Source organism: Musa acuminata, chromosome BXJ3-4 (assembly GCF_036884655.1).
Source record: "Musa acuminata AAA Group cultivar baxijiao chromosome BXJ3-4, Cavendish_Baxijiao_AAA, whole genome shotgun sequence".
Lineage (NCBI taxonomy): Eukaryota > Viridiplantae > Streptophyta > Magnoliopsida > Zingiberales > Musaceae > Musa > Musa acuminata.
The window spans coordinates 9,557,689-9,611,075 of record NC_088352.1 but is presented as its reverse complement, the minus strand read 5'-3'; the positions used below and the strand labels follow the sequence as shown (position 1 = coordinate 9,611,075).

At 38.8% G+C, this 53,387-nt stretch overlaps 6 protein-coding genes across 18 annotated transcripts; 2 read left to right on the top strand and 4 right to left on the bottom strand.

Annotated features, from left to right (window-relative positions):
* Nucleotides 1–1,571: 1,571 nt before the first annotated feature.
* Nucleotides 1,572–2,193, top strand: LOC135635026 (uncharacterized). The gene has a single exon (XM_065145824.1). It carries the CDS (start codon nt 1,784–1,786, stop codon nt 1,985–1,987), a length of 204 nt encoding a protein of 67 aa, XP_065001896.1. The 5' UTR covers nt 1,572–1,783; the 3' UTR covers nt 1,988–2,193.
* Nucleotides 2,194–5,241: 3,048 nt separating this feature from the next.
* Nucleotides 5,242–6,846, bottom strand: LOC103981286 (large ribosomal subunit protein uL30y). Its single transcript, XM_009397961.3, has 7 exons — nt 6,738–6,846; nt 6,446–6,635; nt 6,250–6,347; nt 6,081–6,138; nt 5,929–6,008; nt 5,733–5,835; nt 5,242–5,638 (listed from the first exon to the last, which is right to left on the bottom strand). Exons 2-7 carry the CDS (start codon nt 6,623–6,625, stop codon nt 5,423–5,425), a joined length of 735 nt encoding a protein of 244 aa, XP_009396236.2. The 5' UTR covers nt 6,626–6,635; nt 6,738–6,846; the 3' UTR covers nt 5,242–5,422.
* Nucleotides 6,847–7,640: 794 nt separating this feature from the next.
* On the bottom strand, nt 7,641–13,846 carry LOC135636664 (plasma membrane ATPase). Its single transcript, XM_065148545.1, has 16 exons — nt 13,574–13,846; nt 12,593–12,712; nt 12,234–12,470; nt 11,383–12,144; nt 11,169–11,291; nt 10,960–11,064; nt 10,721–10,865; nt 10,476–10,640; nt 10,148–10,386; nt 10,026–10,058; nt 9,836–9,917; nt 9,565–9,725; nt 9,113–9,286; nt 8,424–8,606; nt 8,136–8,317; nt 7,641–7,990 (listed from the first exon to the last, which is right to left on the bottom strand). The coding sequence occupies exons 1-16, from the start codon at nt 13,628–13,630 to the stop codon at nt 7,894–7,896; spliced, it is 2,865 nt and encodes a 954-aa protein (XP_065004617.1). The 5' UTR covers nt 13,631–13,846; the 3' UTR covers nt 7,641–7,893.
* Nucleotides 13,847–19,034: 5,188 nt separating this feature from the next.
* Nucleotides 19,035–32,796, bottom strand: LOC135583398 (probable homogentisate phytyltransferase 1, chloroplastic). 3 transcript variants are annotated; one of them, XM_065145006.1, is made up of 13 exons: nt 32,628–32,796; nt 25,817–26,097; nt 25,587–25,670; nt 25,417–25,491; nt 25,194–25,289; nt 24,536–24,625; nt 21,812–21,913; nt 21,540–21,635; nt 20,450–20,521; nt 20,273–20,368; nt 19,652–19,756; nt 19,396–19,476; nt 19,035–19,257 (listed from the first exon to the last, which is right to left on the bottom strand). In XM_065145006.1, exons 1-12 carry the CDS (start codon nt 32,692–32,694, stop codon nt 19,435–19,437), a joined length of 1,206 nt encoding a protein of 401 aa, XP_065001078.1. In that variant the 5' UTR covers nt 32,695–32,796; the 3' UTR covers nt 19,035–19,257; nt 19,396–19,434. The 3 variants fall into 3 exon arrangements, with proteins under 3 accessions (XP_065001078.1, XP_065001077.1, XP_065001080.1); XM_065145005.1 differs by having other exon boundaries at nt 19,035–19,239; XM_065145008.1 differs by having other exon boundaries at nt 19,035–19,239; nt 25,206–25,289.
* Nucleotides 32,797–34,614: 1,818 nt separating this feature from the next.
* Nucleotides 34,615–38,688, bottom strand: LOC135583394 (ACT domain-containing protein DS12, chloroplastic-like). 5 transcript variants are annotated; one of them, XM_065145016.1, is made up of 10 exons: nt 38,244–38,686; nt 37,800–37,905; nt 37,607–37,732; nt 37,385–37,479; nt 37,086–37,170; nt 36,913–36,972; nt 36,341–36,396; nt 35,292–35,397; nt 35,132–35,215; nt 34,615–34,995 (listed from the first exon to the last, which is right to left on the bottom strand). In XM_065145016.1, exons 1-10 carry the CDS (start codon nt 38,375–38,377, stop codon nt 34,933–34,935), a joined length of 915 nt encoding a protein of 304 aa, XP_065001088.1. In that variant the 5' UTR covers nt 38,378–38,686; the 3' UTR covers nt 34,615–34,932. The 5 variants fall into 5 exon arrangements, with proteins under 5 accessions (XP_065001088.1, XP_065001089.1, XP_065001090.1 ...); XM_065145017.1 differs by having other exon boundaries at nt 35,147–35,215; nt 38,244–38,684; XM_065145018.1 differs by having other exon boundaries at nt 37,800–37,857; nt 38,244–38,679.
* Nucleotides 38,689–39,831: 1,143 nt separating this feature from the next.
* On the top strand, nt 39,832–46,268 carry LOC135583391 (uncharacterized). Of its 7 annotated transcripts, none has more exons than XM_065145010.1 (9): nt 39,832–40,208; nt 40,963–41,138; nt 42,372–42,436; nt 42,562–42,651; nt 42,778–42,933; nt 44,678–44,791; nt 45,324–45,453; nt 45,528–45,691; nt 45,942–46,268. In XM_065145010.1, exons 1-8 carry the CDS (start codon nt 40,096–40,098, stop codon nt 45,635–45,637), a joined length of 954 nt encoding a protein of 317 aa, XP_065001082.1. In that variant the 5' UTR covers nt 39,832–40,095; the 3' UTR covers nt 45,638–45,691; nt 45,942–46,268. The 7 variants fall into 7 exon arrangements, with proteins under 7 accessions (XP_065001082.1, XP_065001081.1, XP_065001084.1 ...); XM_065145009.1 differs by having other exon boundaries at nt 42,562–42,663; XM_065145012.1 differs by lacking the exon at nt 45,942–46,268 and adding an exon at nt 45,010–45,112 and having other exon boundaries at nt 42,562–42,663; nt 45,528–45,664.
* Nucleotides 46,269–53,387: the final 7,119 nt, after the last annotated feature.

Genomic DNA, 53,387 nt, shown 5'->3' with positions numbered 1-53,387 from the left:
TTCCTACAGGTGAGAGAGTGAGATGTATAGAAACCACGTGCATAATAAGAACAATTATCTTGTCATCAAATCCAAAGATGAATATTTTAAGAAGATACGGAGGAAATTATATATATATATATATATATCTTTTATTTTCATTTTTTTTCGGATTAGTGTATTTTTTTATTTATTCCTGCATAATATTCTTTATTTTTAAAAAAATAAAATTATCCCTAATCTTCTGCTTACCTCACTTACGTACCCTTACCGCCATGCTCATCTATGGACTCAGGCTCTTATCGTCATCCTTTTTTATTCAACACAAAGTTTTTATGACTATTGTCATCGATGTTCCGACAAATACTATGTGAATATATTTGTTACGAAGGAGTTAACTTTGGCCTTGGACTCAGCCTTGCTCCTAGCTACACCTCTATCGTATCGTTACGCGACGCCCAATAGATCCATGCGTTGTAGGAGTAAATTTGGTTTGATAAAGGAAAGTGAGTAGCATGGGAAGGACACATGGACGAGTAACAAGGCGAAGGGTAGTAAGATCACATAACAATACCTTGTTGAGGTGGGTGATAATCGATGGAGTGGAGGACAAGGATAATTTTTTCTCTTAGAAAATAAATAATGCTATGCAAGAATAAATGAAAAGGATATGCCAACCAAGAAAAAAAATAAAAATAAGGGACTTATATATTTTATAGTGCACGTGATTTATATATATCTCACTCTCTCATGGGTTAATTACAGATTATCCTATGTAGTTAGTTAGTTACCTTTAGCATCATCTCGATCCCTACACTTTAAAAAGTTATATTGATATCTCTATAGTTTCGAAAGTGAAACATTTAGGTCCATTTATTCTAACAACAACATTGTTGGGTCGTAGATGATTGTTGTGGACGAGGAGAGCGATAACGAGAAGTGAAAGTCATTCTGTATCTGCGTCGGCATCGACGCAATTGCTGAGTGGTGTTACTCTGCATCTACGTCAGCATCAATGTAGTTGTTGAGCGACGCCGCTCTACACCTGCATTGGAGTCAACGTAGTTGCTAAGTGATGCTGCTCGGCATTTGCATCGATGGTCTTTTCATTGTTTGATAACTGCGTCAATGTCGATGCATATACAAAGTGGTCCTCATCTCTCGTCTTTATTCTCTTCATCCATAATAACCACTTACGACCCCCAATAGCATTATCGTTTTTCACCATTGATTAGAATATTAAAATTACTTTTGTACCTTTTATTTTCTTATTTTCGTTGGTAAAACCGATTGTGTTAGGATAAATAGATCTAGATGTTTCATTTTCGTAACTATAGATACATCAATATAATTTATTAAAATATAAAGATCGAGATGATAAAAATAACTAACTAGGGGTTAATATATAATTAGCCCCTCTCTCACATGTAGCAATTGAATCTAAGTAGTTGTTGATTTATTTTGATAATTTTAAATTAAAACATGATAAAAATATGTAATCTAAAATATTGTTTCAATAAAAATTCTCCAAGCAAATAAAACCAGTGCATAGAACAACAACCAACATTGCGTAGGTATGCATGTGCAAGACGTCTCCTTCTCACCTCCTTCCTTCCCTTGGTGTGCGGGTTAAATCGCAACCTCCACACAACCACCACCATGCCGTCAAATCTCTCTTTCGTTTCTCCTCGCCTTCCTTCCTTCGTTCTCTTTCTGTCTCTATATATGTATATATATAGAGAAAGAGCCACCACGGGCGGAGACGGATGTGATTGCAGGGAGGGGGAGGAGGTCGGGGGCGGAGATGTGCGTGGTGTTCCTGTGCAGGGAGGAGGAGGAGGTGTTGGGCACGCACAAGGCGCCGGGGAGCTGCCCCTACTGCGGCGGTGCGGTGATGGCCACCTACGTTGAGAGCGCGTGGAGGCTCTGCTTCCTCCCCCTCTGCCACAAGATCAAGCGCAAGTTCTCCTGCACCCGCTGCTCCCGCCGCCTCGTCGCCTACCCGTAGCTGCCACCCTCCAATCCTCTCAAGATCCGACGACCTTTCCTCTCAAAATCGTGGCTTTGGCACCGTTCTCTGTGAAAGATCACATCTTTTTGCTTCGTTAGTCGGCAGTTTTCTGTTCTCATTGTCATCGTTTTAGCTCTGCTTTTTGTTTTCAGGGTTTTTGTTACAGAAGCGTTTTAGATGAACTTGTTTTATCTCTCTCTCTCTCTCTCTCTCTCTCTCTCTCTCTCTCTCTCTCTGCACCAATCTCTCAGTTTGGATGGACTGAGAAATTAGACTGAGGAAATATCTTTATGATCTGCCAACACTTTGTAAATCTTAAAGATACAACTATTTGGCAGAGGCAGGACAACTTTGTTTTGTAGGGGATAAGCTCAAAGTGGCACGTCCTCGTTTCAGGAGCTAATTATATATTATCGTCTTTGCACATGCAAATGCATCGACATATATACTCAGTAATTATATTGATATCATCATTTATTATCATCGACAGTATCCATTATCACTAACTAAAATATTATTTTTTTTATTTTCATATTTTTATTGATAAAATCGATAACGTTAAGATAAATAAATCTAAATGTTTTATTTTCATAATTATAAAAATATCGATATAATTTTTTAAAATATAAAAATCGAGATACTAAACATAACTAATTACAAAGTGTGTAATTAGTACATATGCTGCAATCTTGTATTGTTCCAATACTTTTCAGATTCAAATGAACCAAGTTGTGCAAGAAGAGAGGATACTTGGAAGAGGCTGATGATTAAGAGGGACTTCATTTTACTTTCAGCATCCAACAGCCATCCAGCTAAAATGGAAAAGGGTTCTCTTTTGACTGGCCCAGTGAGCCTATAATTGCTTTCAGCATCCAACCATCCATTCACATTCATGAAATAATCTGCTGACAAGTACCATCCAGAGTTCTCATGAACCTATTCTGAAGCATAGATGTAATACCCAAAAAAAAAAAAAAAAAAGGGAGAAACCAATGCAGAGGGATAAACAAAATGAAACAAATTGCTTATACAACTGAAATCTATGCAAAGGCAACTGTTTGAAGTTTCTACAACTCAAGCAAAAACTGAGGCAGCCCCTTCATTAGAAGGATCCCAAGGTGTGATTAGTATCTACACTCATGCATAACAAAGCTCAACTTGAAAAGACATCATTTTTGTATCTTTTGATCCAAGACACAAAATTAGTTATACCTTTTTAGTATCTTGATCCCTAGATTTAAAAAAATGATATTAGATCACTATAGTTATGAAAGTAAAATATTTATCTCTGTTCATCCTAACACTGTTGATTTTATCGACGAAAACATAAAAATAACAAGATAAAAATTTTTAATATTTCAATTAATGGTAACAGACGATGTCGGTGGTAGCAAATGATGATGTCGTTGAGGGTTGGAGTGACTGTTGTGGATAAGAAGAACGACGACGAGAGGTGAGTGCCACTTTACATTTACGTCGATGCCGACATAATTATCGAGCGATGTCGCTATGCATCTACGTCGATGGCTCGTTCGTCGCTCGTAAATTGCGTCGACGTTAACGCAGATGCAGAGCGACAAAAAGGCTACTCAGGTGATTGTTGTGAATGTGTAAGGACAAGAGATGAGGACTGCTCAACATCTATGTTGACGCCGATGCAATTGTCGAACGACCCTTCATCAATGGCCCTTTTGTAGCTCGACAACTGCATCGTCGTTGATACAAATGTCAACGGCCCTTTCGTCGCTCTGTATCTGCATCGACATCGACGCAATTGTCGAGCAACGAAAGAATCATCGATGTAGATGTCGAGCGACCCTTTCGCTACTCGACAACTGCATTGATGCTAACGCAGATGCAAAATGGCTCTCACCTCTCATCGTCGCTCCCCTCATCCACAACAACCACCCGAGCAACCCTTTCAACGCTCTCTATCTACATCAACGTCGACATAATTGTCAAACGACAAAGGATTGTCGATGCAGATGTCGAGCAATCCTTTAGCTACTTGGCAATTATGTCGACGCTGACGCAGATACAAAACAACCCTGGTCTCTCCCCATTGTTATCCTCATCCACAACAACCATCGATGACCCCCAACGTTGTTGTCATCCACCGCCACCGACGTCGTCCGCTATCACCAACTGAAACATAAAATTATATTTTTATCCTTTATCTTTGTGTTTTCATTGATAAAACCGACGATATTATGATAAATAGAGCTAGATGTTTCACTTTCATAACTATAAAAACTTTAATATAAATTTTTTAAATCTAAAAATCAGGATGCTAAGAAAATCTAACGACAAAAAATAAGTCAACAGGAAACATAGACAGACACCTTTTGAGGCTGGAAAGAAAGACACCTTTTGAGGCTATTGTTCATGAACATCTACTATGAACATCTACATTGATTCTGAGTCCAAAAAAAAGTCAACAGGAAACAAAGAAAGACACAAAATATAAGAGAATACACCTGCTAGAAAGAAGTTTGTTATTTTATTGTCATCTTGTACATGAAACATGTTTAGAACAATCTGGTCAAGGAAACCCTAAAAAAAGATGGCTCCTGCTTGCAGGCCATCCCTCAGCTATTTAACTCAGGACTCGAAGCATATCACAGGTGTGATTCCTTGATTACATGTGTTTACAAAAATGATCATGCCATTTATTTCACTATCCTCTAGCTCTAAAACCTAAAGCATCAGCAAACAAACATGCAAGGAAGCAGAATGCATAAACTAATGTCATCTCAGAAGGCACAATCTTACTGACATAGTTTTTTAAAAGCCTGATTCTAATCCTACACTCGATTGAACCTCTCATGAACTAAACCCATCACCCTTTGGGGAACAGGTATGTCTGCCCAAATCTTGTCTACATCATGTCAGCACCAACAAAACCTACTTGGGACTCTGTTCCAACTGCATTCATAGCACAAATTTAACTCAGTCCCCACTAACCATCTTCTTCCATGTAAAATGTATGTGAACATCAAATAACATCGAGTGGAGTCCCAAGTATTTTTGTGCAACATTGACATACCTTCTTGTATCTCGTTGTGGCACCATGCATTTGCTTTAGTAGCTATCACCAGGGCGCAGAAGTGCACACACGACTACCAGAATAATTCACTTACAATTTGTAGCACTCAGACAAGAGGGATAAAAAATGCTATTTACGTTGGTAAACAAAACAACACCATTTAATTTCCCACAAATGAAAATCATATAAAAGGCTACCACAGAGATGATTGCAAATGCACTATAAAGAAGCACAACAAAAGCATCAGAATATGGAACATATCCAGTAATTGATTCAAAGCATCAAAACTGCAAAATTAGATACTATTCCAATCCTAACTAAAAACTGAATTCAAATTATTTTCCTTCTACAGAAAAATTAAGACACTGAAGAAGCAAACTCAGTCATTAGTTCATCCTTCTGATGAGCTCATTGATGTAATCCTCACGGTTTCCAGCATCTCCTCCCTCAACATAGTGCCTTCTTTTCTTTTTCAGGCCACCAAGTGGTGCCTTCAACTTGAAAGGCCAGAGGAAATTGTTTGCCTCCTTAAAGTGTGTACCAACAGTCATGATTTCATGCACAAGATCTTCCATGCAGATAATACCATGTTTCCCCAAACCCTACAACCCACCAGAATCATCATGTAAACTACAGAAAGGAAAGGATAACTAGAAGCATAATGAACGAGCACAAGAATTGCCTCTTGTAACAAACCTGCTCGATGATTGCATTGTCTGTCAAGGGAATTCTCTGTTTGTTCAACTTTCCATATCCCCTCTTATAAATCAACTCCCTAACGCTCTTGAGATTGGGATACCTGATGCATACATCCACAGTCAGAATAGCATGATACATGATTCCTCAACAACATAGACAATAATAGATTTACAGAAAAACAACAATTCAGTACCCATATGTGACATAAGGCTCCACCCTCTGCAACATGTTCATGGTGGCCTTGTTCACTTTCAGAAATACACCATTGAATATCTACAGCATAATGCACATTAGTAAAGGCACTACAAGTGAAGCAAACTGCAACACGACATTGACAGTGTATACCTGTCTGAGTCGAAGGAGCTGCAAGATTTTTCGTGTTTTAGGGTGCATCGCATTGATACTGCATAAAATGTTAGTCAATGGTGACAAAGATAGCACGGGAAATCGAATCAGCAACTGAAGACGAAAGGATTTTTTTTTAACACTATAAGAGGATGAGAAGATGCTCTACCCTCGTATGCGGATGATGAAGAGCAGCTTGGCCTCGGGGCTAACGTAAAATCCTCCCTTCATCCTCGCCTCCCTCTTCAATCGTATCAGCTCCTTCTCCTACCAATTTAAACCCCAGCTCAAGTTAAAAATGGAATCTTTAGGAGGTAAGACGTAGCAAAACGATCAAACCAAGACTAATTGTCCCAAATTACCACCTGCGACTCGTACTCCTTGGCATATTGTTGCGCCCTGGTGAAGATTAGCTTCCGGTTCTCGCGGTCCTTCTTCTTCTTCGCATCGACCGCCTGCTTCTTCGCCACCGCCCACTGTTCCTCCCTCTTCCGCTTCTTCAACACCGACTCCGGGACCACCGCCTTCGCTTCCTCCGTCGCCATCCCGGAAACCCTAGATCAAATCAAAGAGCCACGATCGTAAGCAAATCCGCAAAGCACAGATCCAGATTACACAAGAAAACGACGAGGGAGGCGGTGAAAGAAGGGATCGAACCCCCGAAGCTCAGGACTGTGTGAATCTGAGGAACGAATGGAGGCGAGCGGGAGGGCGTCGGCCGCCGGCTTTTATACGTCTGTGCGTAGTTCATGGCGTTAGGGTTATGAGGCAAAGGGGGAAATAGCAGCGGAAGCTTCATCCGACGGTGGATATTTCACGGAACGAATCAAAACGCACTAAATCTCAACCGCCCGACACTGATCCAACGGTCCGCGATTAGATTTGCATCTCAAATCACCTAATAAAGATTAATTATTTGTTGTATAGATTTATCAAAAAATAAGTTAACGTAACTAAATTAAGATTACTTAAAACTAAAAATTTATCAAAAATTAGGTTAAAACTTTCGATCATACTGAAAAGTCAAAGAAGAAAGATCAAGAACCAGACCATTAATTGATCGGATTTAATTATTGGATTAGTTGTGTTAAAAATAAATAAATCAATTTACCATAAAACTAATTTGATTTTAATAATACAACAAAAGACATGTTTGATATCTAAGATGATTAATACATCAATCATAAAATTAGGGTTGACAAGAGAAATAAATTAAAACCGATCAGGTTTAATGTAATTAGCATGAATGTATGTACATATAATATTGGTTGATAATATTTTTTAATTTTTTAATTTTTTAATTAATTTAATATTTTATTATATATAATTTAAATTTATTAATTATATCTTTAAAATTAAATATGCAATCTGATCCGTATCCGTCAGTTCGTTATTATCCATTGAATCTTATTTCTCGCATAATGAAATAAAACTTATTTTATGATGAACAAGAAGGTCGAACATTTCACTCGTACATACAAAGACGGTTGAGACTATATGTAGAATAAATTTATCACAAGATACAAATTTCTCATACATCTCATATTAATTAGCTAATAATAAATTGAAAGACAGCATAAGGATGTATTATTATCATCTGCATGCACATGGTGGTGCTGAAGAGGAGAGGCCACTTTCACAGCTCTCTCATAACACAGAAAAGAGGCATAAATTGGCATATGACATGACTCAAACTAGAAGACACTATACTTGGGGTGATATCAGATGTGATTTCGTCTCAAGTCACTCAAGCATTGTGTTGGTTATTACAATCCACTTTGCTTCATGCTAGACTTCTTGATCGAAGTGGCTGTCATACGGTGTAATGTTGCTGGATGGTGTCGATATCAAGCCCTTTGAGTTTCACCACTGATTCGACATGTCCCTTCAGAGTGTGCAGTTCGCGGAGCCTGTGGATGATCAGGGCATGACAAACTCAGGACCTTGAAATATGTTTAAAAGAAAAAAGATCTTGAAATTTTGAATGATTCTAATAAGATATCAGAGCATTGATCATTGAAGAATATGGTGTGTGATTGCAACCAGAAGACATACCTTGCAATTTCAGCTCGCCTTTTGGCTTGCTCAGCGATTTCTGAAAGTTCTCTATAGCTGTTCTTGTCAGAGAAAAGGTTAGCGGTCTCAGGGGGTTGGAGTCCATGCAGAGTTCTCTGAGCCATAGCCCACTGAGCTTCCCTTTCTTCCCTACCATAATCTTTCTTGGTAGTGAAAGCAGTCTGAAATTTAAAAAGATAGAATTGCAGATTCGAGGAATTAGTAAAATCAGTTAATTAAACACCAAAAACAGGTTATCAAATTTAAGCTAAGTATAGATAGGATTACCTTATTCTCAAGAAGATTATCCCATGCCTTCCCACTAAGAATGTATCGGATGGCAAATTTGAAACAATCCAGAGGGAAGAAGAAAACAATGCTGTAAAGCCAGATAACACCAGCCCAGCCCCAGCCTATGCCTTTTATTCGTGCAAAACCCCAGTTGGCATAGACAGCTATAACCGTTGCAACCTGCAAGAAACACACGATATCTTCATTAATAAAGAATGATAGGAGATAAGAGCACTACAAGTGCAATCTTCCATGTAGAAACACATTCTTGTTCGGGTAACAATCGAAGAAAAAACACAAGAGAAATATACACATATTATAGTGTTACAAATACACACGAGAAATATACAACCTTCTTCACCAAAGAAGATTATCGGAAGTTCATGATTTTGTGAGCAGAATGACTAAATAAGCCATCTTCATCAAGGCAAAAATAAATTTTCAATTGGATGTACGTGTAAGACAACTTCATGCTAGAAGAAAATGTCTATGTATCAACTGAGACCTAGACAAAATAGTTGGGACTTACTCATTCTTATGACATCTTGTGCTAAACAGTTAAAACTAATCTCAAGCAGTTTAATGGTCTTCACTTATCATGTGCCCTTAATACGTGTATGAACATGAAACTTACATAGAGGTAGTCAAATTGTGGAGAAGAGATGCGAGGAAAGAAAAATACTTACAAGCTGTGCGATGACAAATGCAGTGACTAAGAGAAGTCCAGGGCGCTCAACAAAGCACCAGCTGCGTGATCGCGTGACAAATATAAGAGCCTGACTAACGATGCTAACTTGCAGGTACAAAGCAGCCATCATTTCATCCTCACTGTGCCTCAATGATCTAACTTTAAATTTGTCCTGCAAAAAAATCACAAGAAACTATGTTAAGTTTCCATTTATTTCTGTGGAGTCAATTAAATATTGGCATGGCATGTTCACAAATTTACCAAATGACAAGGGTGAGAAACTACTCTCATGTAGAAACGCGCACGACATGATCATTGAAACATATGGTATAGACCAACAAATTTTAACAAGCAAGATGATACGTTAATGTGAAGAGAAAATGGATAACCAATCTGATTGAATTGCCTTGAAATTCTCCTTTTTCATAAAAAGAGGATAAGAAAACTCACCGAGAAGAAGTCAGTGTCTTTCATGGCCCAGAAGAAGATAACAGTCATCAATGCCAAATAACTCCCAAACACAACGCCTGTAGCAAATATTTCTTTCAACTTCCAACTGTCAGGCAACGGAGATGGCTTCACCCGGTCCTTTGAAATTGTCATAATTGTACCTTCAGTTACCAAAGATCAATAGGGAAACACCCAGATGTCAGAATGAACAGGATGGAGACTAGAAACAGAAACAACATGAAATCACCATTTGTTTGTTAACTGAACTTACCATCATTTAGAATAGCAATAATTAAAACCATGAAGGGTGAGAAGTCAAACTTCCATATCAGTGCAATCAGCATAAAACCAAGCTGAAAAAGATAAAGCAAATAATAAACTTCTTCCAGAGAAATGGTAATGATAGGCATAAAATTTTTACATGCAAGTAATGAAGGTTTGAGGTTTAAATTGAAACTTACAACAATACGGATGGTGATAGAGACAGCATATATCTGCAACAAAACATCATAAAGGATACTCAGTGACAACAGTAGAGAAGTGAGAAAATTGAAAAAAGCATAGTTGTGATTTTATCTCATACAGTGTAGTTCTTCATCCTTTGGAATATAGCTCTGCTAGTAAGGACAGCACTAATGATGACACTAAGACCAGGTTCAGTAAGGACTATGTCGGAGGCACCTCTAGCAGCATCTGTTGCATCAGCAACTGCAATACCAATATCAGCCTTCTTCAAAGCAGGAGCATCATTAACTCCATCTCCTGTCATTCCACAAATGTGCTTCCTCTCTTGTAACTTCTTCACAATCTCATACTTGTGTTCTGCTCCAGGAGACAGTCATCCATAAGAAATCAAAGTATCGAATCTGAAATCACATCACTTATCGAATGAGTGTAAGTTCATAGGCCACCTGGGAATACTCCGGCAAATCCATCAGCCTTCTCTATCAGTTCATCAACAGGTAGTGCTGCCATTGATGCATCCTTATTTTGGCCAAGCAATGAAGAGGAAGGATACATGTTAGTTCCCATTCCAAGTCTCCTGCCTGTTTCCTTAGCAATGGCAAGCTGGTCACCTGAACTGGGCATGTTTGTTAGGAAATGATGACCAACCAACAAAATTGCAACCTAAGAACTAAATGCAGAGATGACTTACCTGTAATCATTTTTACATTGACACCAAGATTGAGGGCCCTGCGGATAGTTTCAGCACTATCATGCCTTGGGGGATCAAATAAAGGTAACAGACCGACAAATTGCCATGGCCCCCCTGAGCTCTCTCTGGACTTTTCTGGAACTTCCTGCAAAAAGAGAGGAAACTATTGTTCAGAGGCAAAGCTGAAAAGAACACTCATATAGTAGCAATTAAACCAACTGAGGACAGAGAGAGCAAACCTGTCTTGCTACAGCTAGTGATCGAAGTCCACGTTCAGCATATTTATCAATTACAGAATGAACCTTATTCCTGACATCTTCTTTGCAGTTGCAAAGGCTCAAAATCTGTCCTCGAAGCCGAATAAATTTAAGAGGCACAGCAAACAGTAGAAAAATGATTAAAAGTATGCTTAAGAAAAAAGAAAAGAAATTCAAGGGACTAAATTTACCTGCTCCGGTGCACCTTTACTTGCACGATGCCAGTTGCCAGTGGCATCGATGTAGGTAAGAGCAGTTCTTTTGTCAACAGGGTTGAAGGGGAGGAAATGTAACTCCCTAATACCCGCTCTAGCCTGTCCAACAGAAACAAAATGTTGATCAGACCTTACAAGAAATGAAACCATATTACCAACGGGGTCATCAACAACAGCTTATTAGGCATACCTCCTTTGGGTCTGCAAGCATCCCCACCATTGCAGCATCGATGGCATCCTGGTTCTCTGTCCTTGATGCTCTTGCTGCCAATAGGATAACATGCTCCTTATCCACACCCTTTGCAAAAACCTCAATCAGGTTCTTGTCCACACTCAATTTGTTAAGGGTCAGAGTCCCTGTTTTATCACTGCAGAGTACATCCATGCCGGCCATCTCCTCAATGGCAGTCATTCTCTTCGTGATAGCGCCTTGTTCCGACAGCCGGTGTGAGCCAATGGCCATTGTCACTGACAGGACAGTAGGCATGGCAATTGGGATGCCTCCAATCAAGAGCACCAACAGGTTGTCGATCCCATCCCTGTACCTTCTGTGTTGTATCGGATACATGACGATGATCTCGACGATCATACCAACTGCAATGGAGCAGATGCAGAAGTTGCCAATGGCCGTAAGGACCTTCTGGAAGTGCCCGACTTGGTTCGTGCTGTCCACAAGATGAGCTGCTTTCCCGAAGAAGGTGTGGACACCGGTGGCAATAACGACAGCCTCGATCTCACCCTGCTTGCAGGTGGAGCCAGAGAACACTTCGTCTCCGGGATTCTTGGTGACAGGAAGCGATTCTCCGGTCAAGGCAGACTGATCAATCTTCAGTGGATCTCCTTCGAGAAGACGGGCATCGGCAGGGACGATGTCACCCAGTTTGATGCTGATAATATCACCTGGCACGAGAATTGCTGCGTCCTGCTCGCTCCAGCGGCCATCTCTAAGCACCTGTAACCACCAACGACTAAACCATTGATGTCTCTACAGCATCAAGGATGAATTCAACGTAAGTCTCGAACAGAATGACAAGTACGTACCTTCGTCTTGGGAGCAAGGCCTGCCATCAGGGCGGCCGCGGCATTGCCCGCGTTGTTTTCTTCGATGAAGCTGATGGTGGAGTTGATGACGAGCAGCACGATGATACCGACGAAGTCTTGCCAGTCGGGCGGCTTGCCGCCGCCGTTGGCCAAAGCGATGGCCATGACAGCGGCCATCTCCATGACCCATGAGAGGGGGTTCCACATGAAGCCCAGAAACTTGAGAACCTTGCTTTCCTGCGGATCCCAAACCCATTCATTCCTCAGCCCAAGAAGATTTCATCAAAGCAAACAGGCAAAAGAACAAGCAATCGACTCCAAAAACTGAAATCTTTCGAGAAGAGTTCAAAGAATATGACTTTTTTCTCTTCGAGCTTGTTTGGGCCAAAGATTTGGAGCCGATTGGCTCCTTCTTGGGATGTCAGGCCTTCTCTGGTGCATTTCAGTTGCTCAAACACCTCTTCGATCGGAACCCGTTCCTGAAAGCAAAACCAAGATGTCAAATGAAAACATTAAATAAATGGTCCAAACCGCAACACGACAAAACATAAAAAGCTTCAACTTTTCATGATATGTTGGTGACAGATTCCAGTAATGACATCGCGTGCAGGAACAGATTCCACGCCAAATAGTGGAAGCCGTGCAACGAGCATAGAACTTGGTAGCCATATAGTGATTCGCACTGTTCCTCGCACGCGTAAAATAAAAGAGATTTGAAGGATTTCTTTGGGTTACTCTGCGCTTACGGCGGGACAATTAAGAGGTCGAGAAGGGGAAAGACTTTATCTTTCGGTACGGACGAGTACTTACGGAAGTCGTTGATATCACGAGACCGCAAGGAGTCTTTTTCTGTTCTATTCTTCCGCTGGAGAAGAACAGAAAGAGAAGACGACAAGAGGGAGCTTAAAATCAGGAGAAATGTCGGGAATACTATAATAGCAAGCAGCGCATTAGGAGAATTAAAATTTATGATTCTTATTTGCGTTTCTTTCCTCTTCGACTCCTCCCTTAATTGGACTCGCCAATTGAATAGAAGGAAATGAAGATCAAAACCTAGGCGAATCCTAATTCCATCATCATCATCCCATAATACAGGAGAAAATAAATAAAAAACAAACAGAAAATTTAGATTGTAGAGAGTATCCATTCGTAGAAAAATCTTTCTTCTATGTGCAATTTGAGTTCTTAATGTAAGTCCATCTCAGGATCCTCACTTCAGCAGCCAAAAAGGGGAGAAAAGGGTGGATTTTTAGTAGAGTAACGCCAAAATCATCAGGCAAATGACGCAGAAAGAAAGAAAATTAGAAGGGAAGATTCAATAGGGGCGAGGAGTCATTTACAAGATCGACGTTCTCGTTCTTGATCTCTTCCAAGCTGATCGCTTTGTTGCCGGCCATCTCCGACTGAGATCAAACAACACTGACGACGAAGAAAGATGAATCCGGGCGGAAGAGAGGGAACCCTACAGTTCCGACCCGCGCCTCAGAGGAAGCGACTATCTCACCGGACTCTATATATTCGCTAGGAGGAGAGGAAGAGATTGGTCTTAATGGAGAAGGAGAAGAGCGGAGAGCTGCGAGAACATAAGATCACCGGAAGCGGGCAATGGAGGAAGACGCGCCTCCTCGCTCCATATTTGTACCCCGCCACAATACCCCGTCGCCCATCTTGGCGGCCCCACCGGCCTCTTCACCTCCCCGACTGCTCAAACAAGTACGCATAGTCGATCCTACGCGCGCGCACGACGATCGCGTATATCTGCATCCGTCCCGCTTTGAGAGGCACGCTGGCATATGATCGGTCACCTGGAGATGCGTGCTGCGATGCGGACACCCGCAAGCGTTCATGCTGGTCTTCTATGAGAAAGACCGCAGAGTGAAAGAAAGAGAGGTCGAGCGGGGCCCATCTTTTTTTACCGTGTCGTGGCATCCTGCAATTGGCCGGAATGTCGCCCCCATTTAAAACGAAATAAAAAATTGCCTAATTAATTAATGGCAATATTTGATTGCGTACAGGATCCTCTCCAAGATGTGTTGGAACTGTGACCTTCCCAGTTTAAGTCTAGTCCGTCCATTATCACTATCAATTTTTATCCCTATTATTTTTTAGTATATTATTATATATATCCCTCTGAATATTAAAATGCTTCATATATATCTCTCATATTACATGAAACAAACCAAACTAAAATTAAGTATTACTGATCATAATTATCTAAAATATGCTAATCCAAATATGTTCTTCCTATCTATGTTAAAATAAATGTTTTTCTAATCCAAATACCAACTTATTAGAGTTCACACAGAGTAAAGATAGTCAACTCAAATAGATTAATGCTAATCAAAATTCAAAGTAACTAATTTAGGTTTTTAGTCAAGATCGGAGGATTTAAAATTTTATTTATCATATTTTATAACTGTTATTACTTGATATGAGTGACAGATTTAAGAGAATTGATTAGCTCCACTTAGTTCAAATTTGATCCACGTCAAAAACTTATCGAGGTACTTAAAACACTAAGTGTAGTGTCGAAAGAACGCTCCCAACGTAGTTTAATCGATACTGAGTTAAACTCCGAAAGTAAATTTAAACTATTCGACCTCGAAAGTATATCACATATTTAATTTTTATAGACAATCCTTAGGTTACGATCATGATTTTACTACCATGACATATTTATCGGTCAATTAAGATTTTTATGTTTTTTTTATGATGTGATTATCATATGTCGATCTTCAAATTGTGATGTACTAAATCTATTTATCAAAAGTTAAAGATTTAAAACTTATCTGACATATGTCTATATTTAAAATATTAGCTTGATAATAATGTATCTGACTTAACTCTTGGGAATGCCTCCCTCCCCATCTGATGAGAACTACCGTTCCCATCAACGCATTCAGAACGATCGGAGAGTCAACGGGAAGCACCTCCAGCACAGTCTGCATCAGAAGAACAAGAAGATGAGGGGTGGTTAGTCAACGCATGCGTTTCTTCATGTAGTGTGGTGTTGAAGAGTGCCAAATAATTGAGGTAGATCTCTCTATCTCCACCCTGTTGCCAAGTCAAATGTCTCATTAGTTTTCCTCACAATGTCTTAGATGGCATGAAAGTAAACAGCAAATCCAGAGAAAGGAGAACAGAGACACTTTTTTTCACCCACGATTTCAATCAGAATCATTACAATTCCTATTTTGACTGGTTGGCAATTCCACATCATCTTCCCTTCGCTTCTTTACCATGATTTCAATATTTTTTTCTTTTATTTCTACTGGCAAATTATGATATTAGTTTGGGTTGGCATAAAAATGGTAATATATACATACATATATATATATATATATATATATATATATATATATATGTATATTCTTCGGTTAACAAAAAAAAAACACATTTGTAAATAAAATATGTTCCAATATTATTTTTCTTAAATCCCAGCAGGACATGACATAAAGCATTCTTCCTTTATTTATAAATATATGTAATTTATTAGGAAAAGCACCAAGAAATAATTTGAGAATGTTGAGAAAATAAGACATCTCAGAAATATTGATGAAAAGGAAGATTGAGTACCAAAATGAGGAGGATATGATTTGTTCCTGTCAGCACCAATCAGGCAGCATCAAGTCAACTGTGCAATTAAATCTACAACCATTGCATGAAAAATATTGTGGTGAGGCATGCAGATAACAAAGCTAAGAAATCTGCAGAGCATCAAGAACATGGAATGGCCTTTACCAATCATGCAAAAAAGCTTTGGCCCTCTTTGGACCATCATCTTCTGAATTCAATAAGGAGTTTGCGTCACCAAAGAACAAGAAAGATGACTATAAAGATGAATGCTTCAGTTGTGTGTCTTCAGCTAACCTAAAGTAGCAGAGCATGCTGTCATACCAAGCATGGGATATTTTAGTTAGTTTATATCATGCTTTTACACATAACAGGGATTAAAGTTAAATCTACAGTTAAAAAATCAATATAATATATATGAAATTTTGCCAAAGAAATAAGAGTATGTGTGTGTTCTTAAATAAGAATGGTATTTAGTGCAAGCTTTGATGGAGTTACATATTTGGTGCCTTGCAACAAAGTCCAACCTTTGCATTATTGGTTGTTATCCTACTGTGTACTTTGCAAGATGATCATAAATGGTTCCCAGATATGATTCCATAGTTCACTCAAAGAAATGAATGAGGGATGTGTTCTCCAGGAGCAGTTACTTTCATGAGCTGGTATGTGCTATGTGTCTCAAAGATGCCTGAAGCACTGAAGCAGAATGAGTGGTGCATAATGTATAGTACAAGATGAAACCCTTCTTTCCTGTACCACCCAATGGCACTCATCTCTCTTCACCATCTTTTGACTTGATGGAAGGCCAGAAGTATGGGAGATGCAAGGATGAGATCTTTGAGGGACAAAAGAGAATATTATGCCTAGCCAATGATTTCTATTGTAGTTTAATTCTCTCTCTCTCTCTAGCAGATGGTTTTTCTATTAATTTCTTGGCCAGTGAGTGACAGATGTTCAGAGCCATGATATTATATTCCAACTAAGAAGAGGTTTAGATCATGTCCTGATGCTTAATACACTGATGATTATATTCCAAATAGAAATATGCAGATATATATGGGATGCATAATACACTGATGCTTAAATTTGCATCCACAATAATGCCAAGATGATCTTTATGATCTATTTTACTGCCATCCTGTTTTATGATATTACTAGTATTCTAGACAACAGCAACACTGGTGTTCCCAATAATTGCTATCTTCCCAATTTTACTCGGAGAGATATTTGGTATTGTTAAGGACTCAGTGATGTCTACGGAAAAATCTCTCCAGTCTTAGTGCACACACATCTTGTAGCTCCACTGTCTGCTAGAATTCCATGATTTATGTTAAACATCATAACGATAGGTAGAATATGACCTAGAACCAATAACTGACCTGGAGATAACTATTCATGTTCATGGAATCAAGACTATTGTTATCTGGTCTATTTAGTGGCAAAGAGAACTTTTGTTGAGGACCAGATGTAGAATCACTGTACTGTTGGTATCCACTGGCTGGGACTTTTTGTTCTAATCTATGTTGGCTAACCTCCATAAGTGTGCACTTCAACTTGAAGTTGACAGGTAATGGAGATTCAAGTCCCACATTTCTTGCTGCAAGAAGTTGACAGGTTAAGCAGAAACTTGTGTTATGTTTTGTTTAGCAAGATCATTTGTTGCTGAGTTCCAAATTCTCATAAGATTTCTATAGGAAATGTTGTGGAAGAAAAATATAAGGCAGTGATCAATCAAATGTATATGACAGTTCTACCCTGAGAACATATCAGCAGGGAAGGGAATGATTCAGCTAAAGAGAAGCTATGGACAAACTCATCAGAGGTCTTCACATGCATTAGTAGTGTCACAAGAAATTATTGGCAATCTGGAGAGTCACAAAGAAAGACAGGAAATGGTGGTGGCAGGCATTGTATGACTAGACACCAATTGTTGAATTCCCAAACACATATAAACTAAAAGATGGCTCAACTTTAGATGTTGAATTCCCTGCCTTTTTCCAGGTCCATGCATCTTTAAGACCTATAGAGTAGTGGCTCCAATGATAGCACTAGAGAGTAGTAAAATAATATGTTTCATACTTGGTTGCTCATACCTTTCCCCCTGTCTTTTTTGCCATTTTGTGGAAGTGGAGAATCTGTTGCAGTCCAGTGCTGGTTCATTATAGTCCAAGAGAAATAATGAGTTTCCTGCATGCTAAGAGAGCAGAGCAACTTGGGAGGTGAAGTCTCCATCAAGAACAGGCCATGGTGGAAAATGCTCACCCCTCAAGGCTAAGAGATTTAGAGTATTCCTCAGAAAAATTGTGTATATATATATATATATATATATATATATATAGCTTCAGAGTTAAAGCATTAGTACACATGTTTCTATCAAGAACTAATTGAAAGGATCATTCATTTTAACAAAGCTTGGATGGTCCTGGACAACAAAACTACATGACTAGTAGCTACTTGTCCCTATATAATCCTGCTGAACTTTTGTGACTACAAGACAATCCAGGATTGTTCCCAATGACCTGATGAATGAATCATGAAAGGCTGATATGGTATTTCTTCATCAATGTAAGAATTGAATATGATCATTGAATCAATAGTTCGGATACCAAAAGCTAAAAAAACATTGCTTTTTACTGTGAAAGGACCATAAGCAATATGCAAAGATGGCTCAGTCAAAATTCTAATAGACCTATAAGAATGGATGAATGCTAACGGAGATGGCATTGCCAAGGTTGATTCAATGTACTATTGACTAGAGAGCCAAACCTAAGATTTCATGAAGTCCATTACCAGCAATCATCCAATTCCTTCAGTCTGTCATTGACAACCCAGCTGTTCATTTTTCTTGGAATATGACTGAAAACAATCCCCCTCATCTTAAGGTTAATGTAAATTGTTGCTAAGTTGTGCAGAATACGTGAAACTGAAATATTTATAATAAGAAATACTTTATAATTTTCTTTCTCCTACTACAATGAAAGGAAGAAACAAAAAAAAAATGCTAGTGCTATGAAACTTTTACTTGGAGGTGGAGATCATGGTAAGCTAAATTATGGTCACAGGCTTAATCCTTGAACTCAAAATATGTTCAATAAGAAAAGTCTGCCCTTCACTAGAGAAACTTTTTCCAGCACATGATGGAGCTGTTCAAACTTAGTTGTGATGATTAATAAAGACAACAAAAATACAGAAAATCACAAGAGAAGATTTTGCAATGGCGAAAAGACGGGAGAGGAAATTCACATCCTTTGCATGAACATATTTTTATTAAATTGCAAGGAAATAGGATGATTGAATTACATTCTGTGTTTTTTTATACAAATGTACCTTACTAGACAAAATTTTGAAATTACAATCACGTCACTCGAAAGCCCAGTAAGGTTGTTCCTAATCTATACAGAGTTCACATACCATGGAAGCTGCTCCAAAGAACCTGTAGTTCAATTAATTACTTTTGGTAATAACAAGAAGGGACCAAGTTGATAGACAATGAACACCAAAGAATACAAATCAGAATAAAAACCAAAGAACTTGGGATATTAAATTGAGATTAATAAGAACATAATCCTATACTTCCAATCACTTTTACCTAAAAGCAGCTTGTTGTTCTTCCAGTTTACCCCCAAAATCATCTCACAAGTGGAATGAGCAAGTACTCCGCATAAAACAGCTAAAGACAAAAAGTACACGTGTCATTGAACTGCAGAAACTCGATGGTGATGGTTTAGATCTAAAGCATCATGAGAAACACCTTTTCTAATGCAATTCATCTATTCCAAAATCTCTACCAATAAAAAATTCTAAATTCATGTCACATAACAGTTCCCATACATCTAATAGTTTACCTTCCAAATAAACATGTAAAAAGATGTTATTGCAGCTTTATTCATGAGGTCAAGAGTTCTAGCACGATTCCAGAGGATTGAAGCAAGGATGGCATGGCCCAAAATCTGCAAAGGACAGCATTCCTATTAACTAAAATAAAAATTTTCAAGCAGACCTTTACGTTCATTAGAACCCAGAAGTGACCAGTGTCTGCTGTTATCGTTACCGCATATCCCTTCTTTATCTTGGGGATGTGCATGTGTGAAGCAAAAGAAAATTGAATTACCATTTGCAAGATGCAATCAAAAGAACAATAACAGTCCTGCCCATATGCTAGCATTTGCAGTCAGAATGTCAGCAACGTTCAGAAACAATATCATAAAAGATTGCAAATTCCATTTTTTTCCTTAAAAGGAATAATAGTTAGCTCTTTTTTATTGATGATTGCAGGAAGAATAATGCAAGAGATTGTCCATTTAAATAGCTATCTTGGAGGATAATCTGATTATTTCAATTTAAATATAACTTGTTTGATAGAATTGGGATTAACCAGTTGTATCGTCTTTTTTTTAATACCTGAAACTTAATTTGAACAAAATTGAAGCTAAACCAATTATGAAGAATAAAAGTTGGTCACATACAGTTATAAACTTGCTCCATAGGCAGGAAGAAGTGGCTCCAATGGCCACGGCAACACTGTATGCCATCTCAAGGAGATAGACACAAATCCAAAACACCTGCTCAAAAACAATGTCATCAGGATAATGAACAAGATAATCTAAAATTAAAGGACCGATCAGTATTCTTTCGTAGGATACCCGTCTTTGACCCAGACGAACACTGAAAGACCGAATGCCAAATATACGATCACCTTCAATATCAGGTATATCCTGCATAAGATCAGTAGTACACTCAAGAAATGGACTGTTCTAAGTTCTAACAGTATTTGAAGGTAATTACATTAGAAGTTCCATCTAGGTTTGCCAATGAAAATCAATGATCAACAATAATCAAGAGCATATATTTTTTTGTAACATTTATCTGTTATAGCATGTTGCACGGAGAGCATGCGGTAATCCTGGGAAACAGATGGTCCACCAGCTCCTTATCCTCTGACTTTTTTAAATAGCCTTTACATTAAATATACAATAGTTGACAGCAAGCAGAAACAATTTTTTCATATTCAGTTTCAGAGGTTAACCCAAGTGGTCTCCTATATGATATCAGAATAACAAATTCTTTTTACTGTGTATTAGTCATGCCTTATGGTACATTATATTGCTTCACTTAAATTTGACATTAGTCCATGGCATATTGCTGTGGTTGTTGATGAGAAGCTGAAAATTTTGACTTCGGCAAAGATATTCTCAGTAAGATGCCACAAGCAGCTCAAGCTGCATTTTGTTGGAGTTATATCATACTTGGTAAAACTTGTTCAACTCATCTTCATCTAAAAAACCTAAAATTTATAATTGATACTGTGTGCCTCCATTTCTTTCAATAATTTTAGTGTACTAGGATGCCACTGCTCAGGCAACCATTATAAACATCTCAACTTTACTAGTAAAGTTGATATATACACGATCACAATCTGGAGCATTTATCTAAAGATACCATAAAAAATGTATTAGAGGTTACCAAAAGAAGTTCCATATTTTCACATTTATCTGAATTACCATGAAAAGTACATGTTTAAATGCCTTCCGAAGGTACATTCAGATCTAAATGCACATATGATTTTCTGATTCAGTAAGAGAAGAGAGCATGGGTGTATGTAGCAGGAGAGAGCTTCCTCAGATGTAAATGCACATATGATCTTTTATAGTGTAACTTACAAATGAAACTATTACCAAAATACTGGCACTCGTCCAAATTCAAAAAACTTCAGCCACTCAAACTTGTAATTACCTTGAACAGTGCAATAACAACAGAGAAGAAGCTCATGAATGCAGTTGCAAATATCAGCGGCCTGGAAAGATTGGCTGATCTTCCGAAAACAAACGTCTGGAACATTTATCAAGATCCAGTATACATCAACAAGATGAAATAAGTGCTGAACCTTTTGACAGTGAAAAGACATAACACCACTAAGAAGTAAAGGATCAACATGTATAAACATGCCCAGATTATATGCATGATAGTTTATGCAAAAAATGCCAAAAGAAGCTATTGATGCCTACCTGCATGTGAAGGAAAAATGCCAGTTGAACAACCACAGCACGCACTGCCAGAATGCAGAGTGCTGCAATAACAGCAAATCTCTTCCATCTTAAAAAAGGCAGCTGTAACAATCAGAATCAAGACCATCAAGGAAAAAAAATAACTATATCATTAGCAAACACCATGTATCTGTCTTGCACATTCAAACTTTAAGAAGTAATGCCATAATGTTTCTTAACCAGCAAGAATCAATCCCATTAGAAACATTGTGCATTCGGAGTTTGCCCTCAATCATTCATTGTGCTTGTGAATCTATTTGTGCAAAAGAGTATACAATCATGCATTAAGCATAAATTAGTTGCATAATTACAAAAACATGAAGTATGAGAAACATAATAATGAGAAGAGCTATCATACATAATACAAAACCTTCTTTAAAAAAAGCAGTAAGCTCCACCTGATCCCTGGCATAAAATAAAGCATGCCAAAAGTGAGAAATAAAAATAAAGATTTAGCCACAAAATGCAACCTTTCTATAGAGTCAAACCAGAACCAAAAGTTATATTTTAGAATCCAAGTACTGATACATACAACTTTTGGTAAAAGACTCTTAGGTTCAAGTTGGAAAACTGACCAAACTGATGGGTCGAGGTTCACTTCATGTGAGGCTAATTCACCTGACTAGTAGTTGCCCTTATCACATAATGGTAAAAAATTGTCTGGCAACTCACTAAAGACTATTTTATATGGTCAAAATGATAAGAGCATTTTTTCAACTGAATTTGTCTAAAGAGGGTGCCCAGTTGTTCGGATGACCACACATTTGTTTGTCCAATGTCAAATTACCTTGTGAAGACTATCACTGAGAACTCCTGAACTTCAAATAATCTTTGAAAGTCAACTTCCCTATGTAGATCATTCAAATGACAAAAACTGCAAATCCTATTGTTCATATTCACATTTTTGGCCTCTGAAGAACCCAGAGGTCCACTATGTTTCCCAATCTCATTCTCAGTCTTCATTCCTCTGAAGCCACTTTTCCTCTGACTTCCACTGAGATTATTGGAGACAACACTCCTCATGCCCTCGTTGCCCATTTTATGTTTCCATTTACTCAACCTTATCAAGTTTCACATGCTTGATAGAATCCTCTTGCTTTAGCACCCTCCTGATTTATTTAGTCAGGAGTAACATTTGCACATGTTGATGTGTCAGTCTGTGCCAGCATGCATCTACTATGCCAATACCAACACAAATCACATTCCATTGGCAGTTCCACGCACATATGCTAACATGATAGCTATTACAGGGCATGAACAGCACGTCGAGTCACAGTCAGAGCCACATAATGGAAATTGACTATCTAGTCAGTCCACCATAGAATGTAGATATACACAACAAAGTTTGGACAACAGACTTCCGAAAAGAAAAGGAAGCAAAGACAGTGATCTGTCCCATACTTCATTCATAAGTGTCATTTCTCAAATAGCCAAATTTATTACATATGCAAAATAATAATAATAATAATGATATAATAATGAATAAACAATCTATTCAGTTCCAAAAGGATTTGCCTCTTGTAAGGACACAGTGACATTTTATCACACAGTGTAGGATGAGAAAGAAGGATTTATTAACTACATACACTGATATGAAACGAAGAGGTTAAACGTGACCTAGGGAGCCTATGATCTACTACAAATTGTTTCGGGCCATATTTTTACAGGCATGAATAACTGACAAGTTGCAAGAAGTCTTTTCTTTCTATAATAGGCATGTAAAGAAGCTACATGATTTCAAAAAATTCTATTTCCTAAGATTGCAGGGGAAATCAAAAAGATAAAATTCTAATGTCAGACATAATAGAGTCCAAAGGTAAGACTGACAGTAACGGTTCACTATCTACCAGAATGACTAGAAAATAGAAATAACTTAAAAACTTATTTGCAGAGCTCAGACATGTAATTATTATGATCAATCATTAGATCCCTGATGCAAAAGAACTTAGCATATTATTCTCAAAGAAGATGCAATACAATATGCGATCTATTTTAAAGTGTCAGTCACAGTTCTTTCGATCTTAAATTAGAGACCATACTCGTTAGGTGTCATATTTTTCTCTAGTAAATCCTTAGATAGATTATTAAGTAGGATCAGTTTATTCAAATATATGATCTTGCAACCATTCATTCAAGTTGTACAATAGTTAGGTCAAACTAGTTGGTATAATTGAGGTTGATTTACATAAGAATTGATTCTGACTCTTTAATTTGTGTCCTACTTTAAGATGGCCTTGAATACTTGTTTTTGTCATAGGCCAATAAGAGTCTTGTAATCACTAGGACCAATCTAAGGCAGCCTAATTTTTCAGTTTACTTCTTCCACTGGAAAATCAAAACATCTAGAGATCCTTGTGATTATTTTCCTATCAAGAAAGGTTTTTGGACACAACTTAGATTGGCCTCAATCAAGGATTAGAGAAGCTAGCTTCTAGCATTTATTTCTGTTTTCAAATATACTATGAAGTCTTTATTTGGCTAAAAACAATAAATCTGTTCAGACTTGCTTAACTATTACAAATTTTACTGCAACCCCATATATGATGTTACCTCATTCCCATTGCTTATCAGAAGCAACACTAAGCTATAAATTTCTAGTAATTGAAGATCATGGCAAGAAATTCATCAAGCATCCCCATAGTTCCAGTTCTGAAAAGGCAAGTTCATAAAAGAAAACAAACTTACGTTGATTGAATATGCAGTTCCAAGGATAAAGCTGACAAAGAGAGCCCAAAACAATGGCAAGGAACCAACAATCCACGCAACGCCAAAGCTCTGAAACAAGATAGTGAAAATTAGCAACTTTTTTTGGTGCTTGAAGATTATATAGATACATTTTCCATTGTGTCTTTTAAAAACAACTCCACAAATAAGATACCAACTTCTTCTTGGACATTATATCGGATGCACTTTGGTGTCCATAACAAGTTCTGAGAGTAGTGTCAATTTTGATCTTACTCAATTGTCAGCCAATATTTTATCAGGAAAGATCTAAGTAAAAGCTATCAACATATTTCTATCTAATATAAATAAAAGAAGCATCTCTTTCGTTGATTGAGTTGAAAGATATATTGGAATGTGATATCTAAAAGCTGAACATAAATAGTCATTAGAAAACACTTGATGACTTCATCCCCATGGCTTCATACTTATAAAAAAATTATCACTAAATTTGTTTAAATCTAGATGAAGAAATTCAAATATATTACAAAAAAAAATCTAAAGGTTTCAATGAGATCAATGTATCTGGCTGTTAAAATCACTTCCCATGACTTATATCCTTCAGGTTTAAATTAAAAAGAGAAAGAAGGTGGTTCTCTAAAGTCTAAACCATATGAAGTACCGAAGGATCTACCATGGCAGCAAAAGTCCAAATAATTGCAACTCCAGTCCTCAAGGAATATTCCCCAGATGCTAGAGGGAGATTTGGCTTATTAACCTGAAAAAAAGCATAACAAATAAATTTTTCAATTCATCTGAGTTATATTTTAATGGAAAATCAGCATAACATGGTGTTTCATTGTCCTCCGGGGACAAAGGATAAAGTTCAAGAGAATGAGGGTTACCTTGTCTATTTCTATGTCAAAGACTTGATTTAGTCCAACAATGTAAATATTCATAAAAACTGCAGCAACGACTGCCTGCATGTAAGAGATGAAGAGTGAGACAGCAAACTTATATGGTACAATGAGAGCACATACTAAATAATGAACTAACAAGTTGTTCACACTATTACCTGCAATAATCCAGTCAGAAACACAGGAGAAATATCGGATGAGCTCTCAACACACAACAAAGATACTGAGATTATACTCATTATCTGTTAAGGCATAAATGCTCGTCAACTACCATCATATAGAAACAGAACAAGTTGTGAATTGACAAGATTAAAAACAAGATAATTGCAAGGATGCATAGTGCATACAAAACTCAGCCGGTAGATCACCTCAAAGAATGTGACTTAACTGTTCCTATGACTGTGTGGGGCCGTGAAAATCTGTAGAAAGCATCTACCGAAGCCAATGCTGATTTCCAACTATTTGTAGGATTATAAGCTTCAGGCTGGGATCCAAACGGGTGCCCTGATGTGGCATTAACATGACATGGATAACTAGTTCCAGGCACAAACTTTCTGTCACTGTGTCTAAGATGATGGTCACTGGGATCCCATTTAACTCCTCCAACATTACATCTAACCGTGATGTTGCGTGTTTTTTGGATAAAGTGCTGGCTTGGGACACAACGACCTGTCAAGAGAAATTGTGTGTGTCAGACATAATAAGAACAAAATCAATCATTGATCAAGCAGGATGTCTGATCTATTATTATTATAACATGCTTCCCTAAAAGGAACCAAAAGGCAGACCTCAGCAAAAGATGTACACTTATAACCTATTTTGTTAATGTTCTTTCAGGCGTTAAACACCAGAAGACAGCAGCTCAGTCAGGCTGCTGATTGTGATGAAACTTATAGCTGAGGCAATGCACACTTAAGTGGGACAGGAAGCGAAGAGCTAGCCTTGCCTTGGTACAATGGTATGATTGCTCCTTTATGACCTAAAGGACGAGTTCACAAAAACAACCTCTCTAAATATAGAGGTAAGCCTTGCATGCATTGAAAGATGCATTAGCAGGAGCTTCGTGCACTGCATACATCCTTTAATTTCAAAAGTATGTATTAACAAGATCATCCATTTAAATTTTCTATGATATTTTGAATTCCTTAAATGGGCAAAGAAATTAAGAAAGTACCCTTATTTGCATAAACTTGGCAATCAGAGTTTGAAACACAAAAGCAAATTTAACCATCCTGAACTGTCAATATATTATGACTAGGGAACCACACAGGTTGAGTATGAAACACTGATACTCCAGTCCTATGAACAAGCTAATGGTTTAAAATGAAATAACACGATGGCAGAGCCTGAAAACCATCCCGGATATCACTGACAAACTCGAGTTATTTGCAAATTATAGTTATCCCCTTTTGTATTGCCACTGACTGACTATCTGCAATTAAAACAAAATACAAGACCATCTCTGCCAGCAAGACTTGCACGATCAAACCCCTGTCACTAGAAGTTACTACTTAGGCAACTCGTCTTGTGGAACTATGCCTTGATCGAATTCATTCATTTGTCTCCCAAGCTGCTTTACTTTGACTATATAACCAGCATCTACTCATTGTGTGATAGTGTGTGTGAAACTGATATGAGCTGACACATTCATATTCAACAAACTAAGTCCCAGGACACAAAGCTAACTGACCGAATAAAAAGATCAAGTGTAGTTAGTTTCCCATGCATAAACATACTTTGAGATGCATGCCTCTTCTCAGAAACCAGGTACACCTCAGATTCTCTGTTCTAAGAGGAAACTTTTTATTCATAGATTATAAGTGTGCATTGTCTGAAACTTATAGCCAGCTCAGAAACTTATAGCAGCTCTGTCACGGACTTAGCTGGTTTTGCCTAAATCATACGGCACCATTGCGTGTCTGTCCGCAAAGGTCAACCTCCCCGAAGCCTCTCATGGTCCCTTAGGACCCACAAAAGAGAAAACGGGTGAGAGAAAATGCCTCACTCGGGATCCATAAGCAAACATTCCAGGAAACACTTCATAGACAATGCAAATTACAAGCAGACTTTACAAGCTCTGAACAGTTGCACAACAAAGGGTCAAAATGGTCCATTACAGATCGAAAATCTCTCACAAGTGTCCACATGACACAACCTTTATTTACAAGCCTAAAGCGGCCACCAACCCAACTAAAATGGGACTGTTAAGCCTTCGGTTGTCCCTCTACATGTTATACAAAACATGAACATATCAAAAGACACAGACATACATAAGCATTACATCAAACATTCTGTTTCGAAATTTGTCCGTGACATTCTCCCCAACTTATTCCTTCGACGTTCTCGTCGAAGCCTTTGCCGACACTGAAACTCCTTGCCTTTCCTGAGTCTTCAATCTTCTGCTCCAGCTGCAATGTGCCTCTTGGCTCCCAGCTGCTCTCCACTGCTGTTTTTGAGTAGTCGAACATTTGATCCGCCATGCTGCTTCAACTCACCAATGACTCTGACTCTGGTGTGGGGTTGGCTGAGTTGTATTGATCCTTGTTGATTCCTGCGGATCCTCCATATGAAGGAAAAGACCATCCTTACTACGCTAGTCTCTCAAATGCCTAATGCTGCTTGAACTGGGTGGATGCTTGTTGGAGCTTTAACGAGCATCGTCTCGCAGACTTCTGAAGTTTTGGGTCCTTCCTCCACAAAATTTGCTCATTGACTCTTCTTTCACTTAGTTGTTGCTTCCAAGTAGGTTCGCATCACTTCCGCTTTCGATTGGCATTTCGTTGGGAAATGAAGCGGACAATCTATTCTCAGTAACACTGATCACCGTTGGTGAGGATTTGACAACTATTGTCTTCCATTATCTTCGAAGGGTCTTTGAACATGTGCAGAGCTCCTCTGCTGGGTAGATAAGAGAATTGGGGTACTCGGTTTCGCCCATTCTCTTAAGAGTTGAGAAGGCAAAGGTTACTTAACTTCGCCCGCCTCCTCGAGGTTGTACTCCATGCATCGAGCTGGTTACTGGTCTTCGCCTGCTCTTTGCTCACACTTCTGAAGCACTTGAAGTGTTTGCACTTCTTGCGTTGAGTAAGTTACTGTGATTCACCTTCTCAATGCCATCGAACTTCTGGAATGCAGGAAGTTTTCACCCCAACCTAGAGTAATTCTCTCATAGGTTTGGTCGCCTCTGGGATTGTACCGTCTTCTCCATCAACCCTGCCGCCTACTCCACTGAGTAGCAAAGGTACAGCACCGCGTACTGCCTGCTTCGTTCCTTGGTCATGCACTCTTGCTTGACCCGAAGTCCTTCACTTTCGGCTATCTTGATGAGAAGCTCGTTGACACCGGTCTTACGAAGTTCCTTAGCCTCTGCCCTTCAGCCTTGTCTCGATACTTGGAGTTTGCCTCTGCATGCTCCACCTCCTCGGCCCCTTTCACGACCAAGCGCTCTCCCTCCATGAGAGCAAGGGATCAATGACTTTCACGGAAGTCCCGCCTTTGCGGTACCATGACGCTACCATGCCCATGGCACTACTATCCGTCGCCTCGCATCTGCATCCTTTTTTTGTCACAATCAGTAGATATGTCTCTGTGGCACTCCTCCGAGTCCACCTCCATTCTAACTGATGCTTGATTTTGGGAAGCTAAGTCCCTCTAGACTCGTCGTCGCTTCCTCGCCCCTTTCGACCCCCTGCTTCAACACCTCTGTGTTATCCAAGCAGCTCCTTTTGGTCGATGAAAAGACAGACTGCAACTCCCATGCATGGCCTCTGCCATCACGTTGTACGGTTTGCACCGATTCTGTTCTCCTTAGCTTCCTTGGTAGCAACGTTCGCTTACTTGACCTTGTCCTCTAACTTATCGAGCTCCCTTAAGCGAATATGGGCTCTGGAGCAGTCCAACTCTCTAGCTACTTCGATCATACCTCTGCATGATCAAGTCCCTCCCATGGGACTTACTGGTACTTGCATTCGAACTTTTTCCATTGGTGGAACACAGCCCCCATATGCTGATGACCAAAGCTTTCATCCGATGCAAAATTCGATGCACGCACGGAAGACCCGCCTCTGCGGTACCATGGCCTTCACTCCTTGAATCCATAGCCCTTCTTACCGTCGTGTTGTTCACCGAAGTGGAGCTTCCAGTAGCTCCCGATCATACCTCCGTATGATCTAGTCCCTCACGGGACTAGCTGTCGTGTGTCTCGCATTGCCACGAACTGTTCCACCACAATCCGCTGCAACATGTCGCCTCCTGGTGACATCTCTATTGCATTCTGATCCTTGTGGGATGAACTCAAATTGTGATCCCTCCATGTGTGGCCTCTGCCAATACATCGCAGGGTCTTTTCCACTTTCGATTTTGTTCGCTCCTTTGGCAATCGACCTTCATCCACCCACTCTTGGGTTACACCTAGATGAAGCACCGTTCTAGGACAGTCCGTCGCCTAGTAGCTCCCGAAGTCCCCCGGTTTCGCTGCAATTAGTGCACCATTGTTTGGATCCTGGGCCTCTGCCCCTACCAGCACAATCTTCGCTGTGCACCGCTTCCTTCATGGCAACTTGAATGGCAACACTGTGGCATATTTTTCAAGAGTACCCGCCTCCGCGTCCTCTTGCCCCGTGCCAAGGCCTTCAGAACCCAACTTCGCCTCCGCAAGTTGAGTCGCCTTAATTCCTCCATCAAATGCTTCTCCGAGATTAGGTGCATGTGCCTAGAAGCTCCCTTCGTCTTTGGCACCATGCAAGATGAGTCCGCTCAGTCAGAATGAAGGATCCATGGAACAACATGATCCTGCTCTTGCCTCTGCAAGAGTTCATGTCCTTGACCTCTGTCCAAGGAAAGCATTGTGCCTCCGCTCCATGTTCCATCTTCTATGCTGGCTCTCTTCATGCGGCTTGGGTACTTCACCAAGTTACACCCAAGTTGCTCCGCTCCTCGTTTTGCATTGAGTTGATGGTGGCCCTCGCGCCCACCATTCCACGGGTCAACCCTCCCTTGAGTCCGATCTCCATATCGACTCCAAGTGTGCCTTCATTTGTGTTGCTTTGGGTCGCTCCCCCACTTGATCTCGCAATGCATTCACCAATGCATTCTCTCAAGCGAGATCATGCGACGACTCTTCGTCGCTTGCTCGGTCCATTGAGCTTCGTGGAGTTATTGTTTGTTAAGGTACTCCTCCTCAACATGTGTGGTTCGTCCCACATGATTCTCCCTCTGAAGAGTCGGGACTTATCCCTCCTGGATAACTGTCCCGTTGGAGCAACATCTCTCTTCGTTTCGGAGACCACCATCCCCTTCGGACTACTCTGATATGCTGAACAAATTGTGCATTGTTCTGCCTCCTGCAAACGCACTTGCTAGATTGCGACTCCACATCAATACAGCCCCCGCTGCACCTCTCAAGGCCTAGCAACATGCTGAACTTGTTGCACACTTCAGCGTCCTACGGACGTATCCTTCACATGTAGAAGAGAAAGTTTCAATGCTCCATGGCGCTGAGTTTCGATCACCTTAGGATGGCCGCGAACATTCCATCGTTCGCATACAAGCCTATGCATGAGTATCGAATTCTTTAAGTTAGCAATTCCCCTCACCTCTATGAGCTTTGCACAACTGTTTCGATCATTGAGCAACTCATTCCACCTTGCATGGTCTCATCCTTTGCCAAGCGCCTCACTTGCCTTGAGCACCATCAAGTATAGTTGTCAACGTTGAGCCATAACTCAAACTCACCTATCCCAACCTTTGAGCGCTCCGCATTCTTCCAAGCTTGCCTGTTCTCGTGGTGCCTCTTGCGCGAAGGGTTGGCCATTCCTCTGAATGTCAATCTCAGATGCTCGCTTCTCCGAGCGACTCCTTTTCCCTACATCTCCATGCCTGTTTTCTCTCAAACGATCGCGCGTATGCTGACTGCCCTCAACGCAGCCCCGCTAGATCCCCCATGTTTGCATGCTAAGTGTTTCTATGAGTGCTTGTCCTGCTCTGATACCATTTGTTACGGACTTAGCTGGTTTTGCCTAAGTTGTGCGGCACCCTTACGCGTTCGTCCGCAAATGTCCGCCTCCTCGAAGCCTCCCATGGTCCCTTAGGACCCACAAAAGAAAAAACGGGTGAGAGAAAATACCTCACTCGAGATCCACAAGCAAACATTCCAGGAAACACTTCATAGACAATGCAAATTACAAGCAGACTTTACAAGCTCTGAACAGTTGCACAACAAAGGGTCAAAATGGTCCATTACAGACCGAAAATCTCTCACAAGTGTCCATATGATACAACCTTTATTTACAAGCCTAAAGCGGCCACCAACCCAACTAAAATAGGACTATTAAGCCTTCGGTTGTCCCTCTACATGCTATACAAAACATGAACATACCAAAAGACACGAACATACAGCATTACATCAAACATCCTGTTTCGAAGTTTGTCCGTGACAGCTCGGTACACCATACCGTACCGTACCGAGCCTAGGTCGAAACACCGGTACGGATCTGAAAGCTGGCTCTTAACCCCTTCAACATGTTTGATAAACAGGTTTTCATGTCAATGATCTATCACTCTTTTAAGTATTTTTGCCCTCCCAGCAACGTAAATCCTGTATCCTCTTGCTGATTAACTAACCTCACCTGATCCTGTTTCCAAACTCTCTTTCGTGAACTCCCAAGAGTCAGACTTCCTACAGCACAAACAAGTTCTCTGTAGCACGGGCATCCAACTGGACCACACAAAAGCACAGCATACCATGTAAATCGAGAGGTACTCTTTGCAGTCATGCTAGGGTTAGATGTAACATATAAGTTACCACCATTTGTCAACCTTTAGTAAAGGGACACCGAAGTGATTCCGTAGTAACGGCACCATTGGGAGCCATTCAACAGATTCGTGAATCTAAGGTAGAGAAGCATCATTCCGACTTCATCTCTGGTCAAGTGCTAATGCTCTACCAAAGAAGAACGCGAAAACAAAAGAAAAAAGAGTTCTTTTTAGAGACAATAACGCACTCATAAAGAATCAAGCCGAAAACGCGCTCCACAGACATTCCCTCAAAAAAGAAGAAAAAACACAACGAGAGTGATTACAGATGCTAGACGCCTCATTCCTTCGTTTACCGTTCCCCACAAGACTTTCTCGTCGTAAAACTCATTCTTTGAGAGAAACATCGAGATTTCCACCAAGATCGACGGGTCACAAAGGCATACCTGGGCGAGGAGCCGGCAAGGAGAGGCGAGGAGGGGAGGAGAAAGGCCGGAGAAGAAGCGAATCCATCGCCGTCGCCGTCCACTCCCCGGCCAACCTAGGTAGAGCTCTTGCTTGGATCTACGGAGAACCACCGCCTCTTTCTAGGCGCCAACACGAGATATTTTCTACCGTCGATTCTGCCTCCCTCCCCGCTTTTATTATTATTATTATTATTATTATTATTATTATTATTATTATTATTATATATATATATATATATATATATATATATATATATATATATATATATTAGAAACCTACTATTCACATCACCTTATTTACTAGTCACCATCCCTATTATTTATAATCCCTTAAAATATATATATATATATATATATTAATTTTATTTTATTTTATTATTTGTAATCTCAATATTATGGATTTTGTTTTGCTCATAACCTCTAATTTCATCTCTCTCTATGCATCATCTCTCGAGGAAAAAAAAAGATATTTATATTTATTTATAAAAAATTAATTTAAAATTTTTTAGAGGTGGTTATAAATAATTATCTCCTAATTTTTATTGGATAAATTCTCAAAAAGAACCTATAATTTTTAGATTTTTTTGTATAATGTCTGAACTATACAAAGGTAAGTGATGAATGTGAGATTTAAGCTCAATTTTACAATTAAATTACTAAGATCTTTACTATCTAAATTATTTTATGTGAGTATAATTATATCCTTACCAAAAAAGAGTTGAATATGATAGACTACTCTGTATTTGGAACAAGTCTTTATACTAAATCTGCTAGTGATCCTTACAAGTCAAATGCTTGTAAAGAAAGTTGTGACGATGCTTGAGACGGACCGTTCATTCTAATTCAATGGCAATACTTAAACTGCAAGGTATAGCTACGTACAGGATGCGTATCCCAGTGGAGTTCCAAATACTTCAAACTGCGTTTGATTGAGACTATCCATGATGTGATTTGATGTAAAAGTTCACGTTTCTCTATGGAACAGATGCGTGTAATTAAGATACTCTTCTCTGTTCTGCCGAGATAGGATGCGTTTGGTTGCTGCTGGATCGAGACATGTGAATTGTGTCCGCTTTTGATCGAGACGGATGAGATACAGCCACCATTTCAATGGGGGGTATTTGTATGGTGAAGGAGGAGGAGTAAGAATTCTGGAACTGCGACCGAGTTGATTTGATGTAGTCTGAGCTGAACTGGCACATCATCTTGCTGAGTTGACTTTTGCACGCCAAGGAGTTTTGGATGTAGCTTTAGATGCACTCAGGATATCTGCACTTGAAGCAGCATCCGGGACATTGACTGCAGGGACAGAGCTTGGATTAATCTCGTGGAAGTTGGACGAAGAACGCACGCTAACTTTCACAACCAGAAAAGGATCGGTTTGGAGTTTTTGATCTCAATTCTTCACCAAAGTTAATGGCGGAAAAAGAAGGAAAGATTTCTAAGATTATACCAAGACCAACCAGATCAACATCTGGTATCAAGCTTTTCTTTATTGGCGGCTTTAACATGTCAGGAGATTGAAGGGAACATATCTCACCATTGTCATGATACTTCAGCTAAATCAGACCAGAAGGTTTCGAGAGCTCTCTCTTGATGCATTCTTGTGAGTCCCATTGTGTGTGTGTCTGTGAGTGTGTGTGTGTGAGAGAGAGAGAGAGAGAGAGAGAGAGAGAGAGAGAGGTTTTCTTGTGTCTGTGAGTGTGTGTGTGTGTGTGTGTGTGAGAGAGAGAGAGAGAGAGAGAGAGAGGTTTTCTTGATCATCATCTGGTCATCAGATAAACCTTCCTCAGTCAACTCCTAGTTTGAGAAAATTTGAGATTGCAATGGCTTTATAGGAAGAAGATGTCACTTATGCAAGTGATCAATCAGTTCCCTGGCTTTCACCATGTGATACAAGAACAAAGAAGTGCTTTTCTCAGCTGCAATCTGCATTTCTCTGAGATCTAAACCAGCAGTTCAACCATTGTTTCTGATTACGATCACCATCTCGTTGTTAATTAGCTTTCTTAAAAAAAAATGTCACAACGAGATCGAACAGATGAATTATCACTCCTTGAAGAATTACTGCAACAACTCAAGAAGAAAATGATGTTTGTTCCCAATGATCCATTGGAAGGATGGCATTGATCTATGCTTCTCCTTGAAAAGATTGGCTGCAGATTGAGAAAACAGATGGATTCGATATAGGATTTGTAAGCCTCCTGCATTGACACCAACTGTTTGGGTATGAAAAGAGGTGTTCGATTTGCGATATATATATATCTGTAAACTCTGAAAATGCCTAAAAGCTTGCTTCCTCTGTCGTAGGCCTCCTCAAGAAATAACGCAAGCTGTTTGAGAGAACCTATTTAACACATCAAAGAGGAGATTGCCATCAGTTCAGCTCTCAAATTGTGACAACACTGTAGAAATGCAGATGTCAGCCAAGTAGTGAATTCTGTAATAGACATGTATCGGAAAATTTGGAGTAGAAACATAACATTAGAGAAGATCACCAGTTGCAAAGGCTTAATGATTGGTTTCCCTTTGTAGCTGATATGGAACTTTGCTTTAGCCAACAGTCCCTAGTGAGAGAAAGAGAGTTCATATCATAGAGTACATGGTATGTGAATACAATTATTTGAACTGAAAAGATTATGCCTCAGTGTCGAACTCTCCAGACTGGACTGCGATGTCTATGTCTGTGATGATCTTGACAAGATCAACCAGCAACCCAGGATAGTCGGCTGTCTCGACAACAAGTAAGCTGAATGGAAAGTAGTGAATGCACATCAATTATGGAGTGTTTTCTTAGAGATAGCTTTCTAGTTTAATCTTTCATAGCCTATGAAGAGACTTCAAATGCTTATTGTATTCTTCACATGCATCACAAAGTGTGCTTCATACTATGATTTGCTTTGTTTTGGTATAATGACTAAAAGTTAAGTTGATCCTTCAATTATGCAGTGTCAAACAATGCAAATTAAGGTGCTAAACAAAGTGAGATATCATGTTTATTCTCGGTTCTCTTCTCTCTTTAGGATTTGGCCAAATAACTGATACTCAAACAAAGTTTCTTACGACCTCACTTCACAGAAGTAAAGCAAAATTACACTCATGACAATTCTGCTTTAAACATTGTTTGGTCACATTCTTCGAAACACTCCTATGGGATACAATCTACTATCAAAGAAGTAATGTATTTCACTTTTAAGGCATGCAAAAACAAGATAAAACAAGTTAAATTTCTCAAAATGTAGTCTGAAGTAATTTTTGCATGTCGAGGAAATATCCGCTACTAACCAAAAGAAATGAGCTAATATTGAAGAAATGGATCAAAGATGCTTCCATACAGATAACAAGTGATATTTGTGGTTAAATTGGAGTTAGATATCATGAATTTTATGTAATTTTGGCCTTGAAAACAATAAGTTATATGACTGTTCTTGGTTGGCCATTGTTAGTGCCCAGAACAGACTTTAGCGGCGGGAAATAATCCATGAAATTGACCACAAGTAGTTGGAATATTACGAATTGTTGTTGATATTGTTGTGAAAATTAATAGGACTAAGGAGACGGAAATTAGATAATCCAAAATATTAGCAACCTAGTATCACAACATGAACATATGTCTTCCTTTACCATAAGAGCGCAAACTAGTGTCTCTATGAATCACAAATCCAATGAAACAGTAACTCAAATATGCATACCTTCGATCAGGTCCATCATCATAAACATCGATATGGGTAGCAATATCCACATCAACCTGAACACGTAAAGCAAGCATAAGAATTGTGGTTTTTGAGAACCAGAAACTCGGAAACTAAATAATGAGAGACTCAGTATCTCATTGACAAAATACAAGTTACCATTAGGACCATGATATGTGCTACAGAATATAATTATGCAGCTTAACTCAACCCTTTGTTTGCCTCTAATAGTCAGCAAGGACACAACAAATGGATCATGATAATAAACAATATCTCTGGGGAAGCATGGCAGAAGATGAAATTGTGTGATTGTGCTATTCAGACAAAAAAGAGGAAGTTGGGTGTGTAATGCTAGACAGGAGAACTGCAAACCATAAGTGAAGAACTTGAATGAACAGTTCAAATTAGTCATGAGTAGTGTAAACATCCTCTTTGCATGGTCAGAGAGCACAACAAACAAAAAGAGAGTGAAAATTTTCCAGAATATATAGGCACTTGGCACAACGATAGAAAATAATGTTTTTTGGTCCATCTACATAGAATCCATAATTTTACATATGAAATGAGAGTACCTCTTGTCCAGGAGGCTCAACTCCAAATGCTGCTCCCATTGCCAATTGGCTGCTAGACTCCTGAAAGAACCAATAGAAGTATCCATCAGACGAAACAGGGAAACTATTTCGATATATTTCACTCGACTAATCGAAGATGAAAATTATAGTGCAAAGCACCAATTAATGGTTACCGGGTGATACTCAAGCATATTGTTTATAATTGTCAAGCGTATTGCTTCTAGCAACTCTGGATCATCGACTTTGCGGCCGGTAGACCTACATAGCCCCCATGCACTGAACTTAGCATCACTGATGCATATAAACTACTGCAAGAACCAAAGCTAATGTTGATGTGTGACCAACAGCAATGCTTCATCAACCACAGCTATTGTAGTTTGCAAACAATGGCAAAAAAAACATAGAAATAATCTAACAATATTCAGAACACAATCTCAAATACAAAATGATAATGGTATATGAGAAAGCTTACGCTCTAGTTATCGCAAACTTGTTGTGCTTCCCAGAAGAATCCAAATATACGTTAGCCTTGACAACATTTAGTCCTAGATTCTTAAGGGACTTCATCTTCACGATAGATGGAAAAAAAAATGTCAGCTTTCCGTGAAATAACACGAAGAAGAATGATACTGCCTATCCAATGCCTGCAGCTATGTCCTGATTATTTAAGGGCAAAGCGGATACAGTAACATACAGTGTCAAGAAGAGACCCGAGTCGGTCGCCAAAGGTTATCTCAACGATAGTTGCATCCGGATCTGAGTCCTGATCTATGATAACTTTGGGAGTAGGAACTGTGTCGGTTTCATTAGAATTCCCATCCTGTTAACCCAAAAATTATGTGATCACAGATGCAATTTGATAATTGAACTGAACTGAGATTTCTTACCTCAACAGTTTTTGGAGATGCTGCTCTAGGAGCAGTTATAGCAGCATCAGAATGATATCTAGAAATCCAAAATATCAAAATCAGCAGCATTGAATCAGAATCTAATCTGGAACAATTTTAGCAGTAAAATGCCAAAGTTATTACATTTAATGCTTAGAGTCAAAAGTAGACACTTATAAAGTACCAAACACCATATAGCTCAGAAGGCAAGAAGAATAGACTTGATGCTTACAAATTGAAGCCAAATATGCAACCAATCGAACAGTAGATGTCAAATAACCAGCAGTCATGCACAAAAGCAATTCTCTTAAAAATTGGAATCAAGGAGCGCTACATTCACCGTGATATTTGCATGAATCATCAAACAAAAACATAACTTTCGATCCTAATAATCACAGCAAGAAGATTTGACGCCACTGACTGCAACAGAAACCGAGGAAAAACCTGATCTTTGAGGGGATTGGAGCCGCGAAGAGGGAGCAGCGGAGGGAACAGCACCGAGGGACCGGCAAGCCGCACTCTGCCGCCCTCGTGCTCGGGATCAGTCGAAGGATCCCAGAAGCCACGGCGACCGCCATCGTTCCTCCTCTTGTTTAAGAAGAATAAGAGAACCAGCAGCTCGGTAACCCCGCAAGACACTACCTTTGAAGCTCTACACCTCTTTGCTCAGGCTTATTGGCTGTGCACTAAAGGGGAGCAGAGGAGGGGAGGGTGGATGTCCATGTCTCCCAGGAACCATCATCCAACCATACAAATATCACCCCTACCTGTCTCTGTCTGCCCCTTCCCCAAAATCCTCTCCATTTCCATTTCCATTTCCATAATTAAAGGAAAAAGGAAGAGGAGGGAGAGAAGCCACCCACCATTGTCCACAGATTCTTCTTGCATGTGGGGAGAAGATAATGATAAGAAATAATCGGCTTGAAGATGATAAAATGACTGCACTGCAACAACAAAGCTTGTCTTATTAGTCTGTCACTGCAACTTGCAGGTGCTTTCTGTAGCATATACTGCAATCCATGTTCATTCCATGCATTTATTTCCATCCTTTTGATATCTTGGAGAGATTTTTCATTCCAAGTAAAGAGGAAAGAAATCTTTGATGGCTGTTAGAGGAGTATATTTCAAGATAATTATTAGTTTAATGATTCAACTTTGCTGGTTTATCAAAGAAGGTGAGTAATATCTAAATATGTGTTTTCATAATAAAAAAAGTGAGTTATAAAAAAAATAGTGAGTTATGAGTAAAGTATTAATGAAAATAAATAATATATAGGGTGAATTTAAGAAATATATTTTTGTCATCACATTTTGAAAACTTTTTAGTACCTGAAATACCTTTCGTTATTTATCTTTTTTTTTTCTTCTGGATCTATTTATAGGGTGAATCAATTCAGTTATAATATTTTTTATTAAAATTATATAAAAATATTATAATTTTATTTATATTATAATATTTTTAATATTATTAAAAATATTATAGCACTGAACCAATTCATGAATATATATATATATATATATATATATATATATATATATATAATTAGTTGTCAAGTTAAGCATATCACTAAAAAATATATAGAATTCTCAAAAGTCCTAAGGGATTTTTTTTAATTCATCATAATATATAATAATCATATGACAACATAACTTATTTATTTCATGATCTTCAAACAAATTTTTTTCTTTATTTTTTAGTTTTTTATAAAGAAAAAGAAGAAGCTTATTTCATTTATATTTGTCATAAACTAATACAAGTCTTTCTAATTACATATTACCTCTTATAATTAATTATTTTTTAAAAAATTATATTAAGATTTATATATTTATGATAATAAAATATTTAATTTCATTCCTTTTTATTTAAGATTTATGTAATAAGATTTACATAAATCTAATTTTCATCAGTAAAATTAGAAAAAAAAGGTTAAATATTTTTTATAAATACAGAAAATATAAATATAATTTTTAAAAATATAAAGGGGATCGAGATTAGCCCTAAACTAATACGAGTCTTACTTATTAACCGCGTCAAAAAATTTCAACTTCACCCTCATTGGGCTCAACGGAAGTCGATCGCGCGAGTTGCCGCTCCGGATCAAAATCGAAACCCTAGTCTCGACTCTTGTTGCTAATTCTTGCTTCGATTCTCTCGCCATTCTTCCATTGCGACGAGGAAAGTTGAGATCTGCTCTGGATTCTCTGTGATTTTTCCTCTTCTTTCTTCGTCTGCCGCGATCGCTGCCTTCGAGAAGGGATTGGTTGCAGAAGGAGAGGAGGATAAGGAGTGGTGTGCATGCGCCGGTTGCTACGCGGGGATATGTTGCCCCTACCATCTAACTTGGTTTCTCGTCATCTCGTGGTCTCGTCTCTGCCTTCTTTGCCGCCGGCGCCGCTTCCATTGCGGAGGTGCTCTGCACTCTTTTAATTTTGTCTCTTGTTGTTGCATCTTTCTATGAGCTCGGTTCAAAAGTCTAAACTCTATCAATTTCTCTGAAAGCGTCGGAAGTTATGAGCTTGAACCGCTTTTATTGTTATCAAAAGCTTAACTATGATCAACAAGGATTGGAACTTTTATGATGGAATGAATAGGAAATAGGAGTAACATTCTATGCTTGCTTTAGGTTTCTATAAGTCTGTATATTGGGGTGATTTTTGAGTTGATCTCTCTATACAATGGATTCTGATCAAATTTATTGATTTGTGCTTGATTAGAAAATATGATTTTGAGTATTCTTTTGATGGAAACTAGGTCTGAAATTATTGGGGTTAGCTAGTCTAAATTGTGTTCAAGAGGATGCAGCCAGGAAGAAATCAAGTCAAAACTCTCCTTTTTTATCAGTAATTTGTATGATGAAAGTTCAAACCTCTAGGATGGGTTAGATGGAAAAAGTTGTGAATGAGCTGATTTTCATTAATTTTTATAAATATGTAGGCTTGCACAATAGATATTCTGATGGCTTGGTGGTACATTTTTTTTTGCATTAATGCATTTGCACATAGAAATATCTATCCCCTCAATTTTCACATTAGCGTTTTTTTGGCAGTGAGAGAGATTAATACAATATAAAATGAGCAATTGCAGTTCTGAGAATGATTTAGTGATGTTGTTGAGTTCTATGGACGTGCTTCATTGAAATGTATTTTTTTCATTACTTTGCAGGGAGGCACATCTTTGGTATATAGTGCCTAATGAGCTAGAGGATACTTCCTTACTGCAAGATTATATGGAGCTTCTATCTCCTTGTGAAAAAGAAAATGTTCTATCTATCAAAGGAGAAGCACTTAAAAAATGTGCTATACTATCTCGTGTGTTGGTCAGGACCACTCTTTCAAGATGTATATGCCCTTTTTCTTCCTTAAAATTATTGTTTTTTACCTGGGAAAAATGCACCTGTTTGAGCCATTTCTATTCTTTTAAGGGTCTTTCAGTTATGAGCTAAGTATATTCTGGTCTTGTTATAGGTCTATAAGGTGCTAATTCAGTCACTTACCTTCTCATTAAAATATATATATATATATATATATATATATATATAATCATATGTTGCCTGTTTAGGAATTAGAACTCATAGATTCATGAAGGGAATATTTTGACATAATTATTAAAGATGAAAATGATAGACATTTTGAGAAGTCATTCCGATCTGTTGATTTCCATGCTTTCATGCTCTCTTCAAGTCTTTACCAGTAGAGGCCTAACTAGTAGGAGATGTTGAGTAGTTACAACTTACATGTAATTTCTTCTCAAATATAAATTTGTCAATGTCTCAAAGTAAGAGGGGGAAACTGGAGATACTCCATATGTTTTGTTCTTTGGTGCAGTCCAACTGATGTAAAATAAAAACAAAAATGCATAGCTTTATTACTTACTCATTTGATCATATTTATGTCAGTGAATGGTGAGGCCAATCTTTTAACCATTTTTCTGTCAACAAATGATGACATTAGTAAACTGACCAATGTACCATGGAGCTAATTGTTTTATCTGTAAAAGACTTCAATTTTCAGTTAAGCTGTTCAGTTGTTGATTTCAAGTAGCTCCATGTCACTTATATTTGACTTGTATATTGGTTATTGTTTAAAAAGTAAATGAGATTACACTATTTAGTATCAAAATATCAACCATGCCAATTGTGAAGTTGTTCATCCTTGAACATGTTCTGTCCTGGATTCTATTCTGTTGATCTAATTTACAAATTTATGCAATTAAGTGGTCGATACAACCTTCGTTTACATTCCTTAACAGCTCTGTCTCTTGTCTTCCTTACTCTATGTATATTGCACAAATTGTATTTTATGCCATGGTTCCTGTATGAACTGAATAATTAAAAATGAACTCCTCACTTTGTCTTGCAATTATTTTTGTGTCTGGCATGACACTCTATAATTAACAAAATCAAGAACTTTTTTATGTGCTCTTCTTTTTACCTCTTATGATTTTATATTGTTCTGAAAATCTGTAGCATGCTTCTAGGGAAAACCATTATTGCTTTTATTTTATATGCAGATTTAGAAACATAAATATATTTTCAATCACTAAAGATGGAAGTCTTTTTGATGTTAGATTAGATACTGATTGTAAAGTGAATCCAAGATTGTTCAAGTTCAGGAAGAACAGATTTGGAAAGCCTGAGGTAAGCCAAGTTATGGCCATTTCTGCATGAACATTTTTATTGATTTTTTTTTTTTGTGAGAACAGAATTCTAGTTATAGTGGACTATTGTTAAGTTGTTGACATAACTAAAAATATCTCAAACAGGTAGAACATCAAAATGGTTGTCTCTGGGTTCCACCATCCTTGCAATTTAATATTTCACATACATCCTCCATGATTGCTTGTGGCGTCACGGTAGATGTGCCTGTAACTTCTGATCCCTTTCACTTACCATAGTTTGCTATTGGAACTTCCATATGTTGTGTTACTCTGTAGTGTCATAGATGACAAATTTGGATGTTGGTTTCTTCTGTATTACAGATTGGCATTGACATCGAAGAAAAACGAAGGAAACCAGTTAATAACATATTGTCTCTAGCTCACCGTTATTTTTCCCCTTATGAAGTTCAATATTTGGCTTCTTTTATGGACCCTGAGAGTCGGCAAAGTGAGTTTCTTAGACTGTGGACCCTTAAGGTAAGTAAGACTTCTGTAATCCTATCTTCTGTGACCTTAAATGTTTCAGTTTGACTATTCTTGTTTTTCACATTTATACGACATATTTGTTTCTGCACATTGTTATCGAGTGCTATCTTAGCAGCTAGTTTCCTACCAGACAAAACTTCTTATGTTGACCAGCATAATGGTATTATTGGATTTGTATCGTGCCTGTGAGGAAATCCTATCTTCAAAGAGAAGTCCCTGACAAATTTGACATTTTTTTAATCTACAACTGAAATGAGCATATAGCAACTGGAAGCCTCCTTCGTTTTTGTTCAACGGTCAAGGGTTGTTTTTTCCTTGAGTAAATTGGTCAGAATCAGTTTGTCATTTCGTCAATTGATAATGGTGAAACACTTTCAGATTCATTATGTACTTTAAAAAATCTTATCAAAAGAATCTTAAGATGCTGAATTTGATTAAATCTGTCCTGCGATGGGGACAAAAGAAGCAGAGGCTTTTACTTCTATTAGTGATCAAAAGGAAGATGAATAATCCGTTAATAACAAAGGGCAACATAGGTTTCTACAATAGCCCAAAAGTTAGCCATACACTAGCGCAAACAGAAGAAATTATATGTTAAAAGAAGGGCAAGAAACAAGATCCAAGTGTATCTGATATTTTCAGTTGTGCCAGTTTTGTTTCACAACTAATATGGAGATAGGCAGTATTTTTACTTGCCACTGTTTAAAGATAGTATAAATGGTTCCTGCTCACGGATTTGTACTTCCATATGGTTGAATTTGGTTGGTAGTTCAGGTGGTTTGCTACAACGCTGCTTTTGATCTTTTTTTTTTTATTAGAGATGATGTTTTCACCAATCTTTAATTTAAAGTTTGAGATAAGATGACACTTGAGATTCTCTCTGAGAGCATATTGGCATTTTGATACACTGCCTCAAGCAATCAAAGTGCAAATTCTTCTGTTCATTAAAAGGCTTGATGCTTTATTTTGTTAGATTTATCCGTCTTGTGGCGCATGCTAAAAATCTAGTATTTCATATGCCCAATCCTAGTTAGTCATCCAATCCACAATGCTATCTGACTTTTCAATTAAACTTGTTTCTTCTGTGGCTTATGCATTAAATTTGTCTTCGAGAATTGTAGCTACAGCTGTCTGGTGAGTTTTCAATGTGATTGCTCACTGAGAGATGTATTGTTGTTTTGGATCTCAGTTCAATACCGGTTTTGTTAATAACAGGTCTGGTATGGTACTCGTATATCAATCTATGCCCGACATGACCTGAAAAAATAATTAAAAAATAATTATCGTTAGATACCAATTTGTATGCACCATACAGATTGGATCGAATCCATACTTGTGACAATTGTTTTGGTTATAGCTAATATGCCTGATATGTGTTTTGTAAAACTAATGTGCTTTTATCATATTTCAGTCTTTTACTTTTGTTTGTAGTTAATTCTGCTTTTTAGTATTTACTACTATTCTTTTGATTTTTTAGCTTCTTTTAAGGTTGGAATTGAAACCAAAATAATAAGAAAAATAATTCATATGAAAGATAAAACATGTACTACAGCAAGCTTATTGGAGCAAAAAGAATCTGCCTTGGTGATCCTCCTTGCCATTTTCTGTTAATAAAAGCTACAATAAAAATCTGATAAAAATATAAATGAATTTTGAAAGAACAGAAAAAGAACATGGAGAGAAAACGGAGCTTGCTGCATATTTAAGCTATAAATTTTGTCATGTTTACTTGCAGGAAGCCTATGTTAAAGCTCTTGGAAGGGGCTTTTCTGGTGCACCCTTCAGGGATTTTACAATTCGGTTTGAAAAAAGCACAGACTCAGTAGTTCCTGAGCGACCAAAATCAGAAGTATGTTATAATTTTCTTCATTAACCTTTAGTATTGTCTCTATTTTTGTTCATATGCATCGATTGCTTTATTAGTGAGGATAACAGAAACTTGGATTTTGTGCATTTCTTTTGGGAGTTCTACTGTATGATGATTATTTAGGAATAAGGGGTTTGAACAGGGCTTGAAACATGTACTTTTGAGGTTTCTGGAGGTCTTACTATGTGGCATTCATGCAGGCAGGGAAGGAAGAGAGTCACCACAGCATCAAATGCTTCAAAGCCATCGGATATAAGTGCTCTTTTGCATATATGTGTGCTCCTATGCATGCTTCTATGCACAGTAATACCTCTAGAAACCCCAAAAGAATGCAATTAAATCCTATTCAAATCCTCTGTGGGGCAAATATTAATTATGTAACAAAAATAATCTGAAAAATGCATAATTTCTTTTTGTTATTTGCAATTGCATTTCTTAGTTATTATAAAAGAAAAATTCCCATTACTGAGCAATCTATGCTTTCTCCATTTATGACATCCATTTATGACATTAGGAATTCAGAATAATGATTGACACAGCTTCTGATTCTGTAAACCTCACTGCTAACTGGCAATTTGCACTGGTTGAACTCTGTGGTTCTCATCTAGCTGCAATTTGCATGGAAAAGGATGAAAATATGCCAGGTAAATGCGAGATTGAAGCACCTTAATTAAGTCAAAATTACCTTCATTTTTATTACATCATTGGTTTGCCGCAGGCACAGAACAAGAATTCCTTAAGTTAAAGGTCTGGAAGACTCTTCCATTCGTAGAAGACAAATGCATGTCACAAACAGATGCAGTGATAAATATTAGTGGATTATGTTGAACTATTCTTATGTTGCCGCCAAAATATTGTGTGAAGAAGTGAAAGGGATGACAGGTAATTAATTTTCTTCAGAAGCTACCTATGGAAGATTTTGTTTGCCTAAAGATTTCAGTATTTTAGTTTTCATGTTAAAGCATATCTACAGTTTCCTTGATGTTATGTCCTTAGTACTGTTATACAAAGTTCAAGTTCAAATCTTCCTATATAAATGTTTTAACTTAATTTTTTCTGGTTTAAGGGAGTTGTAGCTATAAATGGGTTCTTATCTAACTTCGTCTAAATGTTTGCCTGTTTCTGGTTTAAGGGACGATCATATTCAGAAGAAGCGGGTAATTCCATTCTCAAATTTCTATTAATTTGAAGGTGGTCTACGAGGAAGTCACAGAAAGAGAATCTGTCTGCTCTCAGAGGTTTTCTTTTATCCCGACTTGTCTAGTCCCAAAACTTGCTTCGCATTCTCTCTTGCTGTTCTTTTCTCTCCGTTCCATCTCTATATAAAGCCTAAAACTACATCAAGCAGACACCTCAGAAATGAGCGGACCTCGTTGTTCTGTTTTATTCCTTTGTTTCTGGTCAACTCATCTGCTCTTTCTCTGTGCCAATAAAAAATAGCCTTAGGTTCTTATCTTTAGTGAGATTATGAAATGTTATTAGGAAGAAAAAAAAGGAAATGAAAAACTAAAGTACATGTTTCAATGAGAAAGCATTTTGGGTATTCCAAAGAGAAAAAGAAACTTGTTATTGGCAAATTATTATTCATAATTTTTTTTATAAAGATAATATAATATAATAATTATTATTTATAATAATTTGATTAATTTTTTATAAGATAATTATAAAATCAATAATATTTTATGGATATGAGTGTTAGGCAGTTAAAAGATAACATATAAAAAAGTTATGAGAATGTTGAGATGGATGTATATATTTATTTATGAATACCAAAGTATTATTTCGATAGAAGATAGATAAAATAAAATAAAATAATTTAAAATGATATGAATATGTGTTTAGGAGAATCATTGAAAAAGGTGAAATAATTAATATTAATATACGAAATTAAAAATGATCTAAAAAGATTTTTATAAAAATTATAAATAAGAATTTAAATATTTTAAACTTAATTAAATATGAGTTTTTATATATCAACGATGGTGAAAGATTTATACAGTCGATTCTAAATAATTTATAATTTTATTATTATTATTATTATTATATTTACAATCCTTTAATTATTAATAATATTTTTATTTCATGAACCCTGTGCCCCACGTCATTTCTCTTGTTGTCCGATCTTATCAATGTCACTCGTGATTATAAAAATAAAAAGTAAAAAACAAGGAAGATGTTAAGGGAATTTATATTCAAATATTGTTTGTCGCTCGGGATTAATAGGAGAAGAAGAAAAATAAAAAACAGATGATGGTGATATTTATGTTATGTCATCGGTGGGAAAAAAAATGATACATTTATGTTCATTTGTGGTGTAGTATTTTAGAAATATCAAAAATTCTTAAAATAGAGTTATAAATAACAAAAAAAGATTTGTGAATAGAAATTGCCGGAAAAAAAAAAGAAATAGGTGATAAAACATTGCCATGCAGGGGTATTTCTGGAATTAAATATTGAGGATTTGTCGCCTCCCCTAATGCCCCTCCTCGCAAGATTAGCTTTACGAGACTATAGCTCACGTATGCGGCGGAGGCGCTCCCCAGCCCCGTGCAGCTCAGCGAGCGCAGCTGCGTCCACGTGCCCCGGCTCACGTCGCCTGCTGCCGCCTCGTTATGGCGCTCATGTCAATCGTCGCCGGCACCCGCACCGGCCCGAGCACGCAGAGGTACCACCTCGGGCGCTGTTCCGCACCGCCGCGCCTGCGACGGAGGGGGAGGGCCCTGTCGCGGCAGGCCGACACGTTCCTCAGCCTCCGATACTCCGCCCCAGAACCGGCGGCGCCGGTGGGAGCCTGCTGGGGTTTTGGCTCGTCTGAGGGAAGGTGCATCGAAGGTAAGGATCTTCCCGGCGAGAAAGACGGTGGCGGTGGCGCACATGGCGAGGGTAGAGCCGCCAGAGGTGAAGGAGGATAACTAGTAGGGGTCATCTCAAAAGTTGCGGCCTCCTTACTATCTCCATCCATCATCGTCCTTCTTCATTTTCATTGGCTAAACCAATCGAAAAGGCCATCAAATTCAATTCAAGTTTAGTTGACGATTGAACATGAAAGCTTTACTCAGAGAGAATTATTGTTGCCTTCTCATGAAAGATGGCCATCCTCAAGACCTATGGGCAGCAAAGCTTCACCAGAGGGCACCACAACTTTATCCTCGATGACACGAACAAGTGAGTGCCAAGTTTGGGTTGCAGTTTCCAATCATGATAAGATGATGATAAGGAATTGGGCGCTGAGGATAATGACGTGGAAACATTATGGAAGCAACTTTCCATCATGACATAATGGTTTGGGGAGAGTTATATATATATATATATATATATATAAAATCAGTGTAATTAAATTCCAACATTTCTTCTCACATGCCAATTAAATTAGATTATATTTGATATGTGAAACTGAGTCCAAATACAGGAATATCATATAAATATTAATTAAGTATTAAAATGAGATTAATAGTGCAAGTTAGATCCTTATGGTCTAAATATGATTAATAGTCTAAACAGGATATTTGTTGTAATGCTTATGTATGTTCATGTTTTTTGTATGGTCATACTTTGCACAATATGTAGAGGGACGGTCGAATTCTTAACTGTCCAATTTTAGTTGAGTTTTATGGTCATTTTAGGTTTTTAAATAAAGGTTTATCATGTGGACAATTGTGAGAGATATTCGGTCTGTAATGAACCATTTTGATCCTTTGTTATGTAATCGTCCGGAGCTTATAAAGTTTGTTTGTAATTTGCATTGGCTATGAAGTATTTTCCGAAATGATTACTTGTGGATCCCGAGTGAGACGTTTTCTCTAACCCGATTTATCTTTTGTAGGTCCTAGGGATCATAGGAGGTTTCGAGAAGACTAATATTTACGGACGAACACGCAAGGGTGCCGCACAACTTAGGCAAAACCAGCTAAGTTTGTGACAGATGGTATCAGATCGGGACAAGCCCTCATAGAAACACTTGGCATGCAAACGTAGGGGATCTAACGGGACTGCATTGAGGGTAGCCATTACGTGTGACCGTTTGGGGAAAAACAGGCATGAAGATATAGGGAAAAGGAGTCGCTCGGAGGAGCGGGCATCTAAGATTGGCATTCAGAGGAATAGCCAACCCTTCGCGTAAGAGGCACCACGAGAACAAGCAAGCTTGGAAGAATGCGTAGCGCACGAAGGTTGAGATAGCTGAGTTCGAGCTACGACTCGACGTTGATAACAATACTTGATGGTGCTCGAGGTAAGCGAGACGCTTGGTAAAGGATAAGACTATGCAAGGTGGAATTGGTCGCTCAACGATCGAAAGAGTTGTGCAAAACTCACATAGGTGAGAGGAATTGCTAACTCAAAGAATACAATACTCATGTAATGGCTTGTATACAGACGATGGAATGTTTGTGGCCATCCCAAGGCGATCAAAACTCGGCGCCATGGAGCATTGAAACTTTCTCTTTGACATGGGAAGGATACGTTCGTAGGAGGCTGAAGTGTGCAACGAGTTCAATATGTTGCTAGGCCTTGAGTGGTGCAGCGGGGGCTGTATTGACTTGGAGTCGCAATTTAGCAAATGTGTTTACAGGAGGCAAAACAATGCATAGTTTTTCAATAAGTCGGAATAGTCTAAGGGGATGGTGGTCTCCGAGACTTTTAGAGTGAAGGAAACGAAGAGAGATGTTACTCCAATGGGATAGATATCTAGGAGGGATAAGTCCCGGTTCTCTAGAGAGAGAATCATGTGCAATAGACCATACATGTTGATGAGGAGTACCTCAAAAATAATAACTCCATGAAGCTCAATGGATCGAGCGAGCGGTGATGAGTCGTCGTATGATCTCAATTGAGAGAATACATTGGTGGATGCATTGCGAGATCAAGTGGGGGAGTGACCCAAAGCAATACAAATGAAGGCATATTTGGAGTCAATATGGAGATCAGAGTCAATAGAGGGCTGACTCGTGAAATGGTGGGCGCGAGGGCCACCATCAACTCAATACAAAACGAGGAGTGGAGCAACTTTGGTGTAACTTGGCGAAGTACCCAAGCCGCATGAAGGGAGCCAACATAGAAGATGGAACATTGAACGGAGACACAGAGCTTTCATTAGACAGAGGTCAAGGGTATGAACTCTTGTAGAGGTAAGAGCGGGATCATGTTGTTCCATAGGTCCTTCATTCTGATGGAGTGGACTCATCTTGCATGGTACCAAAGACAAAAAGAGCTTCTGGGCACATGCACATTATCTCGGAGAAGCATTTGATGAACAAACTAAGGAGACTCAACTTGCGGAGGTAAAGTTGGGTTTAGAAGGCCTTGGCATGAGGCAAGAGGACGTGGAGGTGGGTACTCTTGAAGAATATGTCATAGTGCTGCCATTCAAGTTGTCATGAAGGAAGTGGTGCACAACAGAGATTGTGCTGGTAAGGGCAAAGGCCCAGGATCTAAACAATGGTACACTAATTTCAGCAAAGTCGATGGACTTCAGGAGCCACTAGGCGACGAACTATCCTAGAGCTATGTTTTGTCTGAGTGTGACCCGAGAGCAGGTGGACGAAGGTCGATTGCCAAAGAAGCGAATAAAATCGAAGATAGAAGAGGCATTGTGATATGTTACCAAAGGCCACACATATGGAGGGATCACAATTCGAGTTCATCCCACAAGTATCAGAATGCAATAGAGATGTCACTAAGAGGCGACATGGTGCAGCAGATCGTGGTGGAATAATTCGTGGTAATGCGATACACATGAATGTAGTCCCGTGAGGGACTATATCATACGGAGGTATGATCGGGAGCTATTGGGAGCTCCACTTCGATGAACAATACAACGGTAAGAAGGGCTATGAATTCAAGGAGTGAAGGTCATAATACCGCAGAGGCGGGTCTTCCGTGCGTGCATCGAATTTTACATCGGATGAAAGCCTTGGTCATTGGTATATAAGGGTTATGTACCACCAAGGGAAAAATATGAATGCAAATATCGGTGAGTCCCATAGAAGAGACTTGATCATGCAGAGGTATGATTGAAGCAATTGGAGAGTTAGACTACTCCAGAGCCTATATTCACTTAAAGGAGCCTAGCAAGTCAAAGGACAAAGTCAAGTAAGCGAACGTTGCTACCAAGGAAGCTAAGGAGAATAGAATCAGTGTAAACCCTACAACATGAAGGCAGAGGCCATGTATGTGAGTTGCAGTTTGTCTTTCCATCGACTAAGGGGAACTACTTGAAGAATACAGAGGTATTCAAGCAGGGGGTCAAAAGGGGCGAGGAAGTGACGACGAGTCTAGAGGGACTTAGCTACCCAAAACCAAGCATTAGTTAGAACGGAGGTGGACTCAAAGGAGTGCCACAGAGGTAGATTTACTGATCGTAGAGAAAAAGGATGTAGATGCGAGGTGAATGATAGTAGGGCCATGGGCATGACAGCACCATGGTACCGTAAAGGCAAGACTTCTGTGAAGTCATCGATCCCTTGCTCTCATGGAAGGAGAGCGCTTGGTCGTGAAAAGGGCCAAGGAGGTGAAGCATGCAGAGGTAAACTCTAAGTACCGAGACAAGGCTAAAGGGCAGTGGTCAAGGAACTTCGTTAGACTAGTGTCAATAAGTTTCTCATTAAGATAGCCGAAAGTGAAGGACTTCGGGTCGTGCAAGAGTGCACGACTAAGGAACGAAGCAAGCAGTACACGATGCTGTACCTTTGCTACTCAATGGAGTAGGCGACAGGGTTGATGAAGAAGATGGTACAATTCTATAGGCGACCAAAACTACAAGAGACTTACTCCAAGTTAGGGTGAAAACTTCCTACATTCCATAAGTTCGATGATATTGAGAAGGTGAATCACAATAACTAACTCAATGCAAGGAATGCAAACATTTCAAATACTTCAGAAGTGTGAGCAAAGACTAAGCGAAGGCCAGTAACCACCTCGATGTATGAAGTACAACCTTCAAAGAGGCAGAGAAGTCAAGTAACCTTTGTCTTCTAAACCCTTAAGAGAATGGGCGAAACCAAGTACCTAAATTCTCTTGTCTATCCAGCAGAGGTGCTTTATAAATGTTCAAAGACTATTCGAAGAAATCAAATGGAAGACAATAGTTGTCAAATCCTCACCAATGGTGATTAGTGCTACTGAGAGTAGATTACCCGCTTCATTTCCCAAGAAAATATCAATCGAAAGTGGAAGTGGTGTGAACCTACTTAGAAGTCACCATTAAGTGAAAGAAGAGTCGATGGAAAAATTTTATTATGGAGGAACGACCCAAAAACTTCAAATGTTTATGAGGCGATGCTTGTTAAAGCTCTAACAAACATCCACTCAGTTCAAGCAGCATGAGGCATTTGAGAGACTGGCGTATAGTAAGGATGGTCTTTTCCTTCATCTAAAGGATCTGTAAGAACCAATAAGGATAAACACAACTCAGCTAACCCCACATTAGAGTCAAAGTTATTGGTGAGTTGAAGCAGCATGGTGGATCAAAAGTTCGACTACTCCATAACAACAGCGGAGAGCAGTTGGGAGCCAAGATGTCACGGACAAACTTCTAAACAAGATATTTGATGTAATGCTTATGTATGTCCGTGTCTTTTGGCATATTCATGCCTTGTATAGCATGTAGAGGGGCGGCCGAAGGCTTAATAGTCCCATTTTAGTTGGGTTGGTGGCCTCTTTAGGCTTGTAAATAAAGGTTGTGTCATGTGGACACGTGCGAGAGATTCTCGGTCTGTAATGGACCATTTTTATCCTTTGTTGTGCAACTGTTCAGAGCTTGTAAAGTCTGTTTGCAATTTGCATTGTCTATGAAGTATTTTTCGGAGATGTTTGCTTGTGGATCCCGATTGAGGCGTTCTCTCTAACTCGTTCTCTCTTTTGTTGGTCCTAAGGGACAATGGGAGGCTTTGGGGAGGCTGACCTTTGCGGACGAACACACAAGGGTGTCGCACGACTTAGGCAAAACTAGCTAAGTCCGTGACAGATGGTATCAGAGCGGGACAAGCACTCATAGAAACACTTAGCATGCAAACGTGGGGGACCTAGCGGGGCTGCGTTGAGGGCAGTCAACACACGCGCGATTGTTTGGGGGAAAACGGGCATGGAGATTAGGGAAAAGGAGTCGCTCGGAGGAGCGAGCATCTGACATTGGCATTCAGAGGAATGGCCAACCCTTCGCGCAAGAGGCACCACGAGAACAGGTAAGCTTGGAAGAATACGGAGCGCACAAAGGTTGGGATAGTTCAGTTTGAGCTACGGCTCAACGTTGACAACTATACTTGATGGTGCTCAAGGCAAGCGAGGCGCTTGGTAAAGGATGAGACCATGCAAGGTGGAATGAGTTGCTCAGCGACCGAAAGAGTTGTGCAAAGCTCACAGAGGTGAGAGGAATTGCTAACTCGAAGAATTCGGTACTCATGCATGGGGGCTTGTATGCAGACGATAGAATGTTTGCGACCATCCTAAGGCGACCGAAACTCGGCGCCATAGAGCATTGAAACTTTCTCTTCGGCATGTGAAGGATACGTCCGTAGGAGGCTGAAGTGTGCAACGAGTTCAGCATGTTACTAGGCCTTGAGTGGTGCAGTGGGAGGTTGTA

What these genes read in the sequence shown, in the direction of transcription:
- LOC135583398 (XM_065145006.1), bottom strand. Translation starts at nt 32,694, where the DNA reads ATGGATTCGCTTCTTCTCCGGCCTTTCTCCTCCCCTCCTCGCCTCTCC. An exon ending in GAACTGCATATTCAATCAAC is followed by an intron (nt 21,914 to 24,535) that starts GTAAGTTTGTTT and finishes TGATTGTTACAG; the next exon opens with CTGCCTTTTTTAAGATGGAA. An exon ending in CATTTTTCCTTCACATGCAG is followed by an intron (nt 21,636 to 21,811) that starts GTAGGCATCAAT and finishes TAAATGTTCCAG; the next exon opens with ACGTTTGTTTTCGGAAGATC.
- LOC135635026 (XM_065145824.1), top strand. Translation starts at nt 1,784, where the DNA reads ATGTGCGTGGTGTTCCTGTGCAGGGAGGAGGAGGAGGTGTTGGGCACG.
- LOC103981286 (XM_009397961.3), bottom strand. Translation starts at nt 6,625, where the DNA reads ATGGCGACGGAGGAAGCGAAGGCGGTGGTCCCGGAGTCGGTGTTGAAG. An exon ending in GAGCCTTATGTCACATATGG is followed by an intron (nt 5,836 to 5,928) that starts GTACTGAATTGT and finishes TGTATGCATCAG; the next exon opens with GTATCCCAATCTCAAGAGCG. An exon ending in ACAATGCAATCATCGAGCAG is followed by an intron (nt 5,639 to 5,732) that starts GTTTGTTACAAG and finishes GGTGGGTTGTAG; the next exon opens with GGTTTGGGGAAACATGGTAT.
- LOC135583391 (XM_065145009.1), top strand. Translation starts at nt 40,096, where the DNA reads ATGCGCCGGTTGCTACGCGGGGATATGTTGCCCCTACCATCTAACTTG. An exon ending in ACAGATTTGGAAAGCCTGAG is followed by an intron (nt 42,437 to 42,561) that starts GTAAGCCAAGTT and finishes TATCTCAAACAG; the next exon opens with GTAGAACATCAAAATGGTTG. An exon ending in AAAGGATGAAAATATGCCAG is followed by an intron (nt 45,454 to 45,527) that starts GTAAATGCGAGA and finishes GGTTTGCCGCAG; the next exon opens with GCACAGAACAAGAATTCCTT.
- LOC135636664 (XM_065148545.1), bottom strand. Translation starts at nt 13,630, where the DNA reads ATGGCCGGCAACAAAGCGATCAGCTTGGAAGAGATCAAGAACGAGAAC. An exon ending in ACAAGCTCGAAGAGAAAAAA is followed by an intron (nt 12,471 to 12,592) that starts GTCATATTCTTT and finishes TGGGATCCGCAG; the next exon opens with GAAAGCAAGGTTCTCAAGTT. An exon ending in ATAATCTTCTTGAGAATAAG is followed by an intron (nt 8,318 to 8,423) that starts GTAATCCTATCT and finishes TTTAAATTTCAG; the next exon opens with ACTGCTTTCACTACCAAGAA.
- LOC135583394 (XM_065145016.1), bottom strand. Translation starts at nt 38,377, where the DNA reads ATGGCGGTCGCCGTGGCTTCTGGGATCCTTCGACTGATCCCGAGCACG. An exon ending in TCGGGTCTCTTCTTGACACT is followed by an intron (nt 37,480 to 37,606) that starts GTATGTTACTGT and finishes TCTATCGTGAAG; the next exon opens with ATGAAGTCCCTTAAGAATCT. An exon ending in GATGATGGACCTGATCGAAG is followed by an intron (nt 35,398 to 36,340) that starts GTATGCATATTT and finishes CTTTCCATTCAG; the next exon opens with CTTACTTGTTGTCGAGACAG.